Source organism: Ambystoma mexicanum, chromosome 2q, assembly GCF_040938575.1.
Source record: "Ambystoma mexicanum isolate Mex_15411 chromosome 2q, UKY_AmexF1_1, whole genome shotgun sequence".
In the NCBI taxonomy this organism is placed as follows: Eukaryota; Metazoa; Chordata; class Amphibia; order Caudata; family Ambystomatidae; genus Ambystoma; species Ambystoma mexicanum.
In genome coordinates, this window is record NC_090924.1 from 729,704,589 (window position 1) to 729,776,677 (window position 72,089).

Here is a 72,089-nt window from a genome sequence, read left to right on the forward strand (position 1 = left end):
ATGTTGGGGATGGGAAGGGAGGTGGGAGGGGGGGACTGGGGAATTTTGGTATGTTTTTGGTTAAGGGGAGTACGAGCCTATATGGACTGAGATGGAAGTGGGATCTGGACTGCACCGATGGTAGGGGGAAGGGGAACGCTAATGGGTCATGGGGGACCTTAAAATAATTACGTGGAATGTCAGGGGACTTAATAGTTATCTTAAGAGGAACAAGGTTATGTTGTATCTGCGCAGACAAAAGATAGACATTGCACTGTTGCAGGAGACTCACCTGACACGGGAAAAGATGGAGATGGTTGTGAAGAAATGGAAAGGGGTTGTGGTGGGCTCGACATATTCTGCTTATGCCAGAGGAGTGCTCATCTGGGTGGCGCGGCATGTCCCGTTTCAACTGTTGCAGGAAAAGGCGGAAACGGATGGGAGGATGGTCATACTGAGGGGATTGGTGGAGAATAGGCAGATAAGCATTGTAAATACATACACCCCCAATTAAAATACAGCAGCATATTTCAGAATTCTGTGTACTAACCTTAGCATGTGTATGGGGAGTGCAGTGATCTGGGGTGGGGATTTCAACTGTGTATTAAACCCCAGGATGGATAGGTCAGATGGAAAGATTGATAGACCCGCCCCAGCGGCTAAAGCGTTGCAGACACTACTAGATGACTTTGTTCTGGCAGATGTGTGGAGAACGAGACACCCCCAAGAAAGGCAATATTCGCACTATTCCGCCCTGCAGCAATTACATACGAGGCTGGACTATGTCTTTGCTACGTCCGAGGTAATAACGGAGATTACTTAGGCAGAATATAAGGCGAGGGTCCTCTCGGACCACTCGCCCCTGGTTCTCGGATGGCAATATTGCCCCCCGAGAGCAAGGAGAAGCATGGCGCCTCCGAGCAGAGGCCCTTAGGGATCCCTTTTTCAGGGAAGACATAAGGGAGGAGATTATAAACTACTTTGAGATGAACACAGGTAGCGTGGACTCGGCGAGCACATTATGGGAGGCCTTCAAGGTGGTGATGCGAGGCGTAGCCATAGCAAAATCTAAAGGCCTGCAAGGTGGGATCTTGGCCGACCTACAAGAAACAGAAAGGGAACTGGAAAAGGCACTGAAGGGAGGTGTGGAAACAGAGAATCATGGAGCTGATACTTAAACTGCAGCAGAAATGTGCATAGCAATGGGTAAGACTGTGCAACCTCAACTATAAAAAATATATAGAGAGACAGCATGCGGGAGGGGATAAAACAAGAAGGCTTTTGGCGTGGTTATATAAGAGCGAAAACCCCAGACCCACGATCAGAACGATAACGAGAGAAGATGGTAGTGTAGCTGACCCCCAGGAGGGAGTTAATCAGGAGTTTGCAGATTATTATAGGTTACTATATGGGGGTGAGGAGGGAAGTAGTGAAGGGGAGATAACAGAAACACTTGAGGACATAGGATTGCCTACGATAAGTGCTAGAGAGAGGAGCTGGATGCACCGATTACTCTGGAGGAGTTAGAAGAAGCGGTGAGGCAGCTGCCTACTAGTAAGACTCCGGGGCGGACGGGTTACCAAGTGAATTTTATAAAGTATATAGGGAGGAAGTGCTCCCCCCCCCCCCCCAATGTTAGAAATGTTAAATGAAGCGTTTGAGGTGGGACGGCTACCAGAGTCACTTAGAGAAGCGATCATAATACTGCTTCCCAAATCCAACAAGCCTTGGCATAGCTGTGGCTGCTACCGACCTTTGTCGATGTTGAACCAAGACAGCAAGATATTAACGGCTGCCTTGGCAAACAGACTGCAGAGAGTTATTGGCAAACTAATACACCCCGACCAGACGGGCTATGTCCCGAACAGAAATATAACCCATAATCATAGACGACTCCAACGGGTTATGGAATGGGGGAGCAAGAACGAGGGCGAAATGGCAATTTTGTCCTTGGACGCAGTAAAGGCTTTTGATTCGGTCAAGTGGCCATGGCTGCTGGCGGCCCTGGCGGGCTATGGAATGGGACCTGGATACATAAGGTGGGCGAAGATGCTATATAGTGAACCGCTGGCCAGGGTCAGAACAGGATCAGTGATATCTGAAAGATGGCAACTTAGTAGAGGCACCAGACAGGGGTGCCCGTGGTCCACAATGCTCTATATACTAGCCCTGGAGCCCCTAGCAATATACCTTGGACAACAATACGATCCTATAGGTATCGAGGTGGGAGGGGAACGACACTTGATCTCCTTGTATGCGGATGACTTGCTGCTGTACTTGAGGCACCGGGAGGAAAATCTCCAGTACATACTGGAAGTGATGGAGAGATATGCAGGGCTGTCTGGTATAGCAGTGAATCCTCAAAAATCCAGTATTTTCTTGTTAGGCAGCTACAAGGGAATCCTGGTGGGACGGTTACCGGTGTTACAAATACCATGGGCGGTTAGTACTTTCCGGTATCTTGGGATAGACATGTACCACACGGTGGAAGAGGAGCACAGGCATAATACCGAGTTAGCCATTGAGAAAATCGAGAAGTGTATGAAATTCTGGGTGAGGTTGCCCCTCGGAATGATGGGACGAGGGGCAATGCTTAAGATGGTGGTCCTACCTAGGCTCCTGCATTTTTTTGGGAATATTCCATACCTGATACCCAAGAAGTTTTTTTACTAAACTGAATAGCATGTGTAGGGATTTCCTGTGGCATGGTACCCGGGAACTTAGGGTGGAGCTATGGGAGTTGCAGAACTTTTATGAGAAAGGAGGATAAAACTGCCTAATTATGAGGTCTATTACGTAGCGAGCACACTCCAATACATTACCAAATGGCTTTCAGATGAAGTGAGCCCCAAATCCAGGTTGTTTGGACATGATTGCGCCCCTTTTTATTTAAGAGAGATGATCTGGCTGCCCAAGACAGAAATGGAAGAGCGCCCTGAGATGATGATGCTTGGGTGGAAGATGTGGCGCCAGGCGTGCCGGATGATGGAGAACCCATTCCCATGCTCCCCGCAGGTACTACTAGTTGCACTGGCAGGGGGAGATAAGCAGCTGAGGATGATAATCAGAAACCACTGGGAATCGGTGGGGTTAGTAACGATGGGAGATATCTGGCGAGAGTGGACCATCATAGATTTTGAATTCCTGGGGGAGGAAACGGGGTTACACACGGGCCAGTACATTACATATCACAGAATGGTGCAGAGAATCAGGAGTACATGGCCCGAAACGGTACTGGAAGAAGAACCTGAGGCTACTATAGATACAATATATGATATAACGGAGGGGGGGCATGAGATCTCCAGACTGTACGAGATGATGTCTAAGGTTAGGAAGGAAGTAACACAATTAAGACTAGACTGGGAAGCGGAAGTAGGAGCCACGATAGAGGATGGGATGTGGGAACGTGCCCTGGGGTACCATAAGCAGGTGTCAAGGAATGCAAGACTAAAACAGATACAACTATATATTACGCACAGGGCATATATGACACCCCAGAGGATATCTAAGTTTGAAAATGCTGGACGACAAGCATGCCCCAAATGTGACGAAGAAAATGCTGGCATGGTACACATGTTTTGGGCATGCCCAGTAATTGAGCGCTTCTGGGGTGAAATAGCACAGAAACTAGCGGAAAAGGGGTCACAATTCTTATAGATACAGCCTGGGCCTGCTTGCTGGGGGTGGTTCCCCAGATCGCAGAAACTTAAGCATGTTAGTAAATTGAAAGATCTAGCATATGTATCGCAAAAAGAAGGATTGCTATGGGATGGAAGACATGTCACAGTCCACAGGTGGAGGTGTGGTGGAAAGAGTTGCAGAAATGGGCTGAGGCGGAAACCATGGTATGACAAGAGGCGAGCAATGTAGGGGGAGAGGAGGAGGCGGGAACCCTCATGGCATGGAAATCATTGATAGCGGAATTATTTGGAACACCAGATCTGACAGAATCCACGGAAAATGAGACCCCACCACGCGAGGCAGATGCAGAGTGTGTGGAATAGATAGGCTCGTAAGGGGGGGGGGATAAGGGAAGCAGTGACCGAAAGTAAGCAATGAACAATTGAGCTGTTGATATATGCACTGCGTGTTTGGTTTGTATTGTTTTTTTGTTCTGTTTGAATAAACCAATAAAATTGTTTAAAAAAATTAATAAATAAATCTGTGATGCCGAATCCTCACGAGGAACCAAGGGTAGACCTCAACATAAGAGGCAAAGGTTTTTCATTTTAGTCAACACTTGTGCAATGCGCTCATGTATACGAGAGGGAACGTTTTCGATGTCTGGCAATCCCATGAATACTCAAGGTTTCACAGGAGCTACAAGTAGAGTTTCTTTCACTGAAGAATTACCAGTCTCTATAGGAGAGTGTGATATGTCGGTGCCTTTGCTACATTCAAAGCAGACACCTGTCAATATGTTGGGTCGACATTTAATGACAAAGTTGAATATGACAATTTTGTTTACTGATGAAGGCATAGTGTGTTCAACACCAGGAATGCATTATTTAAACGTGAGCAAATGTATTATGGCATTTGTGGAACAAATGGCCTTGCGGGCAACGCCTTTAGAACCAGAGGTTTTCCATTATGGAATACTCATTCTGTTAACATCGCTACCAGGCATAGTAGGCAGAACTATGAGAATACCTGATGAATTTTTAGACCAAAAATACCTGTGCATGAAGAAGAGGGACACGTTTTTCCCTTAGAGCTACAAGCAGCCATAGTGCGAGGTGAACTGGCTTTGCTTGATGGTAATGATGATGAGGGCAGACGATGGTGTGCAGTAAATGTTATCGGGGAAGGTTACAGATTAACTGACATCACTGATGACGATCTATTTGGAGATCATCCATCTGATGACAAAGTGATATTTGATATGAGTATTACTTATTGGGTGAGAGCAATCAAATGAGAAGTTCCTCAGAAAATGTCAAAACTTAAAGGGACGAAAGGGTATCGACCCCCTCTCCCGAACCACAGAAGCCGAATAGTTTGACCCTCCCTCTGTGGTTGGCACGGGCGCGTGGATATTGTTGTTCCCCAGCATTAACCACCAGGACGTGTCCTTTAATCGCTCTCATTCACTCTTGAGATTTACTTGTGCACCAAATGGTATGATCACAACAGAATTAATTCACTAACTAAATATGCAGAGGAATTTTAACTCCTCTCACTCTGTTCCTTACAAGTTGCAGATGGCGTGCACACGGCACATGCACATATTCCCCCACTAGCGTGTAAGGAAAACTTGTACACCAGTATTTCATAATGTTGTAACTACTAAATAACTTATCTGCGTGTCCGGTTGCCTCACGAGGTCACCTGGACCCTGTAGAATGACGCTTGAATGCCCCAGAGGCTGCCTCTGTTCACAGCCGCGGCCCGGACTCCCATTTCAGCATTCCTCCGGCGTCGTCATTTCACCCAGATCTCCTCACCGCCATCAAATGCTGTAGCCACCCGTGCTGCACATCCTTAATTATTCGCACCGGAGCACTGCGGTTTAAGAAGCCACATAATTACCCTGAGCGGGCTTGGCGTGCGAACGCTCTGAACTACACGCTGGCCCACAGGCTGCTGGGAATTGTAGTTCATAGCTGTTTTGTGCAATTTATGTGCTTTCTCTTGCCCCAACCCCAATTCCTGACAGAAAATGATGTTAGCACAAAAGCGTCCTGAATATTTTGATGAAGACATGGCGAAGTGCCAGTTTCATTATGGACCACAGGCCCCTATGACATAGGCCTCTTGAAGGGGGTTGGAGAAGTGAAGAGTAAATTGAAACCAGGAGCAATTTTACCTCAAGCACGACAGTATCCCATGTCTCGAAAGGCAGATGTAGGTATTTTTAAGACCATTTCTGGCATGATGGATCAGGGTATCTTAGTGACATCAGAGTCACCATGCAATACTGTGGTGTACCCTAACAAGAAATCTAAGGGGGGGTTCTTGGAGACTAATTCAAGATTGACGCCCGATAAACCAGATTGTAGAGGTCGAGTTCCCTCTAGTTCCTAATACGGCTACACTCTTTTTGTAATATACCTGTTGAAGCGCGATATTTCACTGTGATTGATTTGAAAAATGCGTTTTTCTCAATGCCTTTGCACAAAGACCCGCAGGATCTGATGTCATTTACGTTCAGACAGTCTAAGTTAAAAAGCACGAGATTACCTTAGGGGTATTGTGAATCTCCATTATTTTTCAAAGAGTCCTCCAGATGGACTTGAGCATTATTGATTTAGAAAGTGTTGAGTGTTGTGTTGCAGTACGTAGATGAAGTTTTAGTTTGCAGCACTTCAGAGGAAGAGTGAAGACGTGATTCTGTTCAGCTGATGATTGCACTTGCTGACAAAGGGTATAAGGTTGACAAAGAGAAGTTACAGTATTGTCAACAAGAGGTGTTATACATTGGCCAATTGATTTCACATGAAGAAAAGAAGGTTGCTCCTGAGAGAGCTGAGGCTATTTTGAAAACCACAAAGCCACACACGATAAAGCACATGCAGAGATTTCTGGGATTATGTAATTGTGTCAGAGCATAGGTCTTTGATTACAGCTCATATATAAGACCTTTATTACAGGCTTTAAAGAAAGCACACGTTACACAGGAAAAAATCGTGTGGACTGAGGAAATGGAAGAAGGGTTTGAAGAGTTGAAAAAGGCAATTTGCACAGCTCCAGTTTTAGGGATTCCTAATTATGCTGAGGAATTCTTTTTGTTTTTGCACATGGACAGCACTGTTATGACAACAGTCCTTACACAGAGAACCACATTGGGGTACAAGCCCCTTGCATATTACAGTTGGCTCTCAGACCCAGTAATGAGAGGTCATTTTCCGTGCGAACAATCGCTGGCAGCCAACGCGTTCGCTATATAGCAAGCTGCAAGCATAGTAATGGGATTCTCTATGACGTTATTTGTTGAACATGCACTGTTTGTCATTTTAGAGAAACCAAAAGGCATGTTAACTTCTCAAAGGGCTTCTCCCTATGAAGTAGTCATATCAAATCCAGCGATCAAAATAGTTTGATGCAGAATAGTGAATCCTGCCATATTTGTAGCTGAGCCACTGGCAGAGGACGAGCATGCACATGACTGTGCAACCTATGAAGAGTTCTGTGATGAAATCCCTAGGATATGCTTTAGACGGTTCTTCGAGAAACAATCAGAATGATGGGCAGAGATACACAGGTGCCGCTGTAGTAAATCACACTGCCAATGAGGAGTTTCAGAAGATGGTAAGTGCTCGACTGCCCCTGCAGAGTTAGTGCCTCTGATTGTCGCGCTTACGAATCATGCAGACCAGGAAGTAAGAGTGTACAGCGACTTTGCCTATGTGATGTCAACAGTGCATGCAGGGTTAGCACTTTGGAAAAGGAGGGGCTACCTCTGAGTGGATGGCATGCCAGTGCAGCATGCAGATTTATTGGACAGGCTTAAGGCACTGCAACTCCCAGTAGCCATCACAGTGGTTAAATGTGCAGCACATACTAAAAGGGCAGACTTCATCTCACGCGGAAACCAAGCTGCAGTCGATGAAACGAAACTTGCTGCATGTTCAGAAAATGTAATGACATTTGATACGCCTTATGTAGATGAGAAAATGGTTGTAATGATGAACGTGTCTGAAAGATATAATTTGTCAAAGACACAATTAATGGAGGTCCAGGGGGAAGCACCTCAAGATGAGAAAGATTTGTGGACGCGAAGATGGTGTTCTTTAAACCCCTCTGACGCATTGTGGCGACAAGACGGCACTGGTTAATCGGTAATGCATGTAGCCTTATTAAGGGTAGTGCTGAAACAGCTACACTACCCTGCGCACACAACTAGAGAGAACCTCGCTGCAACTGTTGCAGTGGATTGGTTAGTACCAAATTTGATAGAGCATGTTGCATTCTGTGTAGTAAACTGCATTGTGTCTTAAAAATGTACGACTGGGCACACACTGTGCACAGTTAGGGGAGTTATTCCGAGACCTTCTGGCCCCTTTTAGCATTTGCATATCGACTATGTCGACATGCAGCAAGAATGCAATGGATATAGATACATGATTGTAGTGGTTTGTCCCTTTTCATGATGGATTGAGGCTGATCCGTGTACACACCCAGACTCTACCTGTGCAGCCAAATTCTTAGTACGAGAAGTATTTCCTAGATCGGGAGTATGTGAAGTGATGAGGTCATACAATGGCCCACATTTTGTAAATCGGACATTTGAACAGATCAGCTTGTTGCTTGGTATAAAGCACAAATTCTCTTCGGCCTATCATCCACAAGGAAATGGGATCTGTGAACGGCTCAAGGGCTTGCTTAAAGAAAGAATAGCCAAGTTGAAGCTTACCTTGAAGAAAGGGTGGTTGCATTGCCTACCGCTGGCATTATAGGCATTGAGGAACCAACCAGGTTCGGACCACCATCTCACCCCCCATGAGATAGTGACAGGGAGACGGATGAGGACACCCCTCACGCCGCCATCCAGAGTTAGAAGTGATGCTCAGCCTACAGCAGAGCTGTTAGGAATGGAGCTACGTGAGTATCTTATGTGTATGACTTCAAGTATCTGTCATTTCAGGCCAGAAGCCCCTTGCAGACCCTCTCCCACCCCTAGCCCTCTTCTTGCTCCTCTTCCCCCCCGACCCGCCCCCACCTGCATCCATTGGTCCTCTCGGCCTTCATCACCGCTCCTCCCAGGGCAGCCCTCTGCCTGTGCAGCCCGCGGCTAGGGGCCTAAGACCCGGGGCAGCTTCAGCAGAGGCGGCTCCAGGAAGCACTAACAGGTGTCTGCAAGGGAAGCAGTGGCCAGCCGTCAACCATCGACTACAAGAACCAGTAAGGTAGGAGTGGCCTGGGTCAGGAGCAGAGCAACCACTCTACCCCAGATTCCGAGCCACTGCTCTGTACAGACCTTTGCAGGTCTCTCGTCTAGCTGGGGTTTTTGTCTCCAAACTGCATTGTAGGATACTCAGATTGCTATGCTAGGCCTCTCCCCCACTATACAGTTCTCTCAAGTTTAGCTGGGGCTCTTTCCCCAAATTGCACTGTATAATTCTCAGACTGCATTGATAGGCCTCTCTCCCACTATACAGGTCTCTCAAGTTTAGCTGGGGTTCTGTCTCCAAATTGCAATGTATGACACTCAGATTGCATTGATAGGTCTCTCCCCCACTACACAGGTCTCTCAAGTCTAGCTGGGGTTCTATCCCCACTACACAGGTCTCTCAAGTTTAGCTGGGGCTCTGACCCCAAATTGCACTGTATGATACTCATATTGCATTGATAGGCCTCTCTCCCACTATACAGCTCTCTCAAGTTTAGCGGGGGTTCTGTCTCCAAATTGCACTGTATGATACTCATATTGCATTGATAGGCCTCTCTCCCACTATACAGGTCTCTCAAGGTTAGCTGGAGTTCTATCCCCAAATTGCACTGTCTGATACTCAGATTGCATTGATAGGCCTCTCTCCCACTATACAGGTCTCTCAGGTTTAGCTGGGGCTCTGTCCCCGAATTGCACTGTATGATACTCAGATTGCATTGATAGGCCTCTCTCCCACTATACAGGTCTCTCAAGTTTAGCTGGGGCTCTGTCCCCGAATTGCACTGTATGATACTCAGATTGCATTGATAGGCCTCTCTCCCACCATACAGGTCTCAAGTTTAGATGGGGTTCTCTCTCCAAATTTACACTGTATGATACCCAGATTGCCTTGATGGGCCTCTCTCCCACTATACAGGTCTCTCAAGTTCAGCTGGGGTTCTGGATCCAAATTGAACTGTGTGATGCTCGGATTGCAGTGATGGGCCTCTCTCCCACAATACAGGTTTCTCAAGCTTAGCTGGGGCTCTTTCTCCAAATTGCACTGTATGATACTCAGATTGCATTCATAGGCCTCGCTCCCACAATACAGGTCTATCAAGTTTAGCTGGGGCTCTGTCTCCCAATTGCACTGTGTGATACTCGGATTGCACTGATAGGCCCCTTTCCGATTATACAGGTCTCGCAAAGTTTAGCTGGGGCTCTGTCTCAAATTTGCATTGTATGACACTCAGATCGCATTGATAGACCCCTCTCCCACCATACAGGTCTCTCAGGTCCAGCAGGGTTCTCTCTCCAAACTGCATTGTATGATACCCAGACTACATTGATAGGCCTCTCTACCACTATACAGGTCTCTCAAGTCTAGTAGTGTTCTGTCTCCAAATTACACTGTATGATACTCAGATTGCATTAACAGACATGTCTCTCAAATCTAACAAGGCTTTAATGCCCAGACTACATACATCAAGGGAGTAAATACTAGCTGCGGCCCTCGGTCACTCCAGAGCCAGTGCATGTCCCTCCTAAACACACATGGCTAACTCACCACAGTGAACCACATTCAGGGAGACAAAGACTAAAGAGAGCCACCGTTAACACCCAACTATACAACCCTGAACCACCTCCCTTACCCCCATCAAGACAGCGACTGAACGAATAGGCAACATCAGCTGGAAATACCACCTACAGACAAAGCCTAAAACCGGTAGAGGACAGCATCCACACCAAGTACTAGACCACAAGACAACCAGACCAAAACATAACCAACTGGACATTTTAATCAACTCATTTTAAAGACTAAACAACTCGGAATCACAGAATGCCGCGCAAACGACCCACCCCGAGGGAAAGAAGAGGAGAAAGAACAAACGCTCCGGAACTGCAACTAAGAACCGCAACAACAGAACACACCCCAACAGACAGGATCAAAAATCAAACCAACTTTCGGAGAAGAGACAAATCCCTCTACCTAACTCCATACCTCGCTGAGAACGGCTCACCAGACCGAACCAAGGCAACACCAGAAGCAGCAACATTAAACAACCTAACTAAATCACGAAGAAGGATGAACACCACCAGAAACAATAAACACACGACCGAAGCGATAACACCTTGCATCACCAAAACTAGAAGAACCTCCAATAGACAACTGCAACCCCTGGGAGACAAACCCGATGAAAACAAAAACCCAAGACAAAACCTAGAAGAACTATTTCAGGACGCAGACAACCCGAAACCTACACCTCTACAAGATCAGAGGACGACCCTAACAAGAAAAGCCAAACTAAACTACACCTCCAAACTCCACTGCAATCTAATAAACACAAGATCCATGTCAAAACACTCTACAGAGATCTTCCACCTACTCGATGACAATGGTATTGACATCCTATTCATCACAGAAACTTGGCTGTACGACAACTACAAAATCACACTCCAAAGCTGCCTTCCAGCAAACTTCAAATGTCTTCAAATAAACAGGAAAAACAAAAGAGGGGGAGGCATCGCAATAGCATTCAAAGAACACCTAAAAATAAGAACAGACAAACCACTCAACATCCTCAACTGCAAATCCATGATCATACACCTAACGGTGAGCCCAAAAACCAACATCACATTCATCCAGGTGTACAGACCTCCAATGTATGATGCATCCTTCATTGACAACTTCATAGAAGCCATCACCAACATAGCCATCAACCGCGAACACCTAATCATCCTGGGGGACTCCAACATCTGGTTGGAAGACAATCACGCCAACTCCCAAAACTCACTGACTGAACAACTCACCACCATGAAACTACTACAAATAGTAAAAGGGGCAACACACTCGGCAGGACACACTTTGGATGCAATTTTCACCGAAGAAAAACTCATCACCACGGCACCAACAGTACAAATACTGTGGAGCGACCATCTCATCATCCCATTCGTAATCACCCTGCCTACGCAAGTTTGCATCCAACCCCCTAAACTCTCAACCACCACAAAAAGAAACTGGAAAGACGTCAAAGAAAGCAACCTATTCGAACAACTGGAGTTAACCAAACCCTCAACAACAGAACTAGAGCTAGCTGATCTAGACAGGAAAGCAGAGGTATTACACAAATGGATTGCCGATATAATTGGCAAGATAGCCACGGAAAAACCATTTACACCATCAAAAAAGAGAGCAATGGCCAAATGGTTTACCCCACTATTAAGCACCATGAAAAAGGAAAACAAACTTGAATGGAGAAAAGATTACAACCAAGACAAAAAAACACTGTTCCAGAAGCAAATCCGTGCATACAAGAAGGAAATTCAAAAGGCAAAGAGAAGACACTAAAATGACAGAATCGCAAAGGCCCCAACACACAAAAGAAATGTTTCACATCATTAAAGAAATGAGACACCCACCAGGCTGTGACAACACCCCAACCCCTTCGGAGAAACTCTGCAATGACCATGCAGACCACTTAAAAAAAAAAATCAATGACATCCGACAAACCATCCAACAGAGGCCAACCAACAGCAACATACAACTAAACGAACCTCAGCACAAACTCAATAACTTTCCTGAAATATCAGCAGAGGCATTCGCAATGCTGGTAAAACACAGCAAGAAAGCGGGTTCACCGATGGATCCCTGTCCCCCGGACATCTACAAATCAATCCTCGCACAAGGAACGCCAGCAGAATACTACAGAAACCTTCTAAATCTATCACTAGCAACAGGAACCGTACCTAGGATCTTCAAATCCGCTTACATCAAACCACTTCTGAAAAACACATGCGGCGACGTAGATGACCTCTCCAACTACAGACCAATCTCTAACATCCCCTACCTGGCAAAACTCCTTGAAACCTACGTATACAAACTAACCCAAGGATACGTTGAAAAACACCACCTGCAAGACCAAGCTCAAGTCGGCTTCAGACCCACAAGAGGTACAGAAACAGCACTACTACCCTTCTGGGACGACCAGAAAACAAACGCAGACTCCAACACAACATCAGCCCTTATTCTGCTCGACCTCTCCGCAGCCTTAGACACAGTTAGCCATGACACCCTAACCAAAAGATTAGAAGACATACTCATAATAGATACAGCGCTACGCTGGACTAAATCATTCCTAGCAGACGGAACAGAAACCGTTTGGATTAAACCCTTCAAATCCACCCCACGAGTTAACGACTGTGGAGTGCAACAAGGATCCTCACTATCACCACTGTAATTCAACATCTACCAAACCCCAGTTATCAGAATCTTCAAGAAACACAACATCACATGCTACAACTGCGCAGACGATACTCAAATCATCTACAAAATCAAAGACACCCAAGCCGATCATTCAAACCTAACCGACTGTCTAAAAGAAGTCTTCAATTGGATGAATGTCAACAACCTGAAAATCAACACGGGAAAACAGAAATCATGATCATATCCAAAGACCAAGAGAAGGAAAGTCCTGATGGACAACACCCTAACCTTAGAACCGCAAATAAACGCAACAGTCAAGAAATGCTTCTTCCTCCTCCACACGGCAAGAAAAATACTACCTTTCCTCTCCTTCACACACAAAACACTCACTATCGTTGCCCTCATCATGTCAAGAATCGACTGTGCAAACAGCCTCTACCTCGGAATACCTACTGAAGAAACTACAACGGATCCAAAACACAGTAGCCAGCCTACTCCTCAAACTATGAAGAAGAGACCACATCACCCATGCCCTAAAAACACTACACTGGCTCCCAGTAAAACACTGTATCACCTTCAAAACAATGTGCATAACGCACAGGGCAATCTGCGGACAAGGAGCAGAATTCCTACAAAAGAAAAATAACAATCTACAAGCCAATGAGACCCCTCAGGTCAACCAACGAAATCAGCCTGGAACTAAAACCTTACATCAAGAAAAAAATAGGAGGAACCGCCTTCCACCACTTAGCCGCAAAAACCTGGAACAACATCCCAAAAGAAATAAGTAACACCAAAGATCATCTTAAATGCAGAAAATTACTAAAAACCTGGCTCTTCAATACCAGAGACTAAAACCAAAACAACAGTAAGGCAAAAGACCTAAACTTGAAAGGACATTGACAAGCCCAGAACCAACTGAGAAGCACTCTGGGCACCGGGAGGGGTGACGCTGGACAGAGTGGTTCACATGAGAGACCCATGGAGACGGAGGCAACAACCCCAGCCAATCCTTACCATCCCCAACCGCCCGTTTAGCTACAACTAGATACCACTGGGTTGTGGAACTGGCGAGATACCACCAATCACCCAACTAACTGAGGTATGGACACTGGCAGGTGCACTAGCCATGTGGGTGGGGTGAGGAACATGCAATGTTGTTGACGGAGCGGGCGCAGGAGGCAGCGAGATGTTCAAGGGGCCTTGAATGCAAAACGAGCACAGACCTTCAGAGGCGCAGGGTGCCCAAGCACCCCATCGGGTGAGATTACGCGAGCCCAACTGGTCAATTCAGGATAGAGATGCCAACTAACCAATACCACTAACAATTTCCTCCTCTGCATACACCTCTCAAACTCCAAACCAACCACAAACCTCCAGCACAACAAACCGCCCAAACTTCACTACACTGCAACAATAAAACAATAAACGCACATAGACTCGCACATCAGTACACGACGACTACCGGCCGCATACACCCAGGCCCACCCGACGGACCCACCGGGCTGAGGCTGCCAACAGCACATCACTGCACTCTTGCACTTTTCCAGCCTCCTCCCACTAACTCACCTTCCCTCCCTCTTTCAGAGCCGCCAGAGCGCCAGGGGACCACTCCTAGTGCGTGGTACAAATTTCCGTTAACATTATCTTTAACAAATGAGATTCCTGAAGTAGCAGAGAAAATGAAGGGTCAAGATGAATGGTGACGTCACCAACTCACCAACCATCACCAAGTAAACGTCACACAGAGCTGAGCTGATGTACCTAGAAGAGATGCAGAGAACAGAGAATGCAGATATTCTATAAGGCATCAAGAAAGTATCGAAGATAAGTGACATCTTGGGATCAAGGTGAAGAAACATGCCACAGAAACAAATGAAGACATTAAGTCATTTTACACGTGTACAGACGCAAGAGAAACACAAGCACACAAAGTAATCTCAAGGCTGGCTTTTAGTGAATAGATTGCGGCAATCGCCTATACATATATAAGTAAGGGATGGATGTTTTCACTACGCATTATAGCAGTGCTGGACAGTAGCAAGAAGGCCCAATTTCTAGTGTGTTGCAGTTAAAAAGCAAATTGAATTACAAAGTGAATCTCAGCAGAAAAGGCTGGATGAGCCAAAGAAGCCAAGGTCTTATCAAACTGGAGTAAACTGACATTGGATACAAATCATGTGAAAGAACAGAACTCCTGTTCAGAAGGCATGAACAAAACAAGGAAGATGTCAGAGGTCTATTAAAAAATAGTATGAAAAAGCACTAGAAGCTCGAGTCCATGGTCTCTAGTCACATGGAAGGATGAAGTTGAACGAATGAGATGGTCACACCTACGCACGAGGGCAGAGCGTGCTTTCACTCCCTGAATTTGTCAGAGCTAAGAACAATCTCAAGGCCATGCTTGGGGATGATGGATTGATATGCAAATCGGTGGGAAGCAATGGTTAAGGCTAGCTCACCAGCACCTGGATGGCCAGCCTGCAAGCTGCTAGACGTAGATGCAAAAGTACTGACAGAGGTTAGAGTGTCAACCAATTGTAGAGGACTGCGTATTTAGGGGTCCTATAGTTGTGTACACCAATGGGACGTTGTGTATTTAGTGACGTTCGTAGTGGTCATTTTTAGGGGGGGGCTTAGTTGCTCCACCTGATGTTAATTAACCAGTCACATATTCACACTTTTTTAGACTAGTATGGATAGTATACTTAGATGTTCACTCGGAGCCAATAACCCATACTCGTAGGTTTTTGTAGTTTGCCATGTAGGATGACGTTTGTAGTGACGCAGGTCAACGTCATTGATGACGAGTTTTGTGTAGAAGATCTCAGTTTTTTCTTAATGCAGTGATCTGATATCATATGATAGTTTATTTATATAGCGCCTATACACAATGTGTTTCAAAGCGCTTCAAGGCAAGGGAGGGAACAAGGGAAAATACAATTACATTCTTACAGGCCATGAACAGTAAGGATGTGAAATTAACTATCTTACTCGGCCTGATGACACTTCAGATAGTGCACGAGCTAAAACATAGATAAGGAAGGAAGGGGGAGAGTTGGAAGGAAATCGAAACAGACAGGCGACTACCCTACTCGGCCTGACAACATTTCTGGTAGAGCCGGAGAAAAACAAGAGGTTAGGGAGAGGGGTGCAGAAAGGAAGGGGAGGAACAAAACAAGCGATTATCATACTAGGCCTGACGACATTTCAGATAGTGCTGGAAGGTGGTGGGGAGGAAAAAAACAGTAAGGGGAGGGGGGAGGAGACAGACGAGGTTGCTATCCTACTAGGTCCAGGGACAATTTTGATACAGTAAGTGCATAGAAGAAAGTAAGGGGAGGAGATGGGAAAAGGGAGAAGGGAAAGGAGGAGAGAACAGAGAGTTGGTAGTAAAAAGAGTGGAAAAGCAAGAGGGGAGAGTGAATACAATTGCAGAAGTCAGTAGTAACACATAATGTTGCAAGCCAGGATACAAGATGAAGATGGGAACAGCATGATTCAGGGCCACCATGAGTACAAGATGCAAAGGAAGTCCAGCATGAGAGTTGAGAAAGGGTGACGCACCGTGAATGAATGAAGTCCATAAAAGTCAAATCCAGCATTGGCCACAAGACGGTGATGGTGAAACCAGAATTTATCAGGCCAGGACTCCTGCAGAAGTAGGCTTGAGGGGGTTTAGGGGAGAGTAGGGTAGAAGAATCAAGCAAAACGGGCAACACCTGTGTGTGAGAATGGTGGGGGCACAAGGGAACATCACGGGGGGACCAGAGGGGGTGGGGATGGCCTGTGGGGACAGAGGGAATAACACATGTTGGTGCATGCTTACCTGCTGTCTGAGCAGGGGGTCGGGCCCTGGGTCCTCCTGGTCCAAACAGGAATTGCCCTTTTCTTCGTCTGCCCTTTGCTTAAGACACCCGGGCGAGTGACGCCCTTGATCTAATAGTTAAGAGCAGGAAGGAAGAGGCAGGGATAAGAAGGTGTGTGGCGCTTGGGCCAGGTGACCTAGATCCACTTGCACCTGCTCCCCATCTGCAAAGTAAAAGAGGCTGGAGGGCTCCTTAAGTAGCGAAAAAGAGCGGCAAGCAGGAAGACACCAGGTGGGCGGGGCTTGCTAAGTGGTGAAAAAGAGCAGCAGGCAAGAAGGCACCAGGTGGACGGGGCTTAGGCCAGGTGACATAGATCCACTTGCACCTGCTCCCCATCTGCAAAGGAAAAGAGGCTGGACGGCTCCTTAAGTAGGGGAAAAGAGCGGCAAGCAGGAAGGCACCAGGTGGGCGGGGCTTGCTAAGTGGTGAAAAAGAGCAGCGGGCAGGAAGGCACCAGGTCAGCGGGGCTTAGGCCAGGTGACCTAGATCCACTTGCACCTGCTCCCCATTGAGTAAGAAGATCGAGCGAATTTGTTGATGTTCGTTATGCTCCCTGTTTTAGATAATTGATATTTAAACAGTCTTCCTTTTGCCAACTACCCGAGTCGTTTTGATTATTGATGTATGAATACAAATCTGCATCCCCGTCCATCTCCAGGGTAATTGCTGCTCATCTTAAAGGGCTGGGCTATCCAGTTTAGCTGCGTCTCACGTTTTGCATATATACCAGAAGATCCAACCTTATTTGTTATTCTGCCCGGCTCCTGAAGTAAGGCAATTCATGTTAAGGTTGCGTATAAATCAACTCCCGGTTCTTGCAGTTACGGGCCCCCGTTTGGGGGTGGCATCTGAACATAGGACCTGTTGTATCTGTTGCAGAGTAGGAGTTAGTCAGCCAGCCATGTCCTTACTCAATGCGTTAAACTGGGGCCAGTGTACATGTGCATGCTTGGCAAATTGGTACACCGGTACGAGGTTATTACTGGGGATTCCTTGTGGGATTGCTGTCTTAACTTCAATACCATCTCATTACAGCTTGCTTTATTTACACAATCCTAGGACCCCTATTTTCAATTTTTTTTGGGAAATACCTGTAGGTCTGTTGGTCTGCGATATATTGGAAAGTCTTAAGGCCCCACCGTAATATTGGGGTTCCATTGTATCCTTTCTTGTGTATATATATTGGTATCTGTTCAAATGAATTATGGGAAGTATAGTCTGATGAACCTGGGTCTGGATAGAAGCTATGTACTGCAATTATTGTGCCTAGAATAGAATTTCCGTCATTGTTATTATTATTGTCACGTTTTGTTATGTTTTGCTTTATTAATTCATTCACTCATTGTGTTTTAATATGTTATATGTTTTATGTTTATGCTTGTGTAAAGTCCACATTTTCGACTATATCACAATAAAATTATTATTATAAAGTTTTTCACTGACTGTATTGCTATGTTTAATGTACATGTATTTAAGCCATGCAGCATGAATGCTTGTAATAAGGGATAGTTATTAATTGTTATCCTTTTGGTGTTTTAATGCATTGGAGTAACTCTAAAATGTATCCACTCAAAATTTATGAACACCTCTATTATGTGTAATTTGCTTACAGATATGTATTACTATGCATTTCATTTACTGCACTATGAAATTACATGAACCTATCTGTTGCTAATATTTATATGTGTATAAAGTCTATGTGCATAGTCCTTTTATGAAGTTTATGTAGGCCTTTTTATGCATGTGCACTTGCGCTTTAAGATCTTGCTGCATATTCATTGACACTTCAACATTATTTAGATGTTACACATATACATCTATCCCAGGCGTTGGTGAGGCTATTCCATATGCCAGCAGTCACTTTCAGAAATATTATTCTGCATATTTCATTCGTTGATGTGATTATGCTATGTGCAGAGTGTCACTTTAAGGCATGCTGACTATTTTCCACCATGATGGCCACCTTGAGACAGCATGGACACTGGGGGTACTGACTGACTCCTGTTTATATACAATGTATGATTATTCTTTTTTTACATTAAACCTTTTAAATTTGCCAGGTATGGAAGTGCAGTCCATGCACTTTATTTTTCTATAGGATCGTGACTAGCAGGTTGAACACAGATCTCAGCAGCAAGTACTTGGCTCACGGAGCTACCTCGCTGAATATAGACCTTCGTTTAGCATAGTAGGAATATTCAAGGGTCTTCCTGAATGATTAGTTTTCCCTTGGCATGAAAATCTGTGCAGGAATTTGCTGGGGATTTGGAAAAATGTTCTACTGTGGTTAAATCAGTCGGCACACAGGAACGCAGCACTGTGATTGCATCAACAAACACTGTGTGGAACAGAGTACAGTGAATGGAGACATGCAAGTAAAAAAAAGCTATTGCAGTGAACAGGAGTTTTGACATGCTAAATTGGTCAGGAAGTGTCCTTACTTATATTTCCTGCTTAATGTTTTTTCCTAAAGGGGGAAAATACTTTTCTGATTTTTCTGTTTTGTGTTTTACTAGGTGTGATGACGGACCCATCCTGACTCTTGGGACCACCGATGGGCTAACTCGGAGAGTGAGGTGCCTCCCCAAACCATAAGAAGATGTGCCAGTGGGAGGTGTTCAGAGGATCCTCTGGTCACCTTCCCTTTGAGGGCAGGGTCCAGTCACTGGGAGAGTTTCTACGGGCACCGCTCCCCATCTGAGACAACCTAAACCTCCCACCTGCTAGAACCCCAGTCTCCGAGAAGAAAACCAAAAGCACTGCTTCAATGACCGACAGCCTTGTGAGCAGGATACTTCAAGGACTCGCACTGTTACAGTTATCAAATAACTCGCTGCATAGAATAGACTAATTCAAAGGCCTGAGGTGGATCTCCCTGGGCTGTGCGTTCCTACGGGGTGTGATGAAATCCCATGCCTTGATCTAGGGAACCTCCAGTGCGGGAACCAGGGGTGCCAGGCACCCCTGGTTGCCCAAGTGAGGGGATAATTAGCTCAGGCGGTATGGGAAAAGATCCTCTGGTCACTCTCATTTAAGGCAGGTAACAGTCGCAAGGTGCTGGCTAGGGATAGGCTCCCTCTTAAGAGCATATCTCCTACACCCAGGAAGTAGAGCCCATATTGTATCCTGGAAATCAGGCTCTCCCCAGTTCCAATGCCAAGTGCTTTTGCTTCCACTGAAGCTGGCAACAGTGTAGGTACTGGTCCTTTAAGGGAACCGAGTAAAGGCAGTCCTGCAGACCTGCACAGATGCAGAAATGCCATCGAATTTTATGGAGGGGGGAAACAAAGGCCCGAAGTAGAATGGGAAACTCACTAGTCGACCAGCCATCCGTTATTCAAGGCCTCCACTCATACAGTTAGGAATTGATATGCTCAGGCTGTCCACCCGTGGAGGCATTACTAGGGTGTGACAACAAGAGAGAGGCTGACTCAAGAGGAGGGACTATCCAGCCCCAAATCCCACTTCAGACCTGGGTGCCATCCACGGGGGTGGAGCCCATCAGTACATCCCTACACCAGCAGCCTGAAGAGATGCACCCATATTCACTTTCAATAGATAGTGGATTGAAAGTAGGCTCAGGGCATGGCAGGCAAAGGCAGGACCACCCAAGAGGAGGTACGGGCCAATCCCATGTTCCACAGCAGGGCCACCTTTAGGTGACGGAGCGCACAGCAATCCTAGCTGACACATCTGAGTCCCCTTTCACCACAGAGAGGTTGGGAGGTGGGGCAATCTTAGGGGAAGCGTTTGGAGTATCTGCAAGTGACCAGACACAGAATACATAAGCAGTTTTGAAGAAGGCTTGAGGATGGAGCAGAAGGTCCTGCAGTGGCAGTAGAGCCCAAAAGGTTGGATGTAAGGTCCAGAAGGCTGGGTGACACTGGAACCAAGAGGAAAGGCCCAGGAGATCGAACTAAGGAGCTTCTGGCAAGGAGTGACTGAGTGAAAATAGTAAAGGTGACCTGAGAGAACGTTATTCCCAAATGGGTGAAGAAAGTGATAATAATAATAATAATGATGGTTGTGATGTTGGCAGAGATCTGGAAAGAGGGGAAAGTTGTTCACAAAGTGATGAAGGTAATAGAGAAAAAGGTCTGACAAGTGGAGAACGTTGTGCCCAAAGGGATGAAGGTGATCAGGAGAGCAGTAATAAAGGTGCAAGAAGGGTGAATACAGTGATCAGGAGAGTGGTGGCAGAGGGGCCAGAAGGAGTGAACAAGGTGATCAGGAAAGTGGTGACAGACCACCGAGAATAAGTGAACAGGGTGATAAGGAGACCTGTGAAAAGAAGTGCCCAAAGGGTTACACAGAACGATAACGAAAATAGAGTGGGAGGAGGAACATTTAGACCAGAGGGGGGTATAAAGGGAAAGAGGAGTGGTGGGAGGGCTACCAATGGTAAGTGGAAGATCTAATAGCAGAGATAGATGCACTGGATAGGGTAATATGAGCAGGGAAAGCACAGCTAATAGAAGACTGCAGGGAAGAGCTGAGGAAGCAGGAGCAGGCCATTATTCCTTCGGTACTGGAAAGCGGAGACTCTGAACAGGGACAGCCTCAGAGCATACATAGGAATCGCTGGCCCCACATGGTTACTGAGTGTAACCATAGTTTATTAATTGACAGCTACTACACGCCATCTGTAGACGACTACACGCCATCTTCCTACAACTTCCTCATCTCAATCTCCTTCTATAACTGCCCCTGATAATATTCCACTAGAGGATTAGAATCCACTACAAAATATCTCCATCCCCGAAACACAACAACTATATACAAAACTCAAATGAATTTAACTTAAGTCAGTGAAGATAACTTTCAACAATGTGCTGGAGAAGGCTGTGTGCACCCTTAAGCTCCGATTGCATTCAAAACCTGTCATGGTCTCTGCTTCCAAAAGGTCAGGGTTTTCCCAACTCCCTTGGAAGCAGATCCATAACCCAGGTTCCGAGTGCCAACCAGTCCCAATTGGGACCTTTTGGACCCAGTCCTGGCGCCAGTGGCACCAGGCTCATAAATATGCCCAGTCCCAGCGCTGGAAGCGCCGGGCTCATAATGCTTGGGTGGACTTACCTGCAGCAGATCATGCTGCTTACTTGCCTGCCAGTTGAGTCTCTGATCCTCTTCTGTTTGGAACTACTTTTCCTGTTGGGTGGGGCTGGAGCCACTCCCTAGATTCAGAACACTGGAACTCTTCTGGAAGGCAGGAACTCTTTTCTTACCAGGAACTCTTTTCTTACTTAGGCGTGGCTGTGGAAGGAGACACCTAAGCACTACAGGAGGCTATTTAAACCACACCCGGTGGATGAATCTTGCTTTGCGTTATTCTGCACCCTCTGCAGCAGAACGCTCATCGTGTCTTCTGCATCCGGTCCTGGGCCTAAGGAAAAAGGCTTACCATCCTGAATCCAGTCTTCAGCAACTCCTATAAAGACAAGAAAGAACAGGTTAGCATTCCGGCATCTGAAAGGCAAAGGCTTACCTACTCTTCGTGCGCTCCGGAGGTCTTCACACTGCATTCCGGCATCTGAAAGACAAAAGCTTACCAACTCTTCGCACGCTCCGGAGGCCGTCGGCGCTGCATCCTGCATCTGAAAGACAAAACAAGGTGCGTTTAAAAACATTGGGGAACTTTAATACTCACGTGCCATTACTCCTTTCCACATCTAACCCAGTGGGTTTCCCGGCACCCTGCAGCCGCTCCGAACTTGTACCTGCAAAATAAAAGACAGTTAGAGCGCATCGTGAAGCTGGCAACAAGCGCTTACTTACGTGCTTCCAGGCGCTTCTATTCATCACACGGGCTCCATCTTCAACTCACTTCAGCCCGTCATCCGCCATCGCCGGAACCCTGCAAAACAAGAGACATCATTATTAAAGACTTTAAAGACATTTGAGTTAATCGAAACTTACAGTTCGTGCGGTAAACGACGGACAGCAGTCCTCTGAAGTCAAGAGGCCTGCGCTACCTATCCAGTGAAGAAACTGGTTACAGCACCCTGCCCCGAGGCAGATGGAGAGCTCAGGATTCACTTACCTAAGGTGAGAGCGTTAACCTGTGGGGGTCTACAGGAGAGGAGAAGAGGAAAGAGATAGGGACACCCCAATAACCCCAGTTCATTAACCCCGTATTTTCTATCTGCAGACATCTTCTCTGCATGTCAGGCAAACAGGGCACAGAGGTCCAGCCCAAAGAGCCAACCGGGTGCTGCACATCACCTTTGAAGATACGGTAGTCGCCCAGTCAAGACCGGCGCCTCTGCGAGAATCAGGTGAGCGTTACAGAACGCAAAGCCTACCGCAAAACTCTCGCCCAGGCGCTATGGAAACCTCGGATACTGACCACCTAGCCCGGTTACTTGGGGAACTAAGGGCAGAAGTGCATGCAGCTCGTCAGGAAACGAACGCTCTAAGAAGGGAACTAATTATTTCCAAGGAGAGAACAGATGATCTTGCTAGACAATTGCTTCAGTCACAAGCCGGACAGACCCCGCTACCCGCATCAGGGGCAAATCTTCCTTCAACATCCTCTATGAATCCAGTACAGATCAACCTACCTGGGAATGTACCTCTGGCTCCGCCCGAACGATTTTCTGGTGACCCAAAGAGGTTTGCGGTATTTATCAATCAGTGCTGGTTGCACTTCTTATGCCGGCCAGCAGCCTTTCCAACTGATCAAGCTAAAGTAGCTTTTGTACTTTCGTACCTTAGTGGCAATGCGGCAGACTGGTTGATCCCTCTAGTTAATCAAGATGATCCGGTTCTCCATGATTTTCAAGCCTTTCAGCTTAGTATGAAAAAACTGTTCGCAAGACATGCACAGGGGCAGGCCTTGGACAATGAGCTTCTTTCGTTGCGACAGGGTAATCAAGACCTTTTGGCTTATATTGCATCTTTCAATAGACTAATAGTGGAAACTCAATGGCCTGAGGACAAAAGGATTACGCTGTTTTATAGAGGTCTACGTGGAGAGCTCAAAGACGTTTTAGCCCAAGTAGTGAATCCCCCACAAGACTGTTCGGATTATATAGACTTGGTCGTTCAAATAGATCACAGACTGCAGAACAGGAAGGCCGATCGTTCCAAGTTTGATGCTCGAGTATTTTCCAAACCGCCAACTCCATCCAAAGGAGTAGACTCCGGGGAACCCATGCAAATAGGGGGTCTGAAAGGTCCTCTAACACAAAGGGAGCGGGAAAGGAGAAAACAGTTGCAATTATGCCTATATTGCGGAAACTCAGGGCACTTTCTTCGAGACTGTCCGGTGAAACCTGCCAAGAAGGCAGTAGGAGCTGCAGTTACCACAGTTACAAACTCTGAGCAGGGAAACGACCTCGCCCGACAAGAATAGAGGTCCTCTTGCCGAGCGTGAAAACCAGTTCCGTGACCTCGCATTTCGTGATACCTATGGTCCTCATTAGCCCTGATAATCCGGATCGATTACATGCAATTGAAGCTTACGTCGACAGCGGTGCCATCGGCAATTATGTGGATCATGAAATGGTTTTGAGGATGAATCTAACTCTTTGTCCCAAGGCTGTAAAGGACGTCATTACTACGGTGGATGGTACGGAGATAGCCTCCGGGCCAGTAACGCATACCACTCAAGAGGTGACGCTAGTAAGTCAAGATGGACACCATGAGAAGATCGTGTTCGATGTGATCAAGGCCCCTCAGTTCCAGATTATTCTAGGACTACCTTGGTTAGAGAAACACAATCCTCTGATCGATTGGCGAGCAAGAACGGTCCAGTTTCCAGAATGTGTCTCTACTTGTCACCCTCCACCTGGTGTTGCACTGGCAGCAATTTCTTAGACTCCCCAGTTACCTCCCGAATACCTAGAATACCAAGATGTTTTCCGGAAGGAGCAGGCTAACTCTCTACCTCCTCATAGGTCTTATGACTGCCAGATAGACCTGATACCTGGATCTACTCCTCCTTGTAGTAGAATTTATGCCCTCACCGAGCCTGAGAACCTTCACCTTCGACAATACCTGGATCAGTACCTGGCAAATGGGTTTATTCGTCCTTCCAAGTCCCCTGCCTCTTCAGCTTTGTTCTTCGTTCCAAAAAAGGAAGGAGACCTTAGAACTTGTATCGATTATCGCTCCCTGAACCAGATCACCGTTAAGAATAGATATCCGTTACCTTTGATCCCTGAACTCCTGGACCAAGTCAGAAAAGCATGCATATATACAAAGCTGGATCTTAGAGGAGCTTACCACTTGGTACGAGTAAAAGAGGGCGATGAATGGAAGACGGCCTTCCGCACCAAGTATGGGCTATTTGAATATCAGGTCATGCCCTTCGGACTTTGCAATGCCCCAGCCGCCTTTCAATATTTTATGAACGATGTCCTCAGAGAGCTCATAGATGTGTGTGTTGTTGTTTACATCGACGACATTCTCGTTTATTCTTCATCGGAATCTGAACATCGGAAACACGTGAAAATGGTCCTCGAAAGATTGCGTCAACACAAACTTTTCGCTAAGTTGGAAAAATGTGTTTTCAACGTGACTGAAGTTGAATTCTTGGGATTCATATTATCACCTGGTGGAGTGCGTATGGATTCAAAGAAGGTCGATGCAGTTCTCAAATGGCCATCACCATCCTCCGTAAAAGGTGTGCAAAGCGTGTTAGGCTTCGCTAACTTTTACCGCAGGTTTATCCCCGAGTTCTCTCGAATAGTCCAGCCCATCACTGCCTTGTTAAAGAAAAACAAACGTTTTGAATGGTCTACCGAGGCGGAACAAGCTTTCCAGGATTTGAAGACTAAATTTATCTCCAATCTTAAAACACCCTCGCCCCGAACTCCCCTACATCGTGGAAACTGATGCTTCAAGCCTTGCCATGGGGGCAGTTCTATCACAAAAGGACCCGGTAACCAATCAGTTGCATCCCGTGGCATTTTGGTCCCGCAAATTCTCGCCTCCTGAAGTCAATTACACGATTACTGACAAGGAACTTCTGGCTATCAAGTCTGCCTTTAAGGCTTGGCGGCATTATCTGCTGGGGGCCCGACACACCGTTACTGTGATTATGGATCACCGAAACCTGCAATATTTGAAAACCGCAAAAGCCCAATCCTCTAGACAACTCCGTTGGGCGTTATTCTTTGCCGAGTTTGACTTCATAATTACCTATCGACCTGGTACAAAGAACGGTAAAGCCGATGCCCTTTCTCGGATGGGAGTGGAAGAACACTTGATCAACCCTAAACCTGTACCAATCATTCCCGAACAAAGAATTCTGGGTGTAATCGCCACAGATACCATAGAGGAAGTTAAGGATAAAGCCAGGCAACTTGTAACTCCAGCAGACATACAGAATTGGCATCTGCAGGGAAAGGACTTTGCAGTAAAGGACAACTTATTGTATTTCCAAGAACGATTATACCTACCCAGCACAGATTTACAGAAAAAAGTAATCTCTTGTTATCACGACTCTTTAATGGAAGGTCATCCCGGTATAGCTAAGACCTCAGAAAAGATCAAGCGCTACTTCTGGTGGCCGTCTTGGAAAAAAGATATCAGAGACTTTATAATGTCCTGTGGAGTATGCGCCCAAAACAAGAGTCTAAAGGAAAGACCAGCAGGCCTCTTACGCCCTATTGACATCCCACCTCGCCCTTGGCATACGCTTTCTATGGACTTCATCACCGATCTACCTCCATGCTCCGGATACAATACGATTCTAGTAATCGTGGACTTATTCTCCAAGATGGCGCATTTCATTCCGCTCAAAGGCTTGCCAACAGCAGCAACTCTGGCCCGAGAATTTCTCGAAAACATCGTCCGACTGCACGGTTTTCCTTCGGTTCTAATTTCGGATCGAGGTAGTCAATTTATTTCTCATTTTTGGCGAAGTTGCTGTCGGTCGGCTCAAATTGATGTGAGACTATCGACCAGTCACCACCCTCAGACCGACGGACAAACCGAGAGGACCAATCAAACTCTGGAACAGTATTTACGCTGCATGCTGCAACAAACTGAAAAAACTTGGAAAGATATCCTTTGGATAGCCGAGTATGCCTACAATAACTCTGTCCATTCGGGAACTGGGAAAACCCCGTTTTTTCTTTTGTACGGCAGTCACCCTCGAACCTCGGAGTTGGATCCCCTCCAAGATCTTGAAACACCAGCAGTAGACTACCTGCATTCTACAATCACCCAAGCCTTTAAGGAAGCTGTTTCTCACCTTCAAAGGGCTAAAGAACAATACAAGAAAGGAGCAGATCAACATCGGAAGGAAGCCCCTCACTACCAAATAGGGGATCAAGTCTGGTTATCCACCAAATATCTATCTCTAAAAGGGCCACGCACATTCAACCCAAGATACCTTGGTCCCTATTCCATCACTACCATAGTAAACCCAGTAGCGGTCAAGTTGGACTTGCCCCCGCACATGAAGATACATCCGGTCTTCCACGTCTCTCTATTAAAACCCGTGCAACCTCAAACCCGACTAACCAAATCTCCAAAACCTATCCTAGTTGATGGAGAACTCGAGTTTGAAGTCAAAAGCATTCTGGACTCCAAGATCTCCAAATCTAAACTATTCTACCTAATTGACTGGAAAGGCTACGGCCCCCAAGAGAGATCCTGGGAACCTGCTGAATATGTCCACGCTCCTCGCCTAATCAAAAGATTTCACCGAACATTTCCTGACAAGCCAAAACCCCCGGAGAAGCCCGGTTCGGGAGGGGCCTTGAGGGGGGTACTGTCATGGTCTCTGCTTCCAAAAGGTCAGGGTTTTCCCAACTCCCTTGGAAGCAGATCCATAACCCAGGTTAACTGCCCCTGATAATATTCCACTAGAGGATTAGAATCCACTACAAAATATCTCCATCCCCGAAACACAACAACTATATACAAAACTCAAATGAATTTAACTTAAGTCAGTGAAGATAACTTTCAACAATGTGCTGGAGAAGGCTGTGTGCACCCTTAAGCTCCGATTGCATTCAAAACCCACAAACCATTTGGGTACCCTCTATTCACAGGCACTGTACCTTCTCTCCATATTAATCTCCTGGCCAACAGGGGATTTGTGATCTATATCCCCTCTACCACGGTCTCTTACACTGTCATCAACCTACCCAACGCTATTGGGTTCTCCAGTCACAACTTTACCTTCACTCACTCTCTTATTCACTTCAAATATCTCACTTAACTGGGATTTTAATGAACCAATTTCCCCACTGTCCACACTTCCCCTCCGTTCACAATCGCCACATCATGCCTCACTGCTGCTATTCTTTTAAGCTCTAGAAACTTATTACCTTGACATTTGATATTTATTCTGGGATTAGTTATCAACTCCCAATCTCCAACCTTCCATTTTCTCTCTGACCTTTTGTTCTTTATCAAAGTATTCCTTGTCTCTTTTCTGACCTTCAATTACATGCATGATCTTGTGCCTGTTCACCGGTGAAGTAACAGCAAGACCCAACCATCCTGGACAAAGTGACGTGCCCGCTTTTCTCCCTTTAAATGACACATATGGAGAAACGTTAATTACCAAATGTTGCGTCGTACAATATGATCAAATCATTAGAACCCCCCCTCCCCAAGAAACCTTAGCTCTGAGTGCTAATTGTGTCCCACTCTTGATCAGTCTATTAATCCTCTCTACCAGAACATTGCCCCTCGGTTGGTACATGTCAATGCACGTGTCCTTAATGTCAAAGCTAGTGAGGCCGGAAAGATAGAAACAGCGCTCCGTTGTCAGTCACTATTTCTTTAGGAAACCTTCTCTAAAACTACAGACTCTAAAATGTGTATTTCTATAGTAGTGGCCTCTGTCACTGCTATCCACCCCAATCACTTTGAGTTTTAATCAACTAGCATTGATGTGTATATGAATCCTTTATATAATCCTCGAACTGGTCCTATTAGACCAATCGCTACTTTCAACCAGGGATTTGATGGTACTTGCGCAGGAACAAGGGGTGTTTCTCTCAGAAATTTCGTTTTATCACTGAACCCACATTGCAAGCATTGTCTGATTATCCTATCCATCATAGAAACCATGTTGGACCACCAATAACTCTCTTATCCTCCTTTTAGTGATGCTGCATCTGAAATGGCCTTTATGAGCCAAATCAATAACCTTGTCCCACAGCTCATTAGGCGTAACAATTTTGCTTCTTCTCCTTAACTTTCCCTCACATATATGCTTAACTCATTCTTTCTCTCATGCCATACGTCAAATTCCCTTTATAACATCTCTCTATCTAGCCAACCCCCACCGCCCACTCGTTAACACAACATACCCTATTCTCTTCTGCTTATTCCCATTCATCTACACTCACTGCCACCTCAAACATCAGCCACAACTACCTTTCCCTTTCGGAGAAAGACTCTTCAGACATAGAATGCAGGAATGGCAACCGAGAATAACAATCTGCCACTGCATTTCTCTTCCCTGGCAGATACACAACTTCAAAATTTTACATTTGCAATCCTAAAAAACACCTGGATATCTATGGCAAAATACACTACCACCACCTACTAGAGAACACTTGTACAAGAGGTTTGTGGTCCAATCTTACCATAAAGCGGCACCCCAATAGGTAGAATGTAAAATAATAAATTGCCCCAAACACAGCAAATGCTTCCCTTTCCACCACTGAATTATTTTGTGTCCCCCTTAGTGGCCTAGAGGCAAATACTCCGATCTGCTCACCTTCCCTATCTGTGCTCTGAGGTAAAGTTGCTCCCAACCCAGCTCCACTACCATTCACTGTGAGGCTGGTCCATTGTCCAGATTGGGAATTCGGTAATGATGGGGCTGGAGTACTGGGGGCTGGTGCCCTGACTTTTTATACTTCATCAGTTTGGGTTTGTGAATGTGAGACTTTTTATTCATTTGCAAGCCCCTATCCTCAGTTCATCACTTGGGTTCCTGGACTGGTCTTGTTGATTTTTTGGCTGAGGGATGGCTGGTCTTGTGTCTCGTAACAACTGCTCATGTTGCTTGACTTTTATCCTGACAGCTTATCTGGATCATCTGTTCATGTTTTCTTGATGGTTTCTTTTCTTCGTTTTCTTCTTTAGTATTCTGTTTTTATTGGCTTTCTTAACTATTATTGTACCAATTCATTAACTTTTGTAAAGTGCCTTGACGTCAGGCACTATAGAAGCAAAATAAAATATGAATACATTTATAATATCTTCAGTTATCTAGTCCATGCTGCACGGCATTGCTCTGACTAGACACATTTCACTCCTTTCTTGAGTAAGGCTCTCAGTGAAGTTGACTTGATGGTGAACGCTCTTGCAGATTAATGATGATATTCAACCAGCCCCAAAAATGAACGTAGTTGCTGTTTGTCTTTTTGGAACGTGTACCTTTGCTTGAAATCTTGTGATCCAGATATTTCACTTACGCCACACTTATTTTACACTTTTCCCTTTGTATTGTGAGCCCATTCATCTTCAGCCTGTCCAATATCCTCCTCAAATATTCATGCTCCTCCCTTGAACAACCTTAAGCCAGTACATCATCCTGGAAGACCAACCATTCTGTAACCTTTTCCAAGCCATAACAAATGGCATTTAGCAAAACTTAAACGCCTCCTCCCGGGTAATAAAAGATGTTTGGTTCTGGAACTCCTCTGACTGTTTGACCTTGTGATAAGCAGAAGACACATCTATCACACTTTATATTGTTTGCTCTACCCAGTGTTGTGAGAGATTCTGCTATATTGGGTAATGGATTTCTGTCTACCCAAATATTTCGATTGAGGTCTCTTAAGGTCCACACAGACCCTCAATTTCCCATTTGCTTTGGTGACTTAACACCTCTGGAACCAACCACTCCAAAATTTCGATATGCTGCATGACTCCTCTCTAGCATTATGTCCAATTCAGATTTTAAGGCTTCCCTCATATTGTGCGACACAGAGCGAACCTTAGGTACTACAGGACCTGCTCCTTTCATTTTAATGTGATGTACAAAGACCTTAAATTCATCTACACTCTCTGATAAAACGTCTGGGTAGTCTTCAGTCCAGCTGTTCAGGACTTCAGCAATAGTAACTGGTTCATTGGCAGCCGCTTCTATACGAATATGGACTACCTCATGTTCCTTTGAACCTAAAAGGGTTGATCCTTTTACTGCAGTGTATAACCAGGCTCGACAACTCTTTCCTTTGCTTATCATTTGCGCACATCATTTTCGTACTAAGTCTCTCTTGATCTCACCCTAAGCCAACGGTTTGATGTCTGGAAGAAGGCGTTCCCTCATGTTTCTTCCTAAGGTGTACACAAAGGTTGCTTTGGAAACTATTGTCCACGGCGAGTCACTATCCACTTTCATCACAATACTCTAGCTATCCAGAAGAACAGTGTCCAATGACCCTTTATTTCCTGCTAACGCTACATTTTCATAGATATGCTTGCTCTGCTCTAGGTTCTCTTCTTCAATGGACTGAATTTTCCTTTCCGACGGATAATGATTTCCATTGTCTCTATAAATGCTTGCAAAATGTCCTTTGCGTTTGCACTTTAAATATGAAGCATTTTTGGTTGGAAAAATTATCTGCTAGCTGTATGCCAAAAACTCCCACATTTGAAACACTTTGACTCCTTATTACTTTCTGCATTTGTATTACCGTTATACTTGATGGACGTTTCTGTTTTGTCAACTTTATTTGTTTGATGGTTAGTTCAATGCTGTATGCCAGTGCAGTAGCTTCATTCAATGATGTATCCTTTCTTAATAGTATTTCCTTTATTTTTGGGTTATTAGTGCATCTCACTAATTGATCTTGAACTCTTATGAAAAATGTGTGTCTTTCCAAGGTAATTTTTCTGAAATGGATTGAAAATGGGTTTGCATTTTTGTAGCCCTTTTATATTTGTCCATGTCTCCTGCCCCTTCATCCTCTGGACCAGGCAGCTCATCGAAAAACGCTATGTCCCTCTGTGCCCTGGTAATGAAGTAAAATGAGCTCTTTTCTAAGGGTGGTACATTGTCCTCCTTCCTCAACAATCACCAGGTAAGTGTCAAAACCTTTTTTCTACGTGGGCCACAATATTGAGGGAGGACCTAATTCTGCAAGAAACGGTAGAGGTGGTTGCATGCTTGCTGCTGCCATTGTGTTTCTCCACTTTTCTTTTTTCTTTTTGGTTAAATCGATTTCAGTGGACTTTGTGCACTCTTTGTTGTTATAGCTCATCACACTCTCATCTCACACCAAGGGTTTTAAACACAGGTGCATCATTCTGGGTGCGCCGGTTGCCGGTATACTTGTAAGCCTAGAAAGGCATGCTGGCGATAGTTTGAAACTAGTGAGGCAAAGCGCCCTTCCCGTAATAAAATAGCCGAGATGACTAAACAGATAAGGCATTACAATAATAGTGCTATCAGTCAGAAAAATACACTACCGTGTTGGGAGTATCCCATGACCCCCACTCACGATGCCCGTAAGCCCCCAGCACTAACAGACTCACACGGAGACGTCCGCTCTGCTCGGGCTTCCCGGTCGCACTAACGCGGCCGGGAACGCCCCCTTTATTTATACTGCACACGGCGGCGTCAGTGCTTTAAGTGGGGTAAGAAATTGAGGGGGGGCCCTCGTTTGGGGTCGTGGCTTCCATTGTGGGAGTGGCCTAAAAGTGCACAAATCGTAGTAAGGTGCGCAAACAAATATATAAATGTATTTGAGCATTTATATATTTGTTTGCGTACTACTATGGTTTGTGACTTTTCAAGCCTTCTTTTATATACATAGCAATGTTACATATTTCTATGTTTATAAAAGGTGGCTTGTAAGTGCACAAAGCATAGTAAATTACGCACACTTGTGTGCTTACCTTGCTATGGTCTGTGTACTTTTCAAGCTGTCTTTTATAAACATAGACATTTGTAACATATGTCTATGTTTATAAAAGACGGCTTGAAAAGTAGGCATCTTTTATAAAGCGTTGAGGACGGACAAAACCCAAGGTGGCTTTGTCCGTCGACAAAGCTTTATAAAAGATGCCTTGAATTGTGTACGATTCAAGCAGTCTGTTATAAACATAGAAATATTTCTACGTTTATAAAAGATGGCTTAAACGTACACAGTTGAAGGCATCTTTTATAAAGCCTTGCCAAAGGAGAAAGGCGCCTTGAGCTCAGTGATCTCTGCTCTGAGCAGAGATCACAGACCCTGAGGCGTCTTTCACCCTCTGCGAACCCGCGGGCTCCGTGATCTAATCTGCATATTTGATCATGGAGCCCGCGGGTTCGCTGAGGGTCAGTGACCTGGCGAGGGAAAACTAAAGGACTCTAGCTTCCTCTGATGGCCCCTCAGATGAGGGGTCATCAGAGAAAGTTACAGTGACTGACGGAAGTGCCAGCCAGGCACAGTAACGGTGTGCCTGGCTGGCACTTCTGTCAGCTTGCCTGACGTTAAAGTGGTGGGCGCATCTCCCGTCGCGGCTGCGGCCGCGGCGGGATAATGCGTCCTGCCATGGCGTGATGAGGTCGGGGGCCCCGGCTCAGCCCCACTTTTTGGAGACTGCCGGGGCCCGGCCCCAGCAGGCCCCGGCCCACTTAAAGCACTGGGCGGCGTGCAACGTCACGCTGCCGCATGCCTGTCCCTTAAAGGGGCAGCGCCGCACTCCTCCTTTTCCATGAGGACAAACAACAATACTTTACTACTGAACATCACAAACCAAATAACACATCAACACAAAACTTCAAACAATCCCCACACACCCCTTTATTCACAACCACCCTGTATCCCCTTAATTAACATTACGGGCCCACGGGCTAATCATGAAATGTGTCCCAACACGTAATCGCTGAGGTAAGAAGGTTTCCCTCGACCAGCCCTCTGGGGGTACTTCCCGCTTACCTCCGGCACGGGCAGTCCATCCGACAGCACTCCCCGGGTGGGGGACGTGGGTATGGAGGATTGGCCTCCTCCGTCCTCGGGCACCTACATCAGGTCCGGTTCAAGGGGAGGCTCAGTTCTGGGGTCCCCTAGCTTCTTAAAGAAGCTCACATTCCAGGTAACAGCCGACTTCCCGCCCAAAGCTGTCACCACGGACCCCTTGACGACCAACGCGTCCAGTGGCTCCAGTTCGTAGGGGAGAGAGAGCTTTCCATGGGGATGCCTGTTCCTGATGAGGACCTCGTCTCCCGGCTCCAGTCGCTGTGGGCGGAGTCCTCTCTTAATGTTCTCCTGCTCGATTCGCAGCCGCCGGTCCATCTCCACCTGCTGATCGTCAATAACCCCAGGCTCCTTCTCCCCCACCTCGGGCAGCAACCCTCAGGGGCATCGTTTAAACAGCGCTTCAGCCGGTGCCACCCCCGTGGAGGCATGCGGGTGGTGCGATACACACGCAGGAACTGGTAAAGGGCCCTCTGCAGACACTGTCCTTGGCCTTGGGCAAACCTGAAGGTTTTGTTTAGTGTCCTCATTAGCCTCTCGGCCTCGCCATTCGCCCTCGGCCAGAGGGGGGTGATCTTCCTGTGTTGTACCCCATATACCTCCATCAGTTCAGAGAACCGCTCGCTTTGGAATGGCGCCCCATTGTCGTAGCACAGGGTATGGGGAAATCCATGGGCCGCAAACACCTTCTCAACGGCCACCACCACGTGCTCAAAGGCCACCAAGTCCACGAACTCTACCTCTGGATACCTTGAGTATTCACCCACGACCACCAGGAAGTGGGTACCCAGCGTCGTAGATCCAAAGTCTGCGTGTACCACCTCCCAGGGCCGCGTCCCCCGAGGCATCGCCTCTATGGCCGGTTCTCTTTGCAGAGGGGACGCTGCCTGGCACCAGACACAGGAAGCCACAAAGTCATCCACTTTGCGTTCTAACTCGGGAAACCACACCTTGATGTTAGGCAGAAACCTGTGCAGTTCCCTTAGGGAACACTGCAAAAGATTTAAGACTACAGGTGTTGGCAGTAAACCCACTTGGTAGCAGTCTGTACCACCCAGATTTACCTGGTAGCTGTGGCTGAGCAGTCAGACTTCTCTCAAGAAGAGTTGGGCAGTATGCAAAGTATACACAATAGGCACTCAGGCACAATAATACAAGCAAACACTGACCAGAGCTTTGGTATCAAAGTATATAATTATTTATTTAAAAACACACTGTTTGAAACACTCCAGCACTCTTATTGTAAAATATTCTAAACACAGTTACTATTGTAATATATATACACCCCTTTTTCCTTATCAGATAAGTCACAGTAAAACACCACTTATTTTCATACAGAGGTGAGCGCTTAACTAGATGGCACTCCAATAAGTTTGTGAGAAAGGGAGGGAAAAAGACAGATTATGGAAAGGTACACCACTCTAAGATTCAGGAACACTATTAGCAAGGCAGAAGAGCAAAAGTCACTGGTGAGCCAAAGTCCAAAGGCTGGGCCCACTCTTAGAGAGAGCAGAGCACAAATGCGCCCAAGATCACACAGTTACACTAAGCTTTGAAAGTCTTGCAGAGGGTTCAAAAAGAGTTTAGAGGGCTTAGGAAAGTTTAGCCAGGGTGTCCCAGGCTAACCCAGGTTCGAAAGCCGGGGGCTAAATCTACCTCGTACAGTCGGTGGCAAGGGAAGCCTGGCAGGACACGGTACCTTAAGTGGGAAGGATCCTCCAGCGGTGGCAGGTGTTCCTGGCAGTGAGTGCAAGTCGCGTCGTCGTCCACGGGAAGAGAAGATCTCGACTTGGAGGAAAGATGAAGGTCGTTGCACTACCAGGGAAGAAACCAGCCACGGAGTTTTCCGGTTAAAGGTGGTACCTTTGTTCGCGGTCATGGTAAAACGTGGTATCCCGGTTGCCGGGGTGCTTGGCACAGGCAAGGCGGCCATGAGGTACATCGGAAAGGCGAAAAGACGGTGAAACTGGTTATCCCCACCAGTCAAAGGAAGAAGACTCTCCGGCGGGAGATCTCCTCTGTCGTTGGGAAAAGTGGTGAGACGGTCCAGCAGGGCTCCACCGGTGGTGGTGTCGTGGCAGGTCGGCTCAGCTTCTCCCTCATCGGATTCTTAGGTCCTGTGGCGACTTCTGAAGTTCCAGTCCCCAAAGCCCTGCTTTTATGCAGAAAACCCCCATTCGCTCAGTCTAGCTGTCACTCACACATGCCGGCTCACCACTTGGGCCAATCAGGACGGAGTGCGACTTGAGTTGCCTAGGCAACTCAGTCCAGGGTGCCTAAATTCCCCTCCACCCCTCCTAAGTACCCCAGACAGAGTGGCACCACTTTGGAGGGCTTCTGTGGAGAAGCCCGCCAAAAAGTGGAACAAAGGGCTCGACTTGGGTTGGAGTCACAGAAGAGAACACAATCGCTATTTTAGAATCAAGTTTTGGCAAAAAATACCAACCGGAGAATTAATATTAATTAAATAAACTGGCGGTATGTTCGAGGCTACCGTAAATAATTAAATAAAGGTAGTAGCCTAAAACAATGGGAAATCCCATAGGAAAATATTTGCGGTTGAATATAAAAAGTAGTATCCACTGCCACCAGCCAAAACTCGATCAGGGGGGACGGAGACGTGCCCCCTCGACTAACAGATCCCGGGGCAATTGAATTGCCCCAGCCAGTACGTCCACAATATGATGGTTTGTACTGGTTCTGTTCAGAATTTAAGACTAGTAAAGTCAATGGCGACTTTACATGCCCCGGGAGACAGTAGTCAGTCCCAGGGTATGGAGTCTATACTGGGGGGTCACTATGACACCTCTGTGTTACTGCACTGAGGGTGCTGTGTAACGCATATCACAAAAACACATGAAGCCCTATGAAGTAAAAGACCCCATAGCCCATTAAACACATCTAGATTCAAAGAAACACACTCAAATCATGCCCAAGAGTGAGGGTAAAAGAGTCTCACTCTTGGCAGGAGAAAAAAATAAACCCCAAAAATCCAGCAAAGCTGCTGGGGGACTCACTAGGTTAGGAAATTCAGCCTAACACTTGAGCCTTAGCCGGGCCTTGGTCTTTGCAGCGCCCTGGTTTCCATGGTGGGCAAGAGTGATAACTTCTTCCACCTTTGACTGGGGGACGACAATCCTGTCACCTCTGAGCAGAAGGCCTGATGCCGAGAATGACAACTCTTCCCTCACCTTCCACAGCTGCTCCAGCCCGGTGTTGGCCTCTTGAGTACATCCGGCCAGGGATTCCAGCACTGACTTCCATGAGCCCTGCTGCATGGAGTGTTTTAGGATCTGGAAGCATTCGGCTTCCGCTGCTGCTGCCTCTAGGTCTTCGAGGGGCATAACGTTAGGAGTGGCCGCCTCCACCACCATGCGGACATGATCATCCACCTCCTCAGCACATGTGTCTTGCTCCTCCCCTCCATGCATGCCTGGATGTCTGGACAAATAGTCCGTGGCATTATTCGCCCCTGGCCGATACACCAGAGTGACCCCATACTCCAGGAGGGCAAGCATCCACCGCTCTATCCTCGCTGGCGGTTTGGACGAGGACCCCGCTAGAATGGGAAGCAGTGGTTTTGTGGTCTGTCACGACCGTCACCGGGCGGCCCGGAACATAGAGTCTGAAATGCCTGCAGCCCCACAGTACCGCCAGAGCCTCACGCTCAATTTGTGAGTACTCTTCTCGGTCTCGGACAGCGCTTTACTGGCGTAGGCCACAGGACGAACACCCCCATCTCAATCTACTTGTGTCAATACGGCCCCCAGGCCGAAAGGGCTGGCGTCCACAATGACTTTGGATAGCAGGGCAGGATCGAAGAACGCCATGGTATCCTCAGCCGCAAGAGCACGCTTAATATCATCAAACGCCGCCTGCTTGAGGGGGCCCAAATGCCAGGTGTACTCCTTCTTTGTAAGGGCCCTCAGCGGTTCAGATCTTGAGGCGAGGTTCTGGATGAAACGTCCGCAGTAAGTAACCATGCTGAGGAAACTCCTCACATCGGACACCGACTCGGGTGGTTGTGCCTTCTTAATGTCCTGGACCTTCTTAGGATCTGGCAACACACCTCCCTCTTTGAAAACAAAGCCAAAGAACTCAATGGATGGGCGCAAAAATTCACATTACTCCCTGTGAACGGTGAGGCCAAGCGACTGCAGTCTCTCAAAGGTCTTTGCCAGCCTGCGCAGGTGGTCCACCTCAGTTCTGGCGAACAGTAGGATATCATCACTAATGTTCAAGACGCCCTATAGGTCGACGAGGGCGCCCCGGATAATATTTTGGAAAATGGCCGCTGCCGATGACACGCCAGAACGGAGTCTCTTATAGCGGTAGAGTCCCCGGTGGGTGGTGAACGTCGTAATATATCTTGATTCAGGGTGCAAGACCACCTGATGGTAGCCTGCCCGGAGATCCAATTTGGAGAAAAACCGAGCTCCCTGCACTTCCGCAATTATGTCATCGATTGTTGGAGTATGATGTCTCTCCCTTTTGATGGCCTTGTTAGGCAGCCTCATATCGACACAGATGCGGACAGAGTCAGGTTGCTTAGGTTTCCTTGCCACAACGATCGGAGACACCCAGGGAGTCAAACCCTCTACCTTCTCGATAATATCGAGGTTTACAAGATTGTCCTACTCTTTGTCCACCTGCTCTCGAGGATGAAACGGCACCCTGCAATGTTTCAGGGCTATGGGCTGCACCGATTCATCTATGTGCAGCCTCTCCGGGTCACCAGCCATCTGTCCAATTCCATTGAACAGAGCGGAGTACTTGTCTAGTAGGTCGCTGATATCCTCAAGATACACTGAACATGCGAAGCTGACGATGCCGAGGGCCTCCGCTGCAGCGCAACTCGGGAGAGTGTTTTTGCTCACCGGCGTAACATAGAAGCGTGCAGTGATCTGTGAGCCATCATGCTCCACCTTGGCTACGAAGGCACCGTCCAGCAGGATGGGTTCCAAACCACCGAAGGCAAAGATGCGGTCCTTTGGGCTGACTAGTTTGGGAGGCATGTCCATTGCGTCCTAGTGCCCACGGGCCATCACATTGACCGACACACCCTTGTCCACGAGGACTGGGACCGGTGACTTGTTAACCGCCACCACATAGCTTGGCTGTCGCCTGTTCTTCGATTTGAGGGCCCCCACACTTGACGTGAAGAAAATGTTCTCTTCCTCTTCTTCCTCTTCTTCTTCCACTGGGGTACCCTCCTCGCTCTGGTCGACCTGAGCCACGTTCGGTGGGCGATTCTGGCGAAGGAACCTGGACCGAACCGGGCCTCTGGGCACCATCACAGGCAGGGCTGCCTTGCACACCCGGGAATAGTGATCCGCCAGACCACACCTTCCGCATGTACTTCAAGCGCAGGACACTCAGCTGGGTGGGGTAGGTCATACCCACTCTTCCACCTCTGTCACGGAGGCCCGATCCAGTTCTTCTAATGCCTCTTCCACCTCGCCACATCACACACACTTCCTCGGTCTTGACCGGACATGTGCCAGCCTCCATCCTGGACGCCCGGGCTTCGGACACTTCATGGCAGCGCCCTAGCTCGAGCATGCAAGCCAGGTGGGGTCTGGTTATCTCAGCACCTGCCATCTCAGTTTGCCTGAGGAACACGCCTGGATGAGCATCGTTCGTATCATGTCCTCTGCATCACCCCATGCACATGCCAGCGACAGGCGCCTGAGATGGCCACAAAAAGTGTCTAAAGTCTCATCCTCCTTCTGCCTTGCAGACAGCATCACGAACCTTTCGTAGTCTGCATTGGCGAGAGGCAGAAAATTATCCTGGAGGGCTGTCTTTGCAGCCGCATAGAAGCCATCACCTGTTTGTAGTGACTCAAAGATTTCCTGCACTGCAGGTCCTGCCGCATAGAGCATGGTGGCAAGCTTGCTGTCATCGTCTCCATTGTGGCCCTAAAATGCATATCGAGGCAGTCCACCCACCTCTTCCATCTGGGCCCCAGGCTGGATGGTGGGCCGGAGACATCGAACTCAGGAATGTGCTGCAGAGCCGCTGGGGCCCGTGCTTGGGCCATGACAGGAGGTGGCGGTTGAACAATCGGTTGTACCACAGGTGGAGCCTGAGGCAATGGGGCCTGAAGTACTGCTGGGGCCTGAGGCTGCACCGGAAGTTGGGGCTGGGCTGGAGGCTGCTGTTGGTCTGCGGGCTGCCCACCGTCCTGGTCACCAGGCCCGTTCATGGGTTAGAGCGCACAGGCACCCCCAGCATGGATCTTGGGGGCCGCAACTCACTCCGACCACCACAGCACAGTCCTGACACTCACACAGGCAATACAAAGTCCAACCTGGCGGTGATGATGATGATGATGATGATGAAGAAGAAATGAATCCTCAGCTGCAGTGGTGCTGTGTTCAGGCACAGATGCCCCAAAATTGAGCCAAGGAGGTCTTGGGCTAAGCAGGCCCAGCCATTTCAGCCCTTCACCTCGCTTTCACTCAACGTAGGAAGCCCAGAAATCATGAAAAATCCAAAATTTGGGCATGCGTGTGCAGGTACAACTGCCCGCTAACAGTTTGTCCAAAAATTTGGCCTGGATGCTTCTCACCGTTCAAACCGGAGCCCAGTGAGTGTCCACGGCCGAAATCCAAGGTGGCCGCCTGCCGCATGGTAATTGCACGGCCTATGGCGTGAAGCGAAAATCTTCAAGGATCTCCGTTTCAGGAAGAAAAATTGAAGTGACTTTCACCGCCGGGCCCAGGCATTACACCAACCTCGTTGCCACTGTTGGGAGTGTCCCATGACCCCCACTCGCGATGCCCGTAAGCCCCCAGCACTAACAGACTCACACAGAGACGTCCGCTCTGCTCCGGCTTCCCGGTCGCACTAACGCGGCCAGGAACACCCCCTTTATTTATTCTGCATGCGGCGGCGTGCAACGTCACGCTGCCGCATGCCTGTCCCTTAAAGGGGCGGCGTGCAACGTCACGCTGCCGCATGCCTGTCTCTTAAAGGGGCAGCGGCCACACTCCTCCTTTTCCATGAGGACAAACAACAATACTTTACTACTGAACATCACAAACCAAATAACACATCAACACAAAACTTCAAACAATCCCCACACACCCCTTTATTCACAACCACCCTGGATCCCCTTAATTAACATTACGGGCCCACGGGCTAATCATGAAATGTGTCCCAACACGTAATCGCTGAGGTAAGCAGGTTTCCCTCGCCCAGCCCTCTGGGGGTACTTCCCGCTTACCTCCGGCACGGGCAGTCCATCCGACAGCACTCCCCGGGCGGGGGATGCAGGTATGGAGGATTGGCCTCCTCCGTCCTCAGGCACCTCCATCAGGTCCGGTTCAAGGGGAGGCTCAGTTCTGGGGTCCCCTAGCTTCTTAAAGAAGCTCACATTCCAGGTAACAGCCGACTTCCCGCCCAAAGCTGTCACCATGGACCCCTTGATGGCCACCACGTCCAGTGGCTCCGGTTCGTAGGGGAGAGAGAGTTTCCATGGGGATGCCTGTTCCTGATGAGGACCTCGTCTCCCGGCTCCAGTCGCTGTGGGCGGAGTCCTCTCCTAATGTTCTCCTGCTCGATTCGCAGCCCCCTTTTATTTATACTGCACGCGGCGGCGTGCAACGTCACCCTGCCGCGTGAGCGTCCCTTATAGGGGCAGCGCCACATAGCATATATATCCATTGAGCTGTGTGCTCCATAAAACCTAATCCCGTGCATGGCAGTTAAATTAAACAAATTAATCTACATGGCCAGTTCAATGTGCTTACCTTAACGCCTTATCTGTTTAAACATCTCGGCTATTTTATTACGGGAAGGGCGCTTCGCCTCACTAGTTTCAAACGATCGCCAGCATGCCTTTCTAGGCTTACAAGTATACCGGCGCACCCAGAATGAGGCACTTGTATTTAAAACCATAACACGTGCACACAGTGCCCCAGCTCTGGGACTTTAACTATACTGTACACCAGAATAAAGCGCACGTAGCCAATAGTAACCACAACCAGTGACCATTTTTGTCAACGGCAACCGGAAAGCCTGCACGAGATTACAATGCTATTTTTAACTTCACTATGAGGCACGCGTGTCAAACGTAACTTATAAAGCAAGCATTGCCTAGCCTCCTTTTGCAATAAAACCAAGCTTTTCACGGCGCTATACATGAGATAAGCACTCTTTCCCCTTTCAAATTGCCATCCATTCGGTAACAAGTAGAAACTCTCAATTGATACATTGCACTGGGACTGAGCTATTAGGGCCCAGCTCCTTTAGTGTCAATTAGCAACCTTCAGTGAACAAACACACTTATTGTCAGCATTGCAACCGAGTAAGGCTTAGATTAAGACTCCCTCAATTTAAATTTAACAGCCAGCCACAGTCTCATTTCAATCGGCTCTATGTACATGGCATGCACCTATCACTGAACGATTGTCGTACATATGTCAATCGGATCCCCTACAATCATAAACTTTCTTTTCACTCCAACAGTTACTATCTAGTACAGCCATTCGAATTGACACAGGCCTTCACCATCCGGAACAACGCTACTGACGTCATTGGTAAGCGTGCTCAGCATAACAATACAACCACCATTAAAGAAGCTGCAACTTGACACATTCAAACAGGATTCCACTTTTTCCTTTTCTTTTTTCTTTATTCTTCCCTGCAACAATCGCACTTTAAACGCAACAAATGTTTTACTCAATGCTTACAATTCTTTAAAAAACCTCTAAACAAACACGAATTGTATTTTGTAATATATATTGGACCAATGTGATGATTTACAATTATGAACAATTTGTTAAAAAACTGGCGGCAACGAAATCATTAACCGTGATGTAAACACAACATACACCTGTCAATTGTCACTAAACCACAGTGTACACCATGGTCTCGTGGGATGTATGAAAAAATACTGTGTTTTGTCCTATAAAATCTCCCTTCAACTATCACTATTCACAATGCACCTTGTCACCAAATTCACTACTCCCACCTTGAACAGCTTGAGAAAAACCTTAAGGTTGAAACACGTGTCGGCACCAGCAAAAACACTAGCATTTGCTTTTTGTCAAAATCATGGAAAAACCTGACATATCGATATGTTTGTCACAAGAGTGACACTGAAAGTGTGAAACATGGATTGCCAAATAAAAGCTGCAAGGACTGTTAACACTCATCAAGTGTGGAAATACAAAAGGTAACGCATTGCCAGCGCCAGTGTATGAGCATTGGATCTCATGCACAAAACCAAAAATCAAACACAACTTGGACAACAGGAGCCTTGTCCAGCTGAGATCTAAATACAGGCGGCAGGCAACGAACACAAAAAGCCTACAAATTTACTCTGAGCCAACAAACCGACAGCGCGGGGCTCCACAGTTCCAACAAGCTCCTACACCCCCACAACGCCTATAAACTCATATGCTCATGTCTGTGATATTTTAAATAAATCTACTTTGTATTGTTCTTGTTTTCTGTAGTTGCTGGGCAAAGCATGCACTCCAAGCATACATTCAGTGCATGTAACGTGTTTACGTGTCTCTTTCCTAGTGTTGCCTGGCAAACTGTATACACAGCAAGAAGAGTGAGGGAGATGCATGCCTTTTCCGACGGCTTTAGTCACGTGCTCTCTACTTGATGCACACGCTCCCCAAATGTATGTCCCAATGTGCTTACCATCTCCTACTGGTGTGCGGGTTGTATACTGCAGAATGTCCTACGATTACAATGCAAACACGCCAAACACTGCTGTCTTCCACTGTTGCTGGATTCGTCGGCTCTTCAGAAGGGGTGCAGCTGTTGCCATTCCCCCTCACTACCAGCAGCTTGTCGCCATCTGCATGAATCGCGGGTCTGACACGGTTAGTGAGTGTAACCGTAGCTTATTAATTTACAGCTGCAGCCAACCCTTACACGCATCTTCCTTCAAGAATCTTCTCTCAAAACCCTTCCAGAACTCCCCCTGATTCTATTCCGCTAGATTAGAATCCTCTACAACAGCATACTAGATGAATCCCTGACAACAGTAACAAACAGTAGACCTTTAACAACAAGAGCAAAAGGAGGAAGGGAAGGAAAAGGGAGACATCCCCGTTAGACCAGCACACCTAAAACACCAAGGCCTCTGAGAAAAAGGCAAGCCCGACACATTAGAAAACTGCAGATTCCTTTTTTTGCATGAAAACTTTTTTTGTGCACTGTATTGACTTCCTGGGAAGGATACCCAAGTACAGCACATGCCCAGAGAGACCTTGAGTTTTCCACAAACTTTAGTTAGAGACCTCTGGGACATTCTGACCCTGTTCAGTTGCACTCTGTGCATTTCTCGTTTATTAGTTTGGCCCAGAACTGTAATACTGTCCTGGCAGGGGCACCCCCAGGGGGTGGCCAAGGGGGGCCATGGCCACCCTTATAAAAATGCTGGCCCCCCATTGGCCACCCTGCAAAAAAGCAAACGAAATAATACTTTTTTTCCGCACTGAACTGTGCATGGACAAATAACATGCACAGTTCGGTGCGAAAAGAAATATCTTTTTTTTTTGCTTTTTTGCCACAGGGTTAGAGTGGCACGTATGATGGTGGCCCCCACATTACTGACTGATCTCACATGCTCAGTCAGTGAACCCCGAGTGAGGGCCTGAGGTGGAGAAGTAGAAAGGCATCATGTGGGAGAGAGGACACAAAAGATGATGAGAGGGAGGAAGCAAGAGCAAGTGGACTGGGGATTCAGCGACTACAGAGGGCGGGGGGGGGAGAGAAAGCACGAGCAGGGAAAGTGACTGTCCCCACTCCATCCAAGTAACGGCTTAAATTAGTTACATTTTCCTTTCGAGTTGGGTCCCTCTATATTCTGAACAAACAAGCAAAAAACTTGCTGAGATTTGAATTTATGATGTCCTTCCAGAACACTCTCTTTCTCTCAGCCCACTACATAGAGATGTATGAACATGAAACCCTTCACTCCACGCTACACATTATTGTTAGTACTGAGTTCACACGAGAATAAGCACTGGAGCTGTGGCAGTGAACGTTTTTGTTGTTGCTCTGGGCGAAAGGCCTTTTTGTCATCCCATCCAGACACAGGCCCTTGCATGGCGCAAGCACCACGGCCACGTGGACTATTTCCCTCTCAGGTTTTAAACTATCTTTTTAAAACATAGCAGGAAAGATTATGAAATGACTATAGCAGGAAAGATTAAAAGTGAAGATCCCCATGCACCTCTGCCCCCAAACACTCACGCACACGCATTGAGCAGGTCGTCATTGCTTCAGCTGTGCAAACCTTTAGCCCATTGAACAGGGGAGGCACCATTAGTCACAAGCACTGAAAACTGCAATCTACCCTGCCAAACGGGACCATAAAGATTCTTCAGCACGAATACTACAACTCAACATGTAGTGAAGGCCCCTGTACACCTACCTATCTACAAAATGTATACCATAGCTGAATTCATGATACCCTTGGGAAAATAAAAAGATCCCTGGGTGACTGTGGTATTCTTTTACAACGCGCTTTACACCAGAGAGGTATTCTAAGTGCAAGACCAGGATTCAAACCTGTGTTGCTATGTATGTTGTCAAGTTGCCCCTGAGCTATCCACCCGGCCTATGTAAATGATAGCATTGATGTCTCCTATTTGTACCTTTACTCAACAAAGGGCTGCTAAATTGATGTATGAACAGGGAGGCCAGAGTTCTAATGCCAGCTCCACTGAAGCAATTTGTGTGATTCTTGGCAAATCACCTTATATCGCTTGTCCTAAATCCCGTAAATTGGCACAATTGGGAGCATTCAAAATAACTTAAACCCTGTATCAAGCATTACATGAAAACTAAAAAGTACATTTTACTATAGAGTTTTTCCTATTCCCCAAACAATATATATATGCAGTACCTGTCCATCATGAAGGATAATGGATATTTAATTCTTTAACTGGTTTGGGTAGGGAACCCAAGTGAAAACAGTTCAGAACTGGAACTAAAGAGTGATGCTGAGAGCACTATAAGAACATGTTTATTACCACGCTGCGTCTGCACTGCACGTACTAGGAAAAATGCATGTATGTTTGTTGATTTATTTATAAGCAATAACTGACCCAAACACAGGTTAAGATGTATAAGAGGGATAAAGCAATTCAATTCAATTCCATTTAAAAATTGGACATTCTGTACAGTATATCTCAAAATTGGGAATTTGCCCTTCCACCCACAGATGGCTGCAGAAAACTAGCCTTGCTTTCACTGCAGACATGGCTGTGCATGCAATACCTACCCATGACAGCCACTATCCTGCAATGCTTCCCAATAAGTATCTGAATAAGCACACTGTGCATACCTAGATCCTCAGAACATGAGAGGCCACTGTGACACTAAACAAAGCCGAAAGGTGAGAACACTTGAACGGGCACTCATCTTGCAGAAACGCAGACAAGCAGACCGCAGGCCTTAGTAAAATGGCAGCATACGCACCCGGAAATAAACACATCCTGAGCCTGGATGTGCGCATTTCTGCATTGGCTCATGCTTCCAGCCAGGCTGTGTTTATTTCCGAGTTTCCATCCTCGACTAGACTGCATGTAGGTTGTTGTGCGCAAAAGGCTTTTAGGAACAATTGTGCAGGGTCTGGTCAGTGGTTTACGTCTTCGGTTCACCATCGCCAAAGGTAGAGGTTTTATTTTGTTGTTGAATTGAAAATAGTGTTTCTGTAACGACGATATGCATTTTACTTAATACAAACATGAGTACAGTTCTTTCCATTTCAGCAGAGCTGTCATGATGTGGATATCTGTTGGTGTGGTTGCAAGTGCTTGCTTATGGCACCTTATTCTAAAGGCACTTCCATGGTGCCTCCAAGTATCAAAGACTGATGATATTCCTTGAAATTTCCATTTCTGTCAAGTCATTTCTATTGGTGCAATCCTTATGCACATTTGGAGGTTTGCATGTATTTTGCCCCAGAGAGCCTGGACAGAGCTCTAATAGATGAGTTCCCTGCATCTGTAATGATTCTGCAATTTTCTTGTTTTTGTTGTGTTAAAATGCCATCTGCCACTAATGTTACCAAAAAAGTAGATTGGGGCAGGTGTGGGTGGATTGGGGGTGCGAATGAGACCGTACAGAATTGCGCGCACTGCATTTGCGGGGAAAGTAGCAGGACTTTTTTAGTGGCTCACACCCCCACTCTTGCAATTGCTGGATACTCCCCTGACCACCACCATAGAATATTCTCTTGCCTCATCCATGTTTATTCGAGCTTTCTGTCCGGGTTGCTTTCTCCCTGAATAATATGATTGTGACACTTTAGCAAACTGTCCTCTCCTGCTATATTTCCAGCACACCCCTTTTATTGCTGAACAACCTGGGTCCGACACCATGTGACCTATGAATTCATACAGGAAACAAGCACATTTGAAGCTTGTTCTCACTAATGGACTTCCTCGAACACTTGGAGCTTTGTTCTTCTTGGTCACCACTGCTTTTATAGCTTGCGCTGCTGGAAGTGGATCCAAGATATTCTTAATAAGGCTTACTTACTGCCTCTTTGCCCGAACAGTTCATTAATGTGGTATGTTTGGGTCCATCCGAAAATGTGTTGCCACCCATTGCTATTAAATAAAACTTGAACAAGTCTTCCCACTCTGTAATGGGTTCTCCCGGTCTGTCCAACAACTTGGCTGGAGGTGTTATTCCCAGATTCGCCATTCTTTGTTCCTTTTCTACAACTGTCCCTTTCCACAAAACAGGATAATTCAGCTGTTCTCTTCCACGATCTTTACTCCACGTGGAACATTCTCTGCTAGCTGGGTCTTTAGTGGCTCCACACTTAATTTGTAGACTAAGTACATCTACTTGAGTAGCCACTCAGATTTGGCTGGTCTATTCCTGGTGTGGTAGCAACATGTAACATCTGTATGTTTTTGCGTTATGTTTAGTGAATTCAGGTTGACTAGTTGCACATATGGCATATCATATTTCTTTGCACTTTGGATGGGCTGTGCATGAATACAAGAGGAGAAACTATGTGGATTCCCTATTAGTGGTAGAAAGCGTTGTTATAATTTAGTTTATTTTTTGGTCTATGTGTGTGTGTGGAGTGTTTTGCTTGTAGCATAACGATATTTAGATTTTGGTGTCTCGTGGGCTGTATTTTGGGATTGTGCGCATGCTTGAATGTGGTACTGGTATTAGTCTATGCTCATCAGATACATTAATTAGTTAACTGTTAAATAATACATGGAACTATATCAATGTGCAATTCGTTCTCTCATATACACATAGTTTTCAACTGGACTATATACTACATCACCATAAGAGATTTCCTGAAATTCAGTTATGTGTTTGTTTTGGTGTGCCACCCCAAGATTTCATGTGGCCTCATCAGGCTACCCCTATGAAAAATGGCTGGGGGCGCCACTGTGTCCTGGTAAAACAAGTTAAATTTAAGTTCTTGATTGTGTCTGGTCTGTTGATCGCCATCACCTACATGACAGCAGATACAGTGTTGTCAGTTTGCAGTTTTTCAGATACCGCAAAGACTTCCACTGTTAGTGCTAATAAACCACAGAGTAGTATCCACTCCAAAAGCCGGAGAGAGATCCTTCCCCTGCTTTGTGTTCCCACACTGGCAGTGTTGCCAGTGCCAGTTCAAGGTTTGGCAGCAGCTTGCTACCCCTAAAGATTAACAACCTTCTGTTCCATTGTCTACCAGCTGAGTCCTTTTTCATGGGCAACCCAAACTTGTATGTTTTAGAGGACAAATCTTTCCTTTACATTCAGAGTATAGTCGAGTATTTTTCCACATTGCGCTCACATGTTTTAGAAGCTGGGGGGTCTGTGTCCTTCCTGGATTTCATGCTGCAATGGCCACAGAAGAGGAGTGAATTCCAAAATGGGAGAGGCCAAATGAAGGCTCGATCTGGCTCTTAATCCAAAGAATGACAGATGCACACCCACACAAGGAGCCCAAACCAGGTGGAGGGAACAATGTGCTATAAAATCCTATCAGCTCAGTCTTGACGGGTGGGAGTTTGAAGAAGGAGCTGGTGGGAGGGGTATCCTACCATAACATCACCCAATGCAAATTCCATTATTACATTTTTTGCAGATTTTGCCACAATATAAAGAGGGGGTGGGTGAGGAGCGGGGCTGTGGGGTGTCTTCCCCCCCACTCCCCCCGCATTTACCTGTGGTGAAATCTGCAAAAAAAAATCTATGTAATCGAATTCGCAATAATGGTTTCTATGTAACCATATAGATCCGCTGGGGGAGACCTGGGAGCATAGTGGTGAAGACTGACCATGTGCAGAGGAGGTTAGGAAGAAGGCTGGAGAGGAGATTGGAGAAAGAGGAGGAGGTGATAACATGGACTGAAGACGAAATGCTGACATCAGAAGGTGGTTGGATCAAGAAAAAGGTGAAATTGGTAACATCAGGCAGAAGCTGGAGAGAGAAAAAAAGGTAGTAACATCAGGAAGCGGTTGAGGGAGAATGAGGAAGGAGGCAACGATACCGGAGGACTTGCAGGACCCGGAGAGGAATGGGTCACGTGGTGTTAGCAGGACCGGGAGCCTTCAATGTGGAAGGCGGGCAGACGGAGCGGCTGAACGGCTGATCTGTAGAGAGGACGCGATCCGCGTTTGTTGCGGGGAACTGGGAAGCCGACTTATGCGGCGAGGATGTGCCCGGAGAATGATCAGAGTATATGCAGTCTGCTTCTTGACTACAGAGGCGGTGAACGTGAACAGCAGGAACCACACCTGGGGAGACACGAAGAGCCGGTGAGTGTCAGAGGACGCAGGAAGACCAGAGCGCTCCCATGGGACCGCAGGCAAGTAACGGTCCATAAGCACAAGTGAATGCAAATTATATAGAATGCCAAACAGAATGGAAATTGCTATTTGTGTAAAAGCACATCATATTGAATACCGAACTGAAAGAGTTGAAAACCGGATGCTCAATAACGGAAGAACCTGTGAGGGGGCAAACAAACCAAAGAGAGAGACTTATGGTTATGCAACCTATAATAAGTGGACTGTGTGGTCTGACAACTACACCCAGACCAAAGAGCTTCCTACTGTGAAGATCACAGACATCATGAATCAAGCCAAGTCGAAGTATAGGGTTCCTGGTTGCGTGACCTGTGATGGGTTACCGTGTGGTCTGATAACTACGCCTAGACCAGGTAGCCCTAAATGATGACAAGCAAAGGGCATTGTGAGTGAGCCACTGATAACTGTGAACTAATTGATAAAACAAGCCAAGGGCGGATGAAGTGAACCTGTTGTTTTCTTATATTGAGCAAGTGGCATTAGAGAAAGTACTACATTGAAATCTTGGGGAAGGGAACCTTGAGAATGGAAGGAACTAAGAGCCGTTGTCTTGGGTAAGGGAACTTCATAACCTGATTGAACATTGGTGAGACAAACAGCTATTGGAACTGTATTGAGCCTGAAATAGAAAGCCCAAGAAGGACTTAAAGGGATGGTCTAGTAAAAATGTTTATTTAAAAAATAGATAGGCCACATAAAAAATAAAATACTAGCATCCTCCGTTTTAAAACTTCCTATGTAAAATTTTGAGCTATTCAAGCCGCCTCAATTTCTGCTTAAGTGTAGTTTAGCATCTCAAAAGACATTTTGACATCTGGCACTGTCGAACAATCTGGGGTAGCAAAGCACATACTTTGACCTTATTTATTATTTATTTATTCATATTTGTAGAGCGCGCAGCAGCCTGCAGGCATCGTGGCGCTTGTTACAGAGAGAAAAACTTAGTTGCAGGAGTAATACATTTTAAAAATGTTCTTTGTTCAGTGAGACAGAAAACATACAGTACAGTTAGGTTCTAGACAGGGAGGGAAGGTGTGGGGCAAAAGGAGAAGCAATTTAGGAAAGAGAGAGGGCGGGTGTTAGTTGAAGAGGGAATTTATTTCGGAACACAAGGAGGGAGGTCTCCGCTCTGCGAGTTCCAGAGTTTGGGTGCTATGTATGGGAAGCCAATCCCACCTGCTTTGACCCTATTGATGTGTGGGGTGTAAAGTTGATTGGAGTAGCATGATCTTTTGGGGCGTGTAGATGTGGTTCTGGATATGGTTTCTGATAGGTGTGAGGGGGCAGTGTGGGTGAGGCATTTATGTGTGATGGTAAGGATTTTGAAAGTAATATTGTCTGTGACGGAGCCAATCTGCTGCCTGTCTAGCCTGGGAAATGTGGTCCCTTCTGGGAATGTTCAATGCAGCTCTTAGAGCATTGTTTTGAGTGATTTGGAGTCTTAAGTCTTTCACTGAGGTGCCGGCTAGGAGGGCATTGCAATAGTCTAGCTTGGCACCAACAGTTGCTCTAGCTATTGAGAGACAATTAAGTTTAGAGAGGTAGGGTTTTATTGTGTTGATGAGCTTCGTGGTATGGGCAGAGGCCGAAGCAATGGCACTGACCTGCCTAGTCATCGATAAGGTAGAGTCAATGTAGACCCCTAGCGTCTTTATTGAGGAGGAGATGGGAATGATGGAATTGTCTATGTAGAAATTAGAATAGAGAGTGTCTAGTTTGGCTAGTGTGGCCTTTTGACCGAGAATGTTGATCTCTGTTTTATCCCCGTTGAGGCAGAGGCCATTGGCCGCCATCCAGGCTTGGATAGTGGCGTAGATTAGGTGTAGTGCCTTAGCATCTTGGTTTTAGGAGCCGGAGAGTGGTAGGAGTACTTGAGTGTCATCAGGGTAGTTAGTATACGCTATACCATGTGCATCAAGCTTGTGGAAGAGGGGCTTCGTGAACAAGTTATACAGAGTAGGGACTGTATATGAACCCTGGGGGACTCCACAGTGGATGGTGGTACGGGCTGCACTGGCTGTATCGGAGAATACCTTGATTGCTCTGCCCTCAATGAAAGACGTTATCCACGAGGCTGCTTCTTTGGAAAATTTGGCTGCGTGGGTGATGTGGGAAGTAAATGTCTTGTGATCTAAAAGATCGAAGGCAGCCGAGAGATCCAAGAGTAGAAAGTAGGCTGGCTTGTCCATGATTTGAGTGATTTGTTTTTTTTTAAATCTACTAAGGTAGTTTCTGTTCCATGCCCTTTGTGGAAGCCAGATTGTCTTTTCCTAAAATGGAGTTTGTTTCAAGGTAATGTTGAATCTGGCTATGGGCCGCTTTATCCAAGATTTTGAGGAGGAAAGTGTCAGGAAACCAGCTCCCTGTACCGCCAAATGTTATGCCAAACATGCAAGTCCCGAATCCCCAAGATATTTGGAGCCGAAGCATTTCTCCTCACGTTTCCAAACCCTCCGACAACGCTGGGGGTTGCCTTGGAAACGCTGGTTGCCTGAGCACTTACGTGCACGACTACGGCGTGTGCAACGTTCCCCTCACGGTCACGTGACTCTGTATAAATCTCCGCCCTGACCGTAGAACGCTGCTTCTGAATTTTGTCATTTTGTAGCTCTCTTCTTGTTGTTACCTCTTGCCTTGAAACCAAAACCTTGTTTTTGCCCTACGAATTGATTTTGGACACCCCTGGCCTTGTACTTGATACCTGGTATTCTTTGACTTCGGAAGGAACGACCATTCCTCTTGCCTTACGTTTTTCTGTCTTGTCGCCTCGGAACTCACTTCCTGCACGTCCTGACACACAGAATCAATCATCTGTTTTGTCCACGGTCCTTTTGCGAGCACAAACTCTCCTCTTCATCCAGAAAGGAACTCTTTTCACTTTTGGGGACTTGTCACACGGAACGCATCACTTTGGGAACTTGTCACAAGGAACACATTTACTTTGGGAACTTGTCACGGACTTCCATTTCTCTACAGGCGTCCGCGTGCCGGAGGGTACAGGTTTAGGTTGGATTGTCCTTATTTTGGAACCACGCTCCTCGGACGGACTTCCTATTTCTTCTGGGTTTCCACTTCCACTGCTGGAACATTTTCACGGGCAAGCACCAAGACTGGTTTCCTGGATATCTCTGGCCTTCCGCTCAGTCTGACTTGCTATCATTGCCCAGAGGTATCCCTCTACTTGAGTACTTTGGTTTGCTCAGTTATTGTTTTTCTCTTGTTTGCTTCGTGAACCAAACTCCTGACACTGTGTTCTCTGTCTAGGCAGCTGTGTTCCGACTCACCATAATCTTCCGGGCAATTCCCCTTCCAAACAGTCCTTTGGTACTATTGGGAGTTGCATTGTCAGGAAGATTTCTACAGCTACACTACGCGCTCAACTGAACCCCGGTCTCGCCACCAGGTCCACGTGGGTGATTCCTCACATATTCAGAAGCCGTATAATTAACCAGGATGGAAGCTGCCGACGACCCGTTGGCAGCTTTGGTTCAGTTGGTCGCTGGTTTACGTGCAGATATGACTGCGGCTCATGATGCCACCCAGCGTCGGATCGACGCCCTGCAAGTTAATTTACAGGCAGGTGGTGGTGCAAGTGCCCCTCCTTCTGGTTCTGCCCTTGGGGCAGGCGTTCCTCGACAAGAGAACGCGCCCGTTTACATGACGGCACAGTTTCCCTTGGCCCCTCCGGAACGGTTCATGGGCGATCCTAAGACGTTCCGCACCTTCATCAACCAATGTAGACTACATTTCTTATGTCGTCCTACGTCTTTCCCTGATGCCACTACCAAGGCGGCTTTTGTGTTATCTTACCTTGGGGGAACAGCAGCGGTCTGGGCTAATCCTTTATTGGAACAGGGTAGCCATCTTTTGTACGATTGCGATGCCCTCATCTCTGTTATGTCCCGTGTCTTTGACACTCGGTACAAGTCCCAAGCCTCTGATCTGGAGCTGCTCTCCTTACAACAGAAGTATATGCCCTTATTGTCCTACTTGGCCAAGTTCAACCAACTGGTAGCAGAGACGGATTGGCCTGAGGCGAAGAAAGGGGCTCTGTTTTATAAAGGTCTTTCAGACTCACTCAAGGATGTTTTGTCCACTGTCCCCGTGGTTCCTGCCGCTTTTTCTGAATTGGTGGACCTGGTTCTACAAGTCAATGCACGAAGGGCAGAACGCAAAGGGGAAAAGAGTCTGGTTCCCTATCCAACACCAATATCTAGTGATCAAAGCCATGTTACGCCTGAGCCTATGCAGATAGGTACCCTCAGGGCTCCTCTGTCATCTGAAGAAAGAGAGACCCGCAGGAAGAACAATTTATGTTATTACTGTTTTTTCCCTCGGAACATTTCTTGAGACAAGAAACCATTTAAAACAGGGAAACTCCAAAGCTTGTGAATAGAGAGAGCCCCTTTGTCGAGTCCCACCAGTGCGGGCTCAGATACCATGGTTTTGTTTCCCATTACTGTTGACATTTTCGCTCCTTCAATGGTTTCTTGTTCTGTTGATGCAGTATTGGATTCAGGGGCTACTGGGAATTATGTTGATAGTCAGTTTGTTCAGGACCATGGTATTCATCTGATTCCCAAGCCTTCCCCCGAACTGGTCAACGCCGTTGACGGCACGACTCTGTTATCAGGGTTGGTTATCGAAAAAAACAGTAGATCCCCTTATGACTACATCCTCTGGTCATACCGAAACCATAGCCTTTGATGTCATTACAGCACCCCAATTCAAGCTCATCCTTAGGTTGCCTTGGTTAAAGAAACATAATCCGTTAGTGGATTGGGCTAAAGGGACGGTATCCTTTCATTCAGAATTCTGTGCTACGTCTTGTGGGACATTAGGATCCTCATCTTCGGGACCCAGTACTCATCTATCGGATTCCGCTTTGGTCATTGGAGCAGTCATGACTACGGTATTGCCTCGGGAGTACAGAGACTACAAGGACGTCTTTGACAAGAAAGGCGCTGAGATCCTACCACCACATCGACAGTATGACTGTCCCATCGATTTGGTTCCTAATGCCACTGTACCCTCTGGTTGTGTCTATTCCCTAACCCAGAAGGAGGACGCAGTGCTAAAGGAGTATCTGGACAGATCCTTGGCTTCTGGCTTTATCAGACCATCACGTTCTCCGGCTGCATCGCCTCTTTTCTTTGTCCCGAAAAAAGAAGGCGATTTGCGCCCTTGCATCGACTACCGCGCATTGAACGCTATCACCGTTCGTAACCAGTACCCAATTCCGCTTATCTCAGTTCTTTTAGACCAATTGGGTTCTTCTACCATCTTCACTAAGTTGGACTTACGGGGCGCTTACAACCTGGTCAAAATGCGGAAGGGTGACGAATGGAAGACAGCTTTTAAAACAAAGTATGGCCTGTAGGAATACTTGGTTATGCCGTTTGGCTTAAGTAATGCCCCAGCTACGTTTCAATTTTTTATCAATGATGTTTTCAGTGATTTACTCGACCAATACGTCATTGTATACCTTGATGATATCCTGATCTACTCCCCTGATTATGATACTCATGTTCAGCATGTCTCCACAGTACTTCAAAGGTTACGAGACCATCGTCTCTAAGCGAAATTAGAGAAGTGCATCTTCCATGCCAAGCATGTTGAGTTTCTGGGATATGAAATCACGAACCAAGGAGTTGGTATGAGTGATTCCAAAGTAAGGGCTGTACTGGATTGGCCTGCTCCTACGTCTATCAAGTCCTTGCAGTCCTTTTTAGGATTTGCTAATTTTTATAGACGTTTTATACGCTCATTTTCTGCCATTGTTGCCCCCTTGACTACCCTTACCAGCGCTAAGAACGGGTTCAAATGGACGAAAGAAGCACAGACAGCCTTTGACAACCTCAAAACAGCCTTTACCTCCGCAGCAGTCCTCCAGCATCCCAAGCCTATGCAACAGTTCTACGTGGAGGCTGATGCTTCGGATCAAGCAGTTGGTGCGGTGTTGTCTCAGTATTGTAAGGACACGGGTTTCCTTCATCCTGTGGCGTTTCATTCCAGAAAACTTACCCAATATGAAACGAACTACACTGTCACTGAGCGTGAACTGTTGTCTGTGCGTGATGCTTTCAAAGTTTGGCGACAGCACCTCCTGGGTACTGATACTCCGGTTCAGGTCTACACTGATCATCGTAACTTTCTTGCTATGCAGTCAGTGAAATGCACCACAGCCAGGCATGCCAGGTGGCACGAGTTCTTTTCACAGTTCAATTTTCAGATTACGTATCGTCCCGGAGCACTACATTCCAAAGCGGACGCACTCTCTAGGAGGTATGGGGATAACTCCTCTCCCAAGGACTTTGGTGGCTTGGTGTTAACCAATCAGGTCATATGCTCTTGTACCTTGAAGCCTTCATTAAAGGATTCCATTAGAAAATGGGTTTCGGGGAATCCTCCGGAGATAGAACGCTTTAACATGACAATTGTTAACGCATTGCCTTATGTCAACGGTCGTCTGTTTCTTCCAGATGTTGATTCCAGACGAACAGCGTTACATTGGGGTCATGACTCTTTGATTTCAGCCCATTCCGGTTTGCGTAAGACCTTGGAGCAGCTTAAGAGATGGTGCTGGTGGTCTTCAATGCAGAAAAACTACTCGGATTACATCTCTACCTGTGCCGTCTGTGCCCAGTGTAAATCCACAACCATGAAACCCATGGGATTGTTATGTCCCCTTCCGGTTCCGCGCAAACCATGGACTATGATATCTATGGATTTTATCACAGAACTCCCTTCCGTCCAGGGCTTTGATACCATATAGGTGGTGATCGATTCTTTCTCTAAACTGGCCGTGTTTGTCCCATGCCAAGGTCTACCTACGGCACCATTATTAGCGGATCTGTTTCTTCGCCACGTTTTCCGCTGTTTTGGTCTACCTGACATCATAATATCCGATAGAGGCTCGCAATTCACCTCGCGTTTCTGGAAACACCTTACCATGTCCCTGGGGGTTGATGCGAGGTACTCTACTGCTTATCATCCGGAAACGGACGGTCAGACGGAAAGATTGAATGCTACTCTTGAGCAGTACTTACGTTGCTTAACTATGCAGCATCAAGAGTGATGGTTGTCGGTGTTAGTGGCAGCCGAGTTTGCTTATAACAACTCAGTTCACACTTCCACAGGTACTTCTCCTTTCTTTGCCTTGTATGGTTACCACCCACGTTCCTTGCCATTGGATCTTCCGGTCTTGTCAGACAATCCCACAGTCCAGGACAGTTTTAGGGACATTACTATTCTGCATCAACAGGTACATTCTCGTCTAAAAGAAGCCCAGGAACGTTCTAAGGACAACGCCGACCGACATAGGTCTCCCGTGCCCGATTATCACCCGGGTATGTTGGTTTGGCTTTCTACCAAGCACCTCCGTATTCCCATGAGAAGTTGTTTGAAACCTAGATACGTAGGTCCTTATCGGATCAAGGATATCATCAACCAGTCTGCAGTTAGACTGGAACTACCTGACAAATGGAAGATCTATCCGGTTTTTCATGTGTCTCTTTTGAAACCCTGTTCTGAGAGGACCAGACTCCCCGTTCGTCCAACTCCGGTCAGGGTACAGGGTGAGGAAGAGTATGAGGTGACTGGAAGGGTTATGGTCCCGAGGATTGTACCTGGGAGCCTGAATCTAATATGCATGCTCCAGTTCTTTTGGCTCGGTTTCTGGCCTCTCGGGGGGGGGGGGAAGGAGTGCATCTTTGGGGGAGGATACTGTCAGGAAACCAGCTCCCCGTACTGCCAAATGTTATGCCAAACATGCAAGTCCCGAATCCCCGAGATCTTTGGAGCCGAAGCGTTTCTCTGAACGTTTCCAAACCCTCCGACAACGCTGGGGGTTGCCTTGGAAACACTGGTTGCCTGAGCACGTACGTGCACGACTACGGCAAGTGCAACGTTCCCCTCGCGGTCTTGTGACTCTGTATAAATCTCTGCCCTGACCGTAGAACGCTGCTTCTGAATTTTGTCATTTTGGAGCTCTCTTCTTGTTGTTACCTCTTGCCTTGAAACCACGACCTTGTTTTTGCCCTACGGATTGATTTTGGACACCCCTGGTCTCGTACTTGATACCTGGTATTCTTTGACTTCGGAACAAACGACCATTCCTCTTGCCTTACGTTTTTCTGTCTTGTCGCCTCGGAACTCACTTCCTGCACGTCCTGACACACAGAATCAATCATCTGTTTTGTCCATGGTCCTTTTGCGAGCACAAACTCTCCTCTTCATCCAGAAAGGAACTCTTTTCACTTTTGGGGACTTGTCACACGGGACGCATCACTTTGGGAACTTGTCACAAGGAACACATTTACTTTGGGAACTTGTCACAGACTTCCATTTCTCTACAGGCGTCCGCGTGCCGGTGGGTACAGGTTTAGTTTGGATTGTCCTTATTTTGGAACCACGCTCCTCGGACGGACTTCCTATTTCTTCTGGGTTTCCACTTCCACTGCTGGAACATTTTCACGGACAAGCACCAAGACTGGTTTCCTGGATATCTCTGGTCTTCCGCTCAGTCTGACTTGCTATCATTGCCCAGAGGTATCCCTCTACATGAGTACTTTGGTTTGCTCAGTTATTGTTTTTCTCTTGTTTGCTTCGTGAACCAAACTCCTGACACTGTGTTCTCTGTCTAGGCAGCTGTGTTCCGACTCACCATAATCTTCTGGGCAATTCCCCTTCCAAACAGTCCTTTGGTATTTTTGGGAATTGCATTGTCAGGAAGGTTTCTACGGCTACAATACGCGCTCAACTGAACCCCGGTCTCGCCACCAGGTCCACGTGGGTGATTCCTCACAGAAAGGGACGTTGGTAATGGGCCGGTAATTATTGGGCTGAGCAGGGTCTAGTGTGGGTTTTTTCAGAAGGGGGCGTACCCATGCTTCTTTAAGACTAGCAGGAACGATGCCTGTTTTGAATGAGGAGTTAATGAAGGCCGTCAGGAGAGGGGCAAGGACATCGGCTCAGTCCTTAACAATCTTAGGTGGGCAAATGTCACCTTTGCACATAAATGGTTTAAGGTGCTTGAGGAGGTTTATGACTTTCAGGTTCCGTGATGTCTCTGAAGGAGAATAGAGGGTAGTGAGGGTCCGTAGGAGTTGGGAGTGTTTGCGAGGGCAAATGTTGGTGAGGTAGGGCTTTGTAGTGATCCTGATTTTTTTCTTTTTGGAGGAGGTCAATTTTGTTAAGCATAGCAGGTTGTTTACACGCGCACCAGGCTTCGTCTATGATGTTCTCATCCGGGCTGGTAGGAGGAGCGATGAGTTAATTAAAGATGGTGAAGATTTCTTTGGATTGGGATTTGGGGTTAGTGATCGAGCGTTGAATGAGTTGGATTTGGCTTTGATGATAGCATCTCTATACTGGTGGGAGATCTGGTTGAAGCTCTCCTTGGTGGAGCCACTAGGGTACGCATGCCAATTTTTGAGAGCCTTTCGTTTGTTGGTACATAGGGCCTGAAGCTCTTCTGTGAACCATGAATTAATGTGCAATCACTTTTTTTCTTTCTTGCATTCAAGTGGTGCTATGGAGTTTACGGCTTTGGTGAGTGTGTCCTTATATATCCTACTAAAACAGTCTCGCTAACATTTAAGTGCCTTAATAACGTAGCTCCCCCTTACCTTATGGAGAGAATAGTCAGAAGAACATCGACTCGCCCCTCCAGAGCTGCTAACTCCCACTGCCTACAGATACCCAGATTTAGGCACAAAAAAAACAGGCGGAAGCAGCTTCCCGGTAAAAGCTGCCCAGTATTGGAATGTACTCCCACTTGATTGCAGGATAGAACAGTCCTACTACAGCTCTAGACATAACACTCTCAACTGGCTACGATCCAACAACCATTACGACTAACCAATATGCACCTATGTACTAGCCTTTGAACCTTCTCCTGCACTTGCTTATACCTTTGTACCTGGCCCCCTGCTGTATTGTATCCCTCTTCATGCATGTATGATCCTTATCAGATCTGCCGAATTGTGCAATGTATGCATGTACCTTACTGTATCCTCCCTACTGTGTAACTAAGCTTTAAGTATCCGTTGTATTCTGTTGCGCCCAGTTACCTGAGGGATCGGTGCGCTCTACAAATAAACAAACAAACATATGTTAGGGTCATTGGAGAAGGGGGGCGATAAGCCCGGAACATCCAGATAAAGTCAGAGGTTGTCCATATTGAGTTTATTTGAACTTCTCACTTGCGCAGGTGGGGCATGTGAGAGAGTTTTGGTAGTGGGGGCTGTAGGAATTGTGATTAGATACAATTGTGGTCAGTCCATGGATAAGCAAGATTGGATGTGATGGTGGAGGAGCAATTTTGGTCTGCGACCCAGTCTAGGGTGCGTCCTTTGAATGGGTAAGCTAAAGAATTTTTGTGTGAATCCTAGGTCCTTGAGTTCTTTGGCGAGAGTAGCAGCAGCTTTATCTTTTAGGTCATTGAAACCTAGATTTAGGTCACCAAGAAGTAGAGTTTTAGAGGAATTTTTAATATTGTCGCTGAGTAAGTGGTTGAGGTGTCCCTGAAAGTCTGAGGGGAGGCCTGGGGGCCAGTAAAGAGTGTGGATGTTGATGGTGCTATTAGGGAGAGGGACAGTTTAACACACAGGATATTCGAGTTGCCCTCCCACAGGCGGGTGTTGAGCCTAATGGACAGGGTATCCTTGGAGATAAGAGCTACTCCACCTCCTATTCTAGATGATCTATCTTGTCTGAGGATAGTGTAGCCCGGTGGTAGAGCAACGGCAGGGCCAGATGCCTCATGTAGCTATCTTTCGGTGATGGCAAGTAGGTCAAGGTTGTGGCTGGATAGGAGATTGTTTATTTCCAAAGCATGAGCAGGAAGAGAGCGAACGTTGAGTAGAGCACATTTGAGATGTGGTGTTTGGGGGGCTTTCTTTACTGGGGGCATGGATGGCAAGGCTTTGGTTGGGATGCTGTCATGGCCACAGAGCAAGGACCACAAGCTCCATCACATAAAGGGTCCTGTTGGACCCAGTCCTGGCGCCTTTGGCACCAGGCTCATGAGAAAGTGTGCTCTGCACACTTTATTTCTGGTGCACGTGCTATTTCCTCCTCTGCAGGGCCTCCGCGTGCTTCCAGACCGGGCGTGGCCATAGGAATACATTGGGTTGCACGTGCAGCATCTTCTGGGAGTGGCAGGGTGGAGCCACAAGGCAGAGCAAAGAGGAGTGGCTGGGACCAGGCTATTTAAGCCAGCCCCGCCCGCATGCAAGCGCTTTGTGTTAGTCTGCTTATAGCGGCATAATGCTCACTGTAGGAAGCGCATCTTACCTGATTCCAGCAATACCATCGCTTGAAGCACATCTTACCTGATTCCAGCAATACCATCACCTGAAGTGCATCTTACCTGATTCCAGCAGCCACCGCAGTCGGAGCGCATCCTTACCTGATCCCGGTTTCTATCACTTACTCGGAGTCCATCTTCAGCCACAATCCTCGTGGATCCAGGCATCCATCACCCGCCGGCAGATCTTCGGATAGCAGCAGTCCTGTCTGACTTCGCCAGGCCATCCCTGCAAGAGAAAAGGACAAAAAAGGTTAGAAACAACATAAAGACATTACGCTAAGGTTGCACGCAACACAATCCTCGCGCTTGACCATAGAGCCAAACTTACCACTTATTGGGACATCGTAAACTCTTCAGGCCTCCATTGGGGCTCGTTTCCAGCACCGCAAGTCCGCTGGGCCTCTCATCACCTATTGGGGAGAAGGAAAGTCATTACAAGGGATACAAACAATAATCATGGAAAAAGACATTACAAAGGAATACGGACAATAATCATTGTTGAAGAACACTTACCTTTGAAGTGGCTCAGCCACAGCCGGTCTGGGCTGCCACGCACATGGACCAGTGAAGAAACTAGGTCTATCTAAGGCGCCCCTGCAGTGAGAAGCAGGACGGAGAGCTCACCATCATAAATGAACAGGTGAGATATATGGGTAGGCGCATGCTCACCACATTCTGGGAAGAAGGGTTTGAGGGAAACCACAGCCATATCACAGCATTCTCACAGCCTCTCGTATTCTCGCTGGGGCAGTGCTAACAACCAGCGCAGTCCACAACACAGGAGCAGGGGAAGAAGCCTGTCCCAGGGGAGCCAGTTCCAGGGAGGGCTGCAACCGTGCCCCAACGTCACAGCAGAGACCAGGTGAGCGTAACAGATGCCTAGCAAGGGTGTTTGTCGGTTTGGTAGCAGAAATGCTATGTGGAGAAGGTGGCAGTGATTTTTGGTGCGGAGGGGAGAATGTGGTGGGTGGGGTGTCTGAAAGATGAGCTGGTGCCCAATCTGAGATTCCTATGCGTGGTGGGTGTAGGAATTCATGTTAGTTGCCGAGGTAGTGTGCGGTTCCTGAGTCTGGTGAGTCTTGTGGCTTGGTTGAATGGTTGAGTCAATGAAGAAACGGATTCCGTGGAGGCATGGAGAGGCCCTTGTACAGCCATGGTGAGGGAGGGGGAGTACTCATGGGAGTGATAGTGATGTTGTATCAGTATACAGGAGGAGCTGGTAGAGGTAGTTGTTAGGAGAATGATGGTGATAGTATGGAGGAGGGCAATCACTGTGGATAAAGAGATAAGCTGATTAAGGATGGCAAGGCGAGTGCTTGGAGGAGTAGGTAAGACCTTGGGCAGCATGATAGTGCGGGTCAGGATGCGGACATTTACATTGGCTATAAGATTAGGTGAAGGGTGGGCACAATGCATTAAGTAGTGGTAGTATGGCAATAGTTTTAGTACTAGCAAACACGGTATAAGCAATGGCGGTAAGGCAGTCGTCTTAATGCCAGCAAGCACACTATAAGCAATGGTGGTAAGGCAATCGTCTTAATAACGGCAGACACAGTATAAGCTATGGCGATAAGGCAATCGTCTTAATGCTAGCAAGCACAGTATAAGCAATATAAGCAATGGCGGTAAGGCAATCGTCTTAATGCTAGCAAGCACAGTATAAGCAATGGCAGTAGGGCAATCGTCTAGTACTAACAAGCACAGAATATGCAGAGAACAAGCAGTGGGACTGAAAGTATCAATAGGGTGAGTAGACACCTGCTGTGGAGGGAGTAGACCGATAAGGGCTGGGGTGGTGGCCGGTTAAGCATGTGGTATATCCGGTACAGTATGTGAACAGGCGAGGGTGGACAATGTTAAAAAGCATTCAAATGAAGCAGTAATGTTGAGGAGCATTAGGCATACATGATGGCAACAAAGTGGTGCGAGGATCGGTAAGCACAGTATTGTGCGGGAGCTCAAGCGCACATGTTGGCAGTAGATAGTTCCAGGGGCTGCTCAATTATGAAGCAGGGGTGGCTAAGTGAACCGAGAGAGTACAAACAGTGGTGCGATCTGGGTAGCATTCAAAATGAGACAAGGCAATGAGGATTTGAGTGAATATGAGTCACTGACTGGGAAGCAGAGACAGAGAGCCAGGGATAGGCAAAGGGTGTAGTGGCGTCAGGTGAATTTCTTACCCTAAATTGTCTTGTGGGTGTTGCGCAGAGCAGCGTGGCTGGCCCCTCGGCCACGACAGGCCAAGACAGGCGCACGGCCTTAAATACCTGGTCTTCGGTACAACTGGCCGGCTCACGCCTTCTGACGCTGCTGGGTCAGTGAAGAAGGCTGCTGGGACAAATCAGGGGGTTCTGGTGTCTCGCTGCCGGGCAACCGCCGGGAATTCCAAACCGAACGCAGCAGCCATTTTAGCAACCGCGCACGTGTTTATTTCAGCAAAAATAGCTGGGCAATGTGTCGCAGAGGTGAAGGAGCTTGGCAGCTTCCCGTTGGGGCGCAATCAAGGGATGTATTGCAGAGTCGGAGCACTGCAGCAGCAGAAGGCTTCACCTGGTTGTGGAGGTCGACGGGCCTGCCTAGAGCAGGGTGGCTGAGATGGTGGTGGAGGCCTTGCTGTATAATTTGGAAAATTGTGACTACCATGCCTTTTCATTTGTCCTATTCTGTATAAAGGGTTGCATGGCATTCCCCACTGTCTCTTTTTCTGGACTCACTCTTGGAGGCCATTTTCAAAGATGTATTTATTAAGAAATAAGGATAAGGCCTAACATTCCCTATAGCTATGGGGCGGGTGTGCCTTACCTATCAAACAAAGGTGCTCGTCAGTCAACTGTGAAAAATCCCAAAGAATATGTCCACGGTCCAAACAAACTCTAAACTGACCCTACCAGTATTCTAACAACTAAAGACAGGAGAATGCCTCCTTTCTCCTGGTGCTTTGCTTCTCGCAAATCTCTTCTTCTGGATTCTTCTTAATAAGTGATTTGTGACTTATTTAATCAGTTTGTGTAACTCTTTCAAGATCTCATCATGCTTTTCTTCATACTCCTATGTCCCGTCCCCTTTCCTCCATACTTATGGGACATCTCTCCGTCCTGTGGGACGGGACCGGAGCCCTTTGTAAAAAGCATCCAAAAATTATGCAAAAAATGTGTCCTTCCTCTTTCTTGCACGGGGCCCGGCACATGACCGGAACCCCGCCCACCTTGGCTCCGCCCCGCGCATCGCCTATCAGTCCTTTTCTCTGCTAGTTCGGGACTGGACGCACTTGCATCTGCAGAAGATTTTCTTCCCTTTTTTACTCTCTGGCTCTCGCTAGCGATCGTGTACTGGTCTGTCTATGTCGTTCAAACTAGACTTTCCTGATTTTTCATCGTGTCACTGACGCTTCGCGAGGGCAGATCCCCATCCTCCTTGTTTAGAGTGTTTGGGTCCGGATCACTGTTGGGACTCCTGTTTTTACTGCGACTCCCTTTCGGTCCGGGCTCTTCAACGTCGGTAAGAGCGGTGGGAGGAGGTGTTCCGACAAACTCCCCCTTCGCATTTTCAAGAGTTTATCAACGAAAAGAAGAGGCGCCTGGTAAGTTCTTTACTTTTCAGAGCACCCCGGCCGGGAGACACCTTTCCGGGTTCTTCCTGAGCAGGGAGGGGCGTGGATCGCTCTGTCACCGGGGATTGCCCTGATGTGCCAGTGGGGCCTAATAATTCTACCAGAGTTTTCTCCGAGGTTCTCCGTAAGGGGCCTGTGAATACCGGAGTACGCTCCGAGGCCCGTCCTTTGGGGGCTGCTTGTAGACCCAGTTCTACTGAGTCGTGGGGTACCGGAGCTCGCTCTGAGGCCTCTCTGTCGGCTTCCCTCAAAAATAAGGCCAGGGTGCGCCCCAAGGCCTTGGTTGGGCTTGGTGTTACTGAACGGATGTTCGAGGCCTGCGCTAGTAAGGCTGTTACCGGAACTGGGTCTGAGGTACCTCAAACAGAGGCTAAAGTTACCAACATTTCTGAGAGGCCTGGCAAGGCCTTGTCGGTGAAGGTTGTTTCTCACAGTTCCCGCTCTTCCGGGGACACCAGATTGTTGAGTGGGCAAAGAAGGTAAATTCTTCTTTTACCGGCAGTGCCAAGGTCCTTCCTGAGAAGGCTGATTTGGCGGTTGGTATGTCACAGAAACATTCCAGGCCTCATAGTACTGGCTCTGCCGAGGTTCCTTTCATTAAGGCTAAACTTAAGACCCCTGATCCATCGACGGGGACCCCTGCCTCACTTCCTCACGTGCCGCAGTTCCCCTCAGGTGATGACAAAATGGCAGCCGTTCCCACCACGACCGCAGCGGCCATTTTGGGTCCTACTCCTACAACTACGCCATCACCCTCAGGTGTAGGACTTGGCTCTGGGGGGTGAACCTAGGGTTCCTTGTGCGCATCCTTTTCGGCCAGTCTATGACTGGAATGCTGGGATGCCCCTTCCGCACAATATTTCGTTGCCTGCGGGGTCGGCGCCTTTGATTTTTGTGAATACTTCGGGACATGGGCCGGTGTGGCAACCTTCCCCGTTACGTCCCTAGAATTCTCCTCCTCATGAGAGGTCTCCTCCGGTTCTGAGACAGTCCTCGGAGGAAGCTTTTTTCCGGCAAATTTCAGACGCTTATGCGTACCGGCCCCATGAGGGTATATTTCAAAGGGCTTTTCAGAGAAATATGTCCACCTGCGCCTTCGGCTCCACCCGTTCCTCCGGTGGTTTCGCCGGCACCCCCTTTACCTACGGTGCCTTCTCCTACTCTTCCGCCTTTGCCTCCATTGACCCCCGTCGACAAAGCAGCGTCTGACACAGTTCAGCAGGATCCTGACCTGTCGGATGACGCGCATGGCGATCAGGACAACGAGGACCTGCTATTAGAGCCTTTCATGATCGGGTACTGGACATGTGCTTCTTGGATGTTCCGGTGCCCGAGGCACCCCCTCCGCAGGAGGGCGTACTTTCTGGGGCGTTCACCCTGCCTCCTTTGGAGCGTACCGGCCTGTTCTTAAAGAAGGACATTCTGGCCGAGGTCCGCAGGGTCTGGGAAAAGCCACACTGTGGACTTATCGTCAATAAGAAAATTGACGCGCGATACAGGCTGCATTCTTCGGAAGAGGTGGCCCTGTCGTCTTGTCCGCCCCCCTCCTCCACAGTGGTGGCTGCAGCCACTTTACAATCCAGGCCTGCAGCATCCTCTTCTACGACGGCTACTCAGGTTCTGGGAAAGGAGGATAGACTCCTCGACTCCCTTGGGAGGAAGATTTTCACCAACTCGGCCTTGCAGCTCCGGCAGGCCAATGCCGAACTGGTGTTAGCAGGGGCTAATATACGGATGTGGAAAGGTCTGTCGGAGTTTGAGGAGTTTATCCTGGTCGAGAAGCTGGAAGATTTTAGAGTGGGATTATCCGACGCCAGGGTCTTGGGCCAAGATCTCCTGGAGGCTGCGGCTCATCACGTAGATACCTCGGCTCGGGGCCTTATGCTGGGGGTTGATACCTCACGACAGGCGTGGCTGCATACCACCAAATTCTCAAAGGAAGTACAGGACAAGGTGTTGGACCTTCCGTTTGATAGTAAAGAGCTCTTTCATTCTACAACAGATGTAGAGCTGACGAAGACGAAGGATAGCACTCAGACAGTTAAGTCCTTGTCAGTCTTTGTTAAAACTCCTTTTAAGACCCAGCGACCGTTGTCGCAAAGTCGGCCCTCCTCTGGGGGCTTCCTAGACCGGGAATCTCACAGAGTGGATAACCACCGGAGGCAACAACGGACTCGGTTTTTCTCCCGCTCCTCCGCCTCCTCCTCGGGTTCAGGTGGCAACACCACCGAAAAACCTACAAAATGAGAGTTCTCTGCGCTCGCACGAGACCCCGGTGGGAGGACGCATTGCATCTCATTGGGAGACGTGGCAGACCATCACCTAAGACAGATGGGTCTTGTCAGTCGCTTGGGCGGGCTTCCGATCACCCCTACCCCCTACCCCACCCTTCAACCCTCCTTTTCAACTGTCGGGTTCGCCCTCCCTCAGAGCCGAGGTTCAGAAGCTTCTGGACCTCAGAGCTGTAGAACCCTTTCCCCTTGGGGAGCGAGGGGAGGGCTTCAACTCCCGGCTGTTTATTGTGCCCAAACCCAACCAGGCTGGCCTGCACACCATCCTAGACCTTTCCCAGTTCAATCTTTTCCTACCCCCAGAGAAATTCAAGATGATCACGCTCGGCCAGATACAGTCCTCTTTACAGATGGGCGATTGGCTCAGCGTGGTGGATCTTCAAGATGCGTACATGCATATCCTGATTTGGAATCCACACAGGAGGTATCTCCGGTTCTCTTTGGGAGAGGAGCACTTCCAGTTTCGAGTGCTTCCTTTTGGCCTCAGCCTATCTTCGTCTGCAGGGTATCCAGGTGTATCCGTATTTGGACGACTGGCTCTTACGCAGTCCTTGCCCGTTGAAAGCTCCTGTTCCACCTTCGGCTGTCAGTGAACTGGGGGGAATCTTCCATGACGGTCTCGCAGGACTTGATTTTCCTGGGTTTTCGCTGGAACACGATCGACTGCAGAGTGTACCTGACCGGGGACAAAATGGCGGATCTGTTAGCCACGTGTCAGATGTTTGCGCAGTCGGAGAGCATGTCAGCCTGGTGGTTCCAGAGGCTTCTGGGCCTCATGGCCTCGTGCGTGTTGGCTCTTCCTGTTGCTCATCTCAAGATGAGGCAGACTCAGATGGCTCTTCGGAGTTCTTGGCGTCAGGCTGTGGACCCGGATTCCATGTTGATAATGATTCCGGCTTCCATGAGAGTGGACCTGGAGTGGTGGTCATCTCTGACGATCACGACGGACTCCTCCCTTCTGGGGTGGGGCGCGACGTTAGATGTTCTTCAGCTCTCGGATCTCTGGTCGCCTCAGGACAAGCTACTCCACATAAATCATCTCGTGCTTCTGGCGATCTTCCTAGCGCTCAGGGCGTTCAGGCCGATCATTGCCAACAAAGTGGTCCGCATACGCACGGACAATGTGGTGTCGATGTATTACATGAACAAACAGGGGGGAACCAGGTCTCCCCCCCTCGTGGACCAGTCCATCCAGATTTGGGAGTGGGCTGTACTTCATGGTGTTTGGTTGCTTGCAGTGCACATCCCGGGCCAGCTGAATGTCACAGCGGATGCCCTCAGCTGGCGGACAGTGGTCAGCTACGAGTGGGAGTTGAAGGCGGAGATCCTCTCATGGATTTTCCTGCGTTGGGGCACACCGGATGTGGACCTCTTCGCTACGGCGGTAAACAAGAAGCTTCCTCAGTATGCCTCCAGAGGGGGCTGGGAGCCTCCTCTCTGGGGGATGCTCTCGAGATTCCATGGCACAGCATGAGAGCTTACGCCTTCCCGCCTCTGCCTCTAGTTCATCGAGCAATTTGCAAGTTGAAGAACTCGGTGAACTGTTCCCTACTACTCATAGCCCCGTGGTGGCCTGCCAGGTTTTGGTTCTCAGAACTTCAACACCTGTCGGTGTATCTGCCGATCAGGTTACCAGTGACCCCTGATCTTCTTCATCAGTGGGAACAGCAACTATGGCACCCCTCCCCACAATCGCTCAGCTTGGCGGTATGGTGCCTGAGTTCAGGTCTTTAGAACATCTTAACCTGTCTAAGGATAACATGCGTATTATTCAGGCAGCCAGAAAACCCTCGACTCCGTCCCAGTACAGAAGCAAATAGCTCAGGTTCTGTCATTGGTGTTTAGACAAGCAGATGAACCCAAGGGGGGCTACAATTGACACGGTGCTGTCCTTTGTATCCTTCTTAGAAGAATCGGGTGTCCACGTTCTGTCATGCAGAACTTACCTTTCAGCGGTTTCTGCTTACCTTTCTACGGACCAATGCTCTTATTCTCTGTGTAACCCAGTGGTTAAGAGGCATTTTGCAGGCTTGACACGCCTCTATCCTCCAATTCGTAGTCTGCACCCGTCGTGGGATCTAAATGTAGTCCTGACAGCGTCGTGCTATAAGCCTTTCGAACCGATGGCCACGGTGGACCTCAAGTACCCATCCTGCAAGGTGTCCTTTTTGGTCGCCGTTATGTCAGCAAGGTGGGTGAGTGAGCTCCAGGCTTTGTCAGTGGAGCATCCCTTTTTGGTCTTTCACAAGGATAAGGTAGTCCTACGGACAAATCCTGCTTTCCTGCCGAAGGTAGTATCTGAGTTCCATCTGAACCAGTCGATCTCCCTGCCAGTCTTTTTTCTGAACCCTACCTCGGAGGCAGAAACGGTTCTGCATTGTCTCGCTGTCAGAAGGGCTCTTAAGTTCTATCTGGACAGAACGTCCGAGCTTAGGAGTTCTTCTCAATTGTTTGTGACGTTTGGTAACCCTCAGGGTAAACGGGCATCTAAGGCTACAATTTCTCGATGGATCGCCGCCTGCATCACAGAGTCTTTCACCGTCCAAGGGCTGAAGCCTCCTAAGGGTATTCATGCGCACCTGGTGTGGGGCAAGGCAGCTGCGGTTGCTTTTCAGAAATATGTCCCCTGGGAGTCCATCGCTAGGGCAGCTACTTTGGCCTCCTCATCTGCTTTTTGCAAGCATTATTGTCTTGACATGAGCTCGAGAGCTGATGCTCAGTTTGGTCAGGCTGTGCTGAAGAACCTTTTTCAATAAGGGGTATTTCCATCCACCCGTAGTTCCTGTAAGGAGTGCTTGGGAATCTCCCATAAGTATGGTGGAAAGGGGACGGGACAGAGGAGTTTAACCAGGTTACTCACCGTAGTGACCACCTTACTCCTAGTCCATAGTCCCCTTTCCTCCATACACGCGCCCGCCGTCCCCTCTAATCAGGTTCCTCTGTTATTGCTAATAGGTCTTAGACCTGGCGATAGAAAAGGACTGATGGGCGATGTGGGGGGCAGAGCCAAGGTGGGTGGGATTACGGCCGTGTGCAAGGCCCTGCGCAAGAAAGAGAGGAAGGACACATTTTTGCAAAATTTTTGGATGCTTTTTACAAAGTGTTCTGGTCCCGTCCCACAGGACGGAGAGATGTCCCATAAGTATGGAGGAAAGGGGACTATGGACTAGGAGTAAAGGTGGTCACTACCGTGAGTAACCTGGTTATTCTCAACAATTGGTTTCTTTGGCCTTTGACGAATGATTTGATCCGTATTAATGATTTTGACGTAACTTTGCTTCTGTTCTTTCCCTCTACAAAAAGGGTTTGCATTTCCCTTTTCCCAGGGTAGTGATATCCAGCCTCTACAACTCTTCTTCTTGGGATTCACTTCCTGCTTCTTAATTCAAAGTATTCTTTCTCTTTATAGTCTCTGCCTTTAGACCTATATTTTATTTATTTTTATTTATTTGCATTTATAAAGCGCACAAAGCAGCCCACATGCATCGTGGCACTTGTTACAAAAAAGGCTTACTTAGTTACAAATTTGCAAATATTGGTGTGCCTCTGCCTATATATCAACCGGAAAGAAACTATGAACAGTCTATACAGAGTCTTATGGATGTCTAATTTGGTATCCCATAGTCCAGACTCCTTATTTGTAGCGGTGTATGGACGATTAATCTGAAGGAGGAAATTCACTTAACTCATACATTTGCAAGCATTGTAGCTAAAAATTAAACTCTGATGAAAGATCATATTTCTTATTTTCAAAATACAATATCAAAAGTAAGACAAAGAAAGTCATTAAAGATCAAATATAAATCAAATATCAATGCACAACACAACATAAATAAATGTCAAAGGTATCCCATCAGTTAAGATTCATTGATGTTCCGAGTGCATGTCTGAATAAAACATAAAAATTAAGAAGTGGTAGGTAGCTGGGTGATTGATTTCTGTAAACATGTTTCATTCTTACATCCCACAGTACATCAATTTGATGTTTTAAAGTGACATAGAATTGATAATTCAACAGTTAAGAGGACTATTCCATTATATGGAATGCTCATTAGTAGTTGGAGGATTTCCAGAGTTGTCCTCCTAATCCTGTGGTTGTGTGAATCCTATGTCAAGGTCTTAGGGTCAAAATATATTTTTGCCAACGTGATAATAAATGACGAACACAATTTAAAAGGCCAGGGGGCCCAACTGGTGAATACTGGTTCCCTGCACTCTTCATGTTTCGGCGGTCACAAAAATTGTTAAGGCCGCCTTCATCAGGGCGTCATATTGAAGACCCTGTGTGAGAATACATAAAAACAATCTGAGTGGAACCTCTCAATCAGTGCCTGTGACTACTAAGCATTGATACTATGAATTAGAACTCTAGTCACCGGCCATTATTTTACCTGCCCGGACTTGGATCCCAAGTGTCGACTCGTGCCTTCAGTGGAGAGCTGGTCAGTTAATGGAGACAATCATGATAAATTAGATGTAAAATGGAGCCTTGTGTGGCTGCCTAGCGTATAGTCTGGTCATGCCATATAAACCCCTGGTGGTTCCTAAAGGGGAGAGATTATGCCGTAAGAAGGAAACCAAAGTAGTTTAAAAAATAGTGTAAACAGTAGGTGTTGCTGTTATATTTGTTTATCTGGGAATATAGATGCCCATGTCTGGTTGTGATGTGTCCAATGCTTATAGATGGATACATTTTAGTGGGTCCTCTCCATGGCATGGGAGGTAAATGTGGCGTGCATCAACACCTATGGGAAACAAACCAAACAAATATATGTGTATATTGTGGGACGTGCCCGCTTACTGAGATGATATGGGCGGTTGCATATGTAGCATAAGTCCCGTTTGTTACCTCTTGCGATTATTCCCGGGACTCATGCAGAATGATATGGACTCCAATTGATGGAGAGTCTCGCCGTCTCTGCTCCTGGTAGAGAAGACAGAGATTGAGACTGGCAGGATAATAATATCGCTATCCAAAACGACATAAGTAAGCTCCCGGGATAACAAAATTGTTGGACTAACCGTGTGCTCAAGCTCTCTGCACCCAGTCTGATTCTATTGAAAAATGCAGGTGCGGGGTGTAAACATGAACATCCTTTGCTCCCTAGGCTCCAAATACACCGTACTGTGTATCAAACTAGCCTAATCTACTACAGCAAGATCGCTACTGTTAGGACTAATTGTCAGAACATTTGTGCTTGTATTAGCCCTTCGTCTTACCTTTAATTCAGAAGGGGGGACTGGAAAAGGTATCTGTCACTCCGTCTGCACTCAACAGGCAAATGGGTTTGAGCACGGTATAGTTC